The sequence below is a fragment of the Tachysurus fulvidraco genome, chromosome 18, assembly GCF_022655615.1.
Source record: "Tachysurus fulvidraco isolate hzauxx_2018 chromosome 18, HZAU_PFXX_2.0, whole genome shotgun sequence".
NCBI lineage: Eukaryota > Metazoa > Chordata > Actinopteri > Siluriformes > Bagridae > Tachysurus > Tachysurus fulvidraco.
In genome coordinates this window covers 15,403,780-15,475,328 of record NC_062535.1, presented here as the reverse complement: position 1 = coordinate 15,475,328, position 71,549 = coordinate 15,403,780, and the positions used below count along the sequence as shown (strand labels likewise).

Genomic DNA, 71,549 nt, shown 5'->3' with positions numbered 1-71,549 from the left:
AACTGGAAATGGGTGTGGTTTAACCAGGAAGTCGGGTTGTACGTATTTACATTAAAGGTGGGGTCTGCGATATTTGAGAGATGCTTCTGAAAACTGCGTTGGGCCACCAAACAAAACACAAATCAAAACAAACGTGTAGCCAATGAGCAGAAAGGGGCGGGTCTTGTCAAGAGCGGAGAGAGTGTTCAGTGTGCATGTACGGAAGCGTATTGCATTCACTTGAGGAAATAAAATCTACTGTTTTCTGAATTAACAACTTAATCAACTAAAGTTGATTAAACAACTTTTATTAAAAAAAATTTAATTGTTCTGTTTTTCTGAATTAATGAGATCCCTCAAAATCCTGCTAGGAGCTCTGTTTTAGGTGGATTGCATGGAAGTAAACATGTCCCGCTTTCAAGTTTAAGAGATCTCGTTAATTCAGAAAAACAGTGCAAAATATTTTTTTTCATGAAGATTATTCTCATAATTCTGAGATAATTAACTCATTAATTCATAAAAACAGAGTGAAAAAAATGTATCTCCTAATTTTGAGATAATTAAGTCATTAATTCAGAAAAACAGCAAAAAAAAATTTATTAATGAAAAATTATCTCCTAATTCTGAGATAATTAAGTCGTTAATTCAGAAAAACAGGGTAGATTTTTTTCCTCAAGTGAATGCAATACGCTTCTGTATGCATGTGTGCATGTACGCATATTCACAGGTCGGAGTTTCCCAGAGTCAATAACTCCTGAGCTAAACGCTGTTACTACACAAAACGCGGTTGTAGCTGCCTCTCTACATTACTACGATAGAAAAGAGGTGTTATTTGTGTAGTAACAGCGTTTAGCTCAGGAGTTATTGACTCGGGAAACTCCAACCTGTGAATATGTGGCCAACTTCCTGCTCCTTCAGTTCTCTCCAGCGCTGGAAAGCTGATCCTATATTAACACGTCCTACTTCTTGTCCTTATCGTAAGTCTTTCTTCTCTTTCTTTCTTTGTTTTTATCCCCCATGTCAATGTTAAAACCGCTTTCTGCTAATGTCACACATGCGCACTGAACACTCTGTCTGCCGCATATTGACAAGCCCCGCCCCTTTCTACTCATTGGCTACACGTTTGTTTTGTTTTTTGTTTAGCTTGTCGTCCCGACTCAGTTTTCTGAAGCATTTCTCAAAAATCGGAGACTCTGCCTTTAACCGTGCCGACGTGTGTGTGACGTCATTTCAACATGGCGGCGATTAAATGTAATGAAATCTAAAGTAAAGACTTCGGGCTGTTCGTCTTTTCCGTCAGATTTCAAAACACCGACTCGTGTAACGAAGCTGGGGTTCAGGAGCATCAGGGCAGATGAGTCCCCGAACAACGACTCTGAGCTTCAACATGAAATCATCTGGGACCCGACGTCACCCGCGACTCCCGTCAGGAACGGCAAGTGGGCTCTGATCCTGTGTGCTGTATTGTTCCTGGAGCAGCGGCATCCTATTCACAAAGGGCCGGTGTGGGTGCAGGTTTCCATCCCTACCGAGCAGAAGCTACACCTGATTCCACCTGTTTAATCAGTTGTTCTTGGCTTTTAGAAGACACTGGTGTGGCTTCTGCTTGGTTGGAATGAAAACCTGCACCCACACACACCGGCCCTTTGCGGATAAGATCGGACACCGCTGCTCTCACCGCGGAATGCGTTTGTGATCATGCGATCGTTTCTGTTTTAGGGCGGGGCCGAAGGAGAACCGCCGCTTTCAAATCCGTGGACGTATCCGACATTGTCAACAGGATTGCTCCAAAGGTGACTAGAAAGTACACAGCAACTCTGTTCCGTGCTTTTTTTATCGAGGTGTACGTCAGTGTCCGTGTCCTGGTTTTGTATTTTATTTTAGAGCAAGCGGTCGGAAGACGCGGACTCGACTTTGCTGCAGTGGATCGGAGACACGGCTGTTCCGTGCACTCCGGAAATCCGAGAGCCCAGGACCAAGCCCAAACAAGCAAGGTCTGATCCTAAAACACTTTAATGTCTGTAGTATGTGGAATAAATTGGTTTGGTAACGGAAAATAACTACACAGGTGTACGTTTGAGACAGATTTTGTTCACATTAAAAATGAAAGGCTGCAGTTAAATAAAAGTCTCGTTCCTGCGCAGACCAAATCTCGTGGACGACCTGCTGAAGTTAGCGAAGCAGTTTGATTTCAACATGATCCAACAGGAGGAAGCGCATCTCAAACCAGACGCTCAGAGCTCTGCCGGAGACACGTGCGAAGATCAGGATCTGTTTTTTGAAGAGGACGTCCCACTAGCTTTACCTCACACTCGCTCCGAAGCTTCGAAGCCATCCCTGCGTTTAGAGGACACCAAAATGAACAGCAGCGATCTTGTAGCTGATCCAGATCTTGTACAGGAACTGGAGGACGATCTGGATTTGCTCTTCGAGTGTTCGACGCAGCAGCTCAGTGGTGGTTTGAGCCAGGGTTCCAGCACTCGGTCTCAGGACGTGGTCACATTCACTCCACAGCTTGGCCTGAAATCTGACTCGGTAAAGAACGCGTGTAGTGTCACTCGAGTGGGCGGAGCTTCGGAATCGAGCGCCGCTAGCGTGCGTGTGGCCTCACCAACAGTCAGCACGATCAAGCAGATGGGAGTGGCTGATGACTTTGATGATGACTGGAACAATGACAGTTTTCTGGATGACTCACTGGTGATGGAGATGACCCAAAACCCAGAGCTGTTCTCCGCACCTCAGTGCAGCTCCACACAGAAACGGACAAACAGAAACAACGTTTACCACCAGAACGGTGACACAGAAGCAAAGTACGGAGAATCGCAAAGGTTCAACCAGAGACTCGACAGTGCAACAGGAAGTGAGAGAGTTGGCCAAAGTAGATTTAATTTCAAAAGCAATCTAAAAACACAGGTCAAAGATCCTGGATCCCACAGTGTATCTAAAACTGTCTCTCAACCCGAGAACCCAGTGAAAAACCGACAACAAGCAGCAACCACTAGCGCTAATGCCACACGGAGCTCTTTGTCAGTTTCCAGATCGGATTCACCTAGATCTGTCCCCTCAGTCACTATAGAGACCGCTCGCACTTTCAGGGTCAGTAAGGTCAATAAGGAGACGGAAAACACCCCGAATGTAGAGAATAACGTCCTCTGTGATTTCGCCGCTGAGGATTTGGACTCCATTTTTGCGTCAGATGACATCTGGGACGACGGTGCAGACGATCTGTTCTGCGAAGCCTGCGATAAGATGGAAGAATCCATGGCTGAACCAGAGCCGAAAGCACAGAGCAGTCGCACACAGAGTACTCTAAACACCACGAGTAAACGAGAGAGCGGGTTTATAACGCTTCATAGCACTTCAGCACCAGATAAGGACGTCAGCATGATGATGTCGTCTGAGAGAATATCCAGACGTAGCCACGTCAAAAGCACTACAGGATCAGGAAGCGCCACCTATAACGCGGCTAGACAAGTCAGCGAGAGCGCCACGGTAACCGCCAGCCAATCTTATCAAAGAATACAAGATGTCCACAGGTTCAGAAATCCTCATAGCACCTTTAAAGCTGCACCGGCTGTATCAAAAGGTAAGAGAAGTCCGACTTTTCTAACGCGCCGCCATAATTATCGCCGAATAATCATGTGGAATTTTAATTGTTATATACATCAACATATAATAATTAATTCATTCGTTTAATCGATAAATGCGCTGATTATTTCTATGATTTCGAAGTGCACGCTGTTTAATGGTAGATTTTGTTTTTCACATATTTTAATGAAAAGTTAAAACAATATACCTTTATAAATACAGCAAAAATTCTTCACGCATTATGATAAAGATGGCAGATTTGCTAAAACGAATCTCAGGGAGTCTTAAAAAATATTCGAAAATATTACTCAGAAAAAATCAGCACAATCGATCAAATAACGCAATTATCTTCGGCTCGTCCTTCACTAAACTCGGTGTCCATTCCCAGTGGGTTCTGCCGCTTGTGTTCACTCTTAACATCCCAATGCATTTATTTACTAAACATTTTCAGGAATTAAGGATAAATTGTAACGAGATCACATAAAGGCTTCTGTCTCTACAGATGTGAATAAAGCGGTGGTGACGAGATGCAGCGACGCTGAGATCGAGAGGAAGAAGCAGCAGGCCATGGAGAGGCGGAGACTCAGAATGCTGGCCAATCAGAATCTTCGAGCTCCAGTATGACATCATGTAGCCACTGTCAATGGTGGCAGGCACTAATTTGCCCTGTGATGGGATGAAAGTGTGAAGTGAATCTTCTCACGGTCAGTCGGTCTGAAGAGAATCTCTAACAGCTGAGTCTCAGCAGGGGCTTGTCAGCTGAACGCGCTCTGCTCCGGCCCTTACACATTCACACTGTAGCTACAGGAAATCAGGAGACACTTTAGTCATTACGCAGCACATCTGGCACTTTTGAACGCTAGTTCGTCTCTGCTCAGTGTTTGTATGTAGTGGACGTTTTGTTCCTGATGAAACTGGTGCTTAAGACTTTCTGTTTGTTTGTCTTGTAGAAATGTTATTTTTGTTGTACACATGAAAAAGAGATCCCAGCCTCCAAAGTCACTCATAGTGAAGTGGGTAATATCTTAATACTGCTTTATTTACATTCTTTTAAATTTATCAATAAAACCAATTTCTTTTAAATTTATCAATAAAACCAATTTGCCACGCCTCTTTCACTGAGAAATACACAGACCATGCCTCATTCACCAAGACTGACACACAGAGGCCACGCCTCTTTCACTTAGACTGACACACAAAGGCCACACCTCCTTCACTGAGACTGACACAAAAAGACCACGCCTCCTTGGCTGAGACTGACACACACTGAGGCCACACCTCCTTCACTGAGACTGACACACTGAGGCCACACCTCCTTCACTGAGACTGACACACAGAGGCCACACCTCCTTCATTGAGACTGACACACACAAAGGCCACACCTCCTTCACTAAGACTGACACACACAAAGGCCACACCTCCTTCACTAGGACTGACACACACAGAGGCCACACCTCCTTCACTAGGACTGACACACACAAAGGCCACGCCTCCTTCACTGAGACTGACACACAGGCCACGCCTCCTTCACTGAGACTGACACACAGGCCACGCCTCCTTTACTTTTTTATTTCACTTAATCAAAAACAAGTTTGTCTTAGAGATGAAAAAAACTAAGATGTTTAGTGTTGGATAATCTAACATGCACATTTGTTTTCGGGTGACGTGACCAGAGCAGAAGGTAGATTCAGGTGAGATAAAGCGTCTCTGTCTCTCTCTGTCTCTGTCTCTCTGTCTCTGTCTCTCTCTCTACTGAGCTCACTGACACCTGTGTGACTGCAGCACACCTGAAAGATGACTCCTGTTGTTATCAGGCTGCAGGGAGGTAACTGTAGACCGCACTGATTAAACACACACACACACACATCCCTGTGGCCATGTAGTCATTTCATCTGTCTGAATGGCCGTGATAGTTACACTGCACCTCTACAGCTGTGTGTGTGTGTGTGTGTGTGTGTGTGTGTGTGTGTGTGTGGTTACACTACACAGCGTTTACTTTAATGTTCCGAATGTAGGGATAATAAATGGGCGTGGCTTTTGTGGCCCTGATGCTTTTTTATTTCAGGTTAGTAAAAATGTTTAAGTAATTATACACTTAACACAGCAGCACTAAGCTCTTAAGGACCACACGTCGTCGTCGGTTATCCGCCGCATCGCCTGAGAAAGTGAAAGATAAGAGTGTATCTGTGTTGTGTTCACACAGTGCCGTGTTCCCTCAATATGATACCTTAGGTTCTTTAGGTCATGGTAGGGGTCGTGGGGTCACCAAAGGTCAGACCTCTGTTGGTAGTAACCAAAGACAGTATATATAATTATGCATACAACAGTGGTGTCAGACGTGCAACACGAGCAGTCAGACACCGGATGCGCTAAATGCTAAAAAACTATTTTAAAGCTTTAAGAAGACGTTACAGGTTCTGCTACAGTCACGTGACAAAGTTGTGCGAAGTTGTCGAATTTTACGCAAACACGCAGTGACCGTCGACGGGAGCGAAGACGGTACTCGTGCACGTGAGATACTCGTGCACGTGAGATACTCGTGCACTCGGATCTCGTATGATACGGAGCATGAATACGGACCAGAAGTGGACCTTCTCTGTCGTCTCTCCGCTTAACCCAGGAAGACCGGCAGAGAGAAAGTGGAAGAAATCACCACTCTGCGCAGATCTCGCAGCTTACCGTACGCTTCAGACGTGACTTCTGCACAAGTTCCTCATAAGCGCCACATCATCATCATCATCATCTCTTCGCTCCTCATAAGTAAATGATATGATGCAGACAAACAGTGCTGGATTCTATACACAAACGCCAGATCTCTCTCCAGAACCTTTCAGTTTTGCTGTGTACAATCGTAGTACAGTATAACCATGGCAACCGTTAGATTTATATCGTTATATCTTTAATCATGTAGGGTTTAGCGATGTAGTCCAGATGCCCAGGTGAAGAATCGTTCTGTACATCAGTGCTGCTAAATTCTCGACACTGATTGGTCGGGAAGTGATGGTTCCTTTTCCGTGATAGCCGTGTACACGATGCGTTATCGTTTCTATAGTAACCGCTCAGTTATTTGTCACTTGAGGGGATGTTATCGATCATTTATCACTTTTAGGAGGAGTCTTCAGATTAAGCACTTTGTAATCAAGTTCCCACTTTTTTCCCCTTTTCTCACCAACACAACAAGTTTAATAACTTAATGTTTAACTTTTGTCTTAATGAGGTCTGAAATGTAGAAAGAGAGGCTGGTGAGCAACGACCTGTTTACAGCTCGTGTCTCACGGACGTTTGACCTTTACTCGTGTCATATGTAGTAGTTGTAGTATATTGGAGATGCTGAAAGGCTCTGTGAAAGCCTACACACACGAAGAATCCTGTAACAGTGTGTTTCCCAGTTAGAAAGTGTGTTTAAGTGTCTTTATTTATCCAGTTAACGAGTTTTTAAGAGTCTGCGTTAGCTCTGAAGCCGTGTCGCGATCACGTGAAAGACAGACGGTTTCTTTGCGACCGTCTCCGAGCACAACAGAGCTCGCTTCTCTTTAAACGAGCCGAAAGAGAATCTTAAAGAGGCTTAAAAATAGCCGTGCCTCGTCGTGTCCTTTTTTCCTCCCTTACTGATAAACACGGTGTTATCAGCGACCCACATGGAGCTGAAGTCACCCGAGAGCGCCGCTGAACTCTCCGTGACCTCGCTCTCCTGTCCTCTCCGCTTTACACCGAGCTTCTGCCTTTCATTAATTATTCCCCTGTAACCCGGCGGGAGGGACACCGATACGGAAATCTACGCTGGCTCTGTATCTACGGCGACACCGAGCCGCCAGGGAAGCAGAGCGGCACCAAATAATACCTGGACAATGAGCTGAGCCACAGACTCTGGCTCTCCTTACCTTCTGTAAACCTTTTCATCCAGGCCTTTTCAGTGTTCCCCTGAACCCGGTGGTCACCCAGGTGGGGGTAAAACTAGTGAATAATTTCACTCTTACCCCCTTACAGTGATGCCTTGCTGGAGAGAATTCTACTACACAAAGGTCACATCCTGGATTTTCCTTCTAGTCCAGCAGGAGGTCTGCATTTGGCTTCATCCCAAACTGGATGCTGATGTAAACTGGTGTAGGTTACCTACAGGCGCAGGGGCTACTGTACATCCATCTATTTATTTTAGATGTTTGATTTGTGACCCAGACATGAGAAACTACCCTTTACTACCCTAGAAGATGCTGCTGACTTCTCAAACCTCATTGGTCAGATGTTGTTGATAAGTTTTCTGTAACAGCAGCCCAGAGAGTCTGTTTATGTAATTATTTATGTAAATTACGATGCTCGATGTTTAACACCGATGGAAGGAGTCTCCAGTGTCAGCACTTTGTAACGGTCGGTAGGTTTCTTTTCCGCTCAGTAACACGACGCGACGCGACTTTATGTTTGTCCTGTTAACTGTGAGAGATAATAAGAGCGGCAGGTGAGTCAGAGGAGATTATTGCTGCTCTAGCAAAAGTGATAACAGGAAGTAACTCGCCTGACAGACACTCCACAGGACATTCAACTGTAACTGTAAACAGATTAAATATATATATACACAGTATAATGTTGTTGGTAATTGTTGCTGTGGTATAAAAGGAAAAAAACACTTTGGGATGCGATGATGTCGAAAGTCCCCACGTCGATTATTTTCCGATAGCGGCTTTTCTCACTCCAAGCCGATTTATCTCTTTATTTATTTATAATTCTGTAAAGCAAATTAAATCAGTATAAGAATGTATTGGTTTGTTTGCCCTTTCAGGGAAAACCATCTATAGTTCCACGAAGAACACACAGAGAATCTCTTTAGGAAATTTTCGACAGATCTGTTGACGTAAACGTACCTGGATTCACTTAGATTTCCTCCCATTTCTGACTCTATAACTGTGAACTTTAGACCTTTACACACAACTCAAGCACAATGCTATGAATGTATAAGTGTGACACTGACCAGACCTCCATCAGTATGTTAACTCATTCGTTTATAACCACGTCGATTAGCGGTTACGGCTTCGTTCTGTGGTGCGTGACGAGACGAGGTCGTGTCTCGACGTTTCTATTTATTTCTATAAAACAGAGTGCTACATAAGTATGCAATATGAGACACAGCTAAGACGTGTGTGGACATGATTCTGTGTGTGTGTGTGTGTGTGTGTGTGTGTGTGTGTGTGTGTGTGTGTGTGTGTGTGTGTGTGTGTAGAGGATAGCTGTAACTGATAGAGCTTCTAATTTGTCTGTTGTCCCTCACCTGACGATGACTGATAGCTGCAGGTATCGTGTCTCACAGTGCTGGTCTGGGATCAGTGCTTACCTGCAAACTCATCAGGATATGAAAGATGACAAACTGACCTCGGATCAGCGCTCTGACCGACGGACTTGTTCTTGAGTCCGGTCCAGTTTCCGCTGAGGTCTCTGAAAAACAAACACCGTGTTGGAAACTGTGTGTTCCCCTGTGTGTGATATTGTAGCCCCTGGATTACATTTACCTCTCTACCAACTACAGATGCCTCGCACCGATAACCCGCGCCGAGTTCACCAGTGTGGGTTGGAGTTAAGGTAAAGCAGCGAGAGAAACATCCTCAGAAAAAAAACACGGGCGTTGCGCAAAAATCGTTCTGGGATGAAACTCCTATGCAAATCTGCACAGTTGTCTGAAACTCACATTTAAGCATCAAAAGGTTTTGGTGTGTGAGAGAAAGCTCATAAACCCTAAAGTCATTAAGACACTCGATATGTACAAACGAGTGACAGATTTAATCCTGTTGCTTTGAGCTTTTATAGGACCTTAAATGGGTCCTTGAAATGAAAGAGCTATATTATATAAAGTTTTATATATATAAAGAATATTTCTGCTGTAACACTGTAGAGCTCGACCTGTAAGGAGTAAAACGTTTGGAGTCAATGTTTGGAGCCTGTGCCTATCTCAGGCGTCATCGGGCATCGAGGCAGGATACACCCTGGACAGAGTGCCAACCCATCGCAGGGCACACACACACTCTCATTCACTCACACACTCACACACTACGGACAATTTTCCAGAGATGCCAATCAACCTACCATGCATGTCTTTGGACCGGGGGAGGAAACCGGAGTACCCGGAGGAAACCCCCGAGGCACGGGGAGAACATGCAAACTCCACACACACAAGGCGGAGGCGGGAATCGAACCCCCAACCCTGGAGGTGTGAGGCAAACGTGCTAACCACTAAGACACCGTGCCCCCCCCCTTTTATGAGATTCAAGAATGATTTAGGTCCTGTTTTCTGTAACGTTACAGCACCTATAAACTACCAGCCTCTCTTTCTCTCGCTCTTGTTTTTGCTCGTTAGGTTAATATATATTTTTTAATTGTATTGTACCAGAGAAACCTCTGTGTGTAAACTCCGTCCTGAACACATGGAAAAAAAATACAGCTTTACTGTTAGATTGTAAATGCTGACACTGGAGACTTCTTTCAAAATTTCACCAAATCCACCATTTTTAAAGAAGCGACTTTGTACGCTGTTACTATAGAAACGATAACATGGTTTGCAGCTGTGCTCCAATCAGTGGTGTTTTTTTTTTAGAAATATTAAGGCCAATGAGAAGCCTCCATTTTCCGGACGGGATTTCTAGACGTTTCTAGTTATTCCTTACCTTCTGAGAAATCCAGTGCTCGTTTCGTCTGTGTTTTGAATCGTGTTTGTGTCACGTTTGTTTTCAAACTATAATAAGTAATATTCTGAGCTCTGATGATGGACAATGTGAGCGTCTCGCTGTGCGTCGCACAGTTGGCTTACATTTATAACACTTGTTTGTTTGCTTTTTCTTTGTTTCGAGCATTAGGACATCTGCTTCTATTTTATTTTGAAAAAGAGGAGCTTATTTCTGCTAAGCATCGACTTTGAAGATCTTGGCATCTGGAAACCCTGGAAAACAAATAAATACAAAAAAAAATAAATTTTTTTGTTAAAAGTTGTTCTGGTCTAAGCTGCACTGACGTCTGGATGCTTCAACAGAATCACGACACTTTTGTGCAACACTGGAACAATATATATACCTTATCGTCACTTAAGTGGTAGCACCAAGGCTTCATCTTATAAATATTTATTATATTTTGATGCATAAACAATCGGTTTCTCTTCCCCAAGGATTAACATCCGGATAAGCAAAAAGTGCAGATCCGTACAATCCAGCAATCCCAATACAATTCCAGTGCTACTGTTTATACATTTCAAAATCATTATTCATAGAGTTTTCATTTAAAGATGGCACTCTAAAGCTACACGTTAAACAGGTGGAAGATAACGTACTGAAGTTGCGGCCTAAATACAGCCACACAGAGAAGCGTTATCTGGTACCGTTATTTCTGAGAGCGTAGTGAAGGCACAGGCTGCTAACTCCTCTGTTTCCTGTGTGAACAGATGAGAGCTCTGGTAAAGGAGTTATGGTAAAGAAAGCACACAAGAAAAACTTTCTTGAGATTGAGTTTCAGCTGCGTGCAGCGTGTTGCAGAGCGGCGAAAAGTCAGGCGCATGGATGCAAAGCCGCTGTAGCAGAAATGGATGAGTTGTTTAATGACGGGTGGCGTTTCCAGAAGAGCGCGCGCTCTCCACGAGCACAATTAGGGGAATTCAGGAAACATTGACTAATGATGTGGGTAATGGAAGAGGCTTTAGTATTGTGTGTGTGTGTGTGTGTGTGTGTGTGTGTGTGTGTGTGTGTGTGTGTGTGTGTGTGTGTGTGTGTGTGTGTGTGTGTGTGTGTGTGTGTGTGTGTGCATGGGGGATCTCTGTGTATATTTGCAGTGTGGTATCAAGTATCACTTTAATGTTTCAGATGACATCTGCAACACATCTGCTGCAGAAACGGCCATTTTAGTTGGTGTGTGTGTGTGTGTGTGTGTGTGTGTGTGTGTGTGTGTGTGTGTGTGTGTGTGTGTGTGTGTGTAAAACGGTTTGCCAGTTTCTCCACAGTTTGCCCTTGCATCCTCAAATTGCTAAATTAACAGTCGTGTAGCTTTGTAGGACGTGATGAAAGACAACAGTGTGGTAGAAACCAGTCGTGGTCAGAACAGGAACAGTTGACATGCAGTGAGTTCTAACTTTAAGTTTTGTTGCCGTCTGATGGTGGATCATTGGTAGTACATCAGTACCCGCTGGCCAAAACCTATGTTGATGGTTTTTAAGTGTCAGTCTAAAACATTTCTATTGTTTAAAGCGCTACACAAATAAATATACATTTAATTTAATTGTTTACATTTAGAACCAATTGAGCTAAACGAACTTCACGAAGATAATGTGTTTATTTTATCTTGTTATACAAAATATCCATAAACACTGAACATGTTTGAAGTGACTTTGCTGCCACCTTGTGGTCAACTATCAGCACTGCATCATGGATCTGTACACTAGCTTATTACATCTTATTTAACCCGTTTTATACTTGTACCTGTTACACGTATTAAAGTCGTACTATGATGCCTTTCTTGTCACAATATGGGTTTAATGTGAATTATATTTTTCGTGGTATATCTCCATAATCAGGAAAGATTAACTCCTTTAGTGAAATGTCCATGTTCCAACCATTTTCATATTTAGTTAGTAGTTATTTAGTTATATTTATTCTCTGGGGCACGGTGGCTTAGTGGTTAGTACGTTTGCCTCACACCTCTAGGGTTGGGGGTTCGATTCCCGCCTCCGCCTTGTGTGTGTGGAGTTTGCATGTTCTCCCTGTGCCTCGGGGGGTTTCCTCCCCGGGTCCAAAGACATGCATGGTAGGTTGATTGGCATCTCTGGAAAATTGTCCGTAGTGTGTGAGAGTGTGTGTGTGCCCTGCGATGGGTTGGCACTCCGTCCAGGGTGTATCCTGTCTTGATGCCCAATGAGATAGGCACAGGCTCCCCGTGACTCGAGGTAGTTCGGATAAGCAATAGAAAATGAATGAATGAATGAAAGTTTATTCTCGATATAATCTGTTAGAAGAACTTTGACAACAGAATAATGTATTGAAATCATTCTCATGGCATGATCCAGGAAGCTAAATGTTAAATGTCTCCTTGGTCATTTTGTAGACTGTATAGAGGCCAACAAAGATCCTGTGGGTGAAGCTTCATGAATCATTTAAGCATTGAACTCAACTTCTGCTCATCTTGTGGGGAAATAAACAAACAAAACAAACCTTAAGTAATGCATCTTTAAGGACCAGTGGATTATCTTTAATTTGGAGACTTTTCCGGTGAAGCTTTAAGAGTAAACTTTAAGATAAAAAAAAATTCACCCAAGTGACGGAGCTACGGTCGAGTAATGTTTAGTTTTTCTCGGTAATTTTTTCTTCCAGTTTAAATCCAGCAACACTCGAACCACCAACAGTCATCACAAAAGGAAGCAATTTTCCAATAAAGTAAAGAAAAGCAGGCAGTTTTACGAGGTTCAAATGTTTTATTTCTCATTGTTATGAGTGGTATTTCAATGGTTCCCACAGCATATGACGCAGCATGCAGAGATGAAGAGGCCCAAACAAACAAAAACAAACAAACAAACAAAAAAAAAAAACTATTTTCCGAACAAAAATCCTAAGACTGAAAAGCCCCCCCCACCACCACCATGATATCATACGAGGTAACAAACTGACCAATCCCCAACAGAAAGCGATAGAAAGCACTGAATCGAAAGCAAAGAAGCGCTAACTGTAACACATGTAAATAACAAAAGTCTGTACAAAACAATTCAAATCAGGAACTGAAAAAAAACAAAAACAAAATAAACAACCCGAATCGCAGGATCCGGGTTCTGCAGCTTCCGCAGGCCCCAGTGAAGCTTCGTTTGATGTGACACTAATTTTTCTGATTTTTATATTCTGGTTACTATAAGTATGGATACATGATGTAGTGGAGTAAGTTTGCCATTTCCATATTTAAAACATTTACCAAAAAAAGTTTGGCAACATCCATATATTTATATTCAACTGTCATTCATATAATATCAATTCTTACAATTCATTATGTAAACAAGAGGATTGGTTTTTCCCCAAAAGTCGGACCTACATGCACAAAGATAAAGACACCCGCCCGTTTCATGCAAAGCACATCACCAGACCGCTAGAGGTCGATTTTTTATTTATTTATTTATTTTTTGGGAAAACGCAAGTCGCAAGGTTTAGAAAAAAAACAGCAGACGTGCGCGTGACAAAGAGAGAAACAGACAGACAGACAGACAGAGTAAGAGAGAGAGTAAGAGAGAGAGAGAGAGAGAGAGAGAGAGAGAGCGTCCTTGTGGTCATCTAGAAGGTGACAGGTTATAATCACAAAAAAAGCGATAAGTAGCGCTAATGCTAACTGATTTGCTGCCAGTGCTCTGCAGAAACCTTGTAACTCAAACAGTCACATTTAGTTTGATTTCCCAGCATCTGTGTTGCGGTGTTGTTGATGGTTTTGATGCCAAAGTGAGGAAAACAATTGAAAGTCTCAAATCACGTACTTGTATACTTAATAGATTTTGACCGAATAGACGGTCCCCTTGTCACCATGGAAACCTCAAAGCTAGCACTGTGGAGTTGGCGCTATCTCCCGAGGTGCGATTAGCGACACGGATGACTCGGTGTAACCCGACGAGTAACGCTAGCTATAGCTATATTCAACACTTTGGGTTTTATTGTTTACGTTTTCTCACCGATTTGATTTTGGCCACCAAGCAGCTCTCCGCATTCGGAACGGAGAGCTAGTTGGCGTTTGAACGTTACGAGTGAACGCACCTCCATCACTGAGCGTCACATACAAACTCACTCAGCTGTACATTGAGACGTGTGTATGAAGCCTGCGTCTTAACGTCCGTCCTTCAGCACTGAGCTCTGCTGTGTATTAGTTTAACAGATGCAGGTTTGTGGTTCAGAACGGAGGCAGGATTCCGCCTTCTTTTAAAGTCAGTCCTGAGGGTGGCATGTAGCTGGAAATGAAAAGCGGCGAATGAAACGTGAACGCGCGCTCGGCTTAGCCGCGTCCTCCGAGGTGCCGGCGGACATGAAAACGACTTCGCGACTCTACGTCCGCTCTAATAACAAACAAAGACGAACTTCACGGCTTTACAGCGCTGCCGACGGTCACGTGGGGAAACTAAACCCATTCTGATTCTTACATGCTGATTATAATCTCATCAGCGCTCAAAGTAACTCTGTGTTTGTGGTGAACGTTATGCGTTTATTTGAATCTACGCTGGAGACTGGAAAAGCAAGTACTATATATGTATATGAACACCTGAACAATATAAACATCTCGCTCACACTCTCTCTCACACCCGAGCGCACGCGCGTCTTGTTACAAACCGTTACAGCTTCCCGTCGGTGCGCGTTATCTGAAGCAGGAGAACCTGTGAAACGGATCGTCTGTAAGCGCTTGGTGAAAGTGTGCTGATGGGATTCTGTGCAGAGCCAATCGGCGGACAGAGATTCATCTCTAATTAATTTATCAGCTCTTAATAAGAAAATCGCACGGATTCGGTTTTGATTGGCACTTCATGCTCTTATCTGCACGCTGTGATGAAAAGTATGTCGTGTTGCGTAACGAACGACGAGACGCTCCTTGTACGTCTGCATCCTTATTTAAAAAATTAAAACAAACACACAGGCGACCAAAATAAATATAAAAAAAAAATGTCCCCCTTCAAAAATGAAAAAGAAACACACACACACACACACACACACACACGTTCCCCCCTTTCTCCACCAAACTGAAATGCTTGCCCAGTGTCTGAAAGCCGTGTCTTCTACTGAATCCTACACTAAAAAAAAAAAAAAAAAAAAAAAACAGATCGTCGGCGTTGTTCTTGATACCACTTTCGAAGATTGGCTTCTTGAGAAGTGGGCAGGGTTCAGGGTCTTCGGTCGGTGTGGTCACGAAACAAAATACTTCGGTGTAAGCGATGAAAAAACGGTGAAAGAGGAGCGAGAGTGAAGGGGAGCACTTTAGAGCTGGACACTGCGAGCGGATTCTCAGTTGTGGAGGAGAGCACAGAGAATCAGAGAGAGGAACAGTAAGAGAGGGGCAGAGAGGAGAGAGAGAGAGAGAGAGAGAGAGAGAGGTTTGGTGAAAGGGGGCGTCCATCCATTCACACATCCACCACCATCTTTTTGTGAATGTCTAAACCGCCGACAACCTGGAAGATACAGGAGAACGTTGGGGTTAAATTTAAAGTTGAACGTGCACGCGCGCACACACACAGACACGCACAAACACACGAACACACACAAACACACATGCACACACACACACGCGCACACGATCAGCGGATAACAATTGAGGTAAAGAGCTGAGACACTGTGCAGGGCAACAGATAGCCAATCAACACTCCGATCTCCGAATGACCAGATGTTCTGTAATCATTTCTGCTAGATACAAATGTTCAGTGCCCAAACACAGGATGCAGAAGATCCTGATATGTAGAGAAACCCTGGAGCAGGGAGGAGGTTCTCCATTCCTGTTCCTGCACAGTGTCAAGGCTCTTGTTCTCAGCCCTTGTCGCTGTTTCTGAGTAAAAGCTGGGCAGAACCTTGTCACTCACCGCACAGAACTCCTCGAAGGATATCCTGCCGTCTCCGTCCTTGTCGGCATTGATGATGGTCTTGTCCACAATCTGCTGCAGCTGTGTGTCCTTTAGGTTGTTGCCCACCATCATCTTGAGCACCTGGAAGAGCTCGCCGTTGGATATGTAGCCGTCCTTGTCCATGTCGTAGATCCGGAACGCGACTGCACGTTAACAAAGAGGAGAAGATGATAGATGACAACAAACACGTGACATAACAGACTGTATGTATGCCAAAAGTATGTGGACACCTGATCATCACACTCGTATGCAGTTTTCCCTCAGATTACTGCCACAACTGTGGAAGCACACGATTATATATGTGTCTTTGTACGCTGAAGCTAGAGACTTAAGCACTGTACACAAAGCCCCTGAGCTCCATGAAAACATGGTGTGGAGGTGAAGGTTGGGCTGGAAGAAGAACCTGAGTGTCCTGCACTGAGCCCTGACTCTGACTCTCAACACTTCTGAACACCTTTAAGATGAACTGGAACATCATCAGGGTCTGATCTATAACACTAATGCTCTTGTAGCTGAATGACCCCAAATTCTAACATCTATGTGCCAGAGGACAGGAGAGGGGAGAGGAGGAGAAGAGAGGAGAGGAGAGGAGAGGGGAAGAGAAGAGAAGAGAGGAGAGAAAAGAGGAGAGAGGAGAAGAGAGGAAAAGAGAGGAGAGAAGAGATGAGAACAGAGAGGAGGAGAGGTGAGGAGAGGAGAAGAGAGAGGAAGAGAGAGGAGAGGAGGGGGAGAAGAGAGGAGAGAGGAAGAGAGGTGAAGAGAAGACACCTGTCAGAGAACATGATAGTCAGAAGGGGAAGAGAAGAAGAGAGGAGAGGAGAGGAGAGGAGAGGAGAAAGAAGAAGAGAAGAGAGGATAAAGAAGAAGAGAAGAGAGGAGAGGAGAAAGAAGAAGAGAAGAGAGGAGAAAGAAGAAGAGAAGAGAGGAGAGGAGAAAGAAGAAGAGAAGAGAGGAGAGGAGAAGAGGAACATGGAGCTGATTGTAAGAAACAAATCTGTAAGATGTTTAACAAGGTTGTGATGGTCAGTGGTGCACAGACTTTTAGCCATTACACTGTTTATCTCTGACTGCTTTAGAACTAATGGATGTTTAACCACATTTAGACTTGAAGGTGAAATTATCATCCGACGTGCTACTGTTTCTCCCAAAAGCTCAGACATGACACGTAAACTGTCGAGAAGGATCTTTGCTATTCCCTGTTTTTCTGCTGATCAGAAATTTCAGTCAGTTTTAGCGACGTCCGGGAAAATATCACAGGAAAGACTTTTCTGTTGTTACGCTAATTACAATCCACTCGGTTTTGTTGGTAATATTAAAGCGTACTTTAACACAAAATCTCTTTAGAATCTGTATTTTAAAGTAAAAGGGAAAGAACAGAAAGAAGCAGGTTTGTTTGAGTGACATTTCTCACCAGAATGAGGAATAATTTGGGACTGTAAACATGGGGGTTTCACTCACAGCGCAGTTTCTGCTCCTTGTCACCTTTGACGCTGAACTGAGAAACGCCCTCGATAAACTCTGTGAAGAAAAACAGAGAGCAATGCAGATTATGTTGACGGGTCGTATTTCCATCTGTACAAAAAAAAGCTGGAGGCCTGTAGTATCGATAGTATTCAAATTTTCGGACATAAATAAAGAGTTTCCTCGGCTACGTGACTTCTCATGATCGTTTTAAACCAATCTGACCTTCGGTCCTAAAAACAGCAGCTGATGTAATAACGATGATCTTCTGTTGCAGTGTAATGAAACCATACAGCTCTGTTCTTAGCTCACCTTTAAAATCCACCTCGCCGTTCCCGTCCGTGTCGAATATGTCGATGACTCGTTGGACCAGCGGGTTCTGCTGGAGCTCGGGCAAGGACATGAACTCTTCCACGCTCAGAGAGCCCGAGTTATCCAGGTCGAGTTTCTTAAACCTCTTGCCTAGTCTCTTAATCTCATCAGCGTCGACTGGAACAGAGATTGAAAGAGATGAGTGCAGGCGCTGAGTGTACAACTCAACAGAAACTGCTACACTTCAGAATAACTGTAAAAACGTGAACCGTGTTGTACTGAAAGTCTTAAACACTTTTACAGAGGAATGTGGACACCTGATGTACGCAGGATTAAACGCATCCACACAGAAACACCTACTCGTATATATACACACCTACACACCTATTATTACAGTCAGATATCCTCAATGCAGCTTCACAGATTACACACACACAGACACACACACACACGGGGACACACTCTCACACACACACGACACACACAAATTATAACAAAACTGAACTGAAGTGAATTTAAGAGACACAAAGGGACACAAAGTTTTCACAAAAATAGAAGAGGCTTCTTCACAACAGAGCCTAACCATAAGACCCAAAAAGAACCACAAACACACACAAACACACACCCGGAGCATCTCTAAGGCCTACTGTGAAGTGATATTACCCGCTTTCTGCCTGGTAGTAGCAGCCATCTCTGCAGAAACTAAGCACATTACTAGCCTAAAGCTGAAACAGAGTCCCCGCCCCCACAACAGGCTTGTTAAGCTCCTACACATGTGAGACGGACACACACACACACACACACACACGAAACTCTCTCGATGACACGTGGCATGACCGATAACCAATGAGAGCAGAGATGAACTGACATCTACTGGGTTTGGTTTCATGATGATTTCCTAGGGGTCAAAGGTCAGGCGCATGTCTGAACATACATGAAACGGATGACCCTTTGGATACGACTTTGTGGTACCGATCAGAGGGTTGTGTGTTCAAACCCCACCAGTGAGGAGCTGCTGCTTTTGGGCTCCTCGAACTTCAAACAAAGACTAAACTTTCGTCTGCTCGACGTAACAATAAGTCATTATGTATAAACACAAGCTAAGAGAGAATGTAAATGCTGTTTTAGCGTCAAAAGGTTTGTTGACTGAAGATTTGATAGCAAAACAAACGAAGGAATTGAAGTGAAAAAGTTTGTCACCGTCGACTAGTTAGACTCTATTAACCTGAGTGTTTATTTAGAGCTCTGGCTCTAAATAAACACTAGGCTAGGCTTGCGTGATGGTGTGAAACATAGCATCGCACCATCGACAGAATCGCCATGTAGGCTGCACAAGGGAAAACGGAGGGGGCGTGGCCAAAAAGCGACGGGCGTCTACCGGTCGGGTCCGAACTTAGCGTCAATCCTCTCCGGTCTGCGTACGCTGAGACCGTCTCTGACCTATCTGGATGTGTTGTCTGCTCCAGTTCTCACTGCACTAACATATATTACACAAGGAATCCTGCTGACCTTCTCCCAGGTCAAACCACTCATCAATCCTGCATCAAATCCTTTCTGTTTGCTGAAGAAACAATCTGGCTTTTAACTTCAGAGGTTCAGAGGATAAGAGATCAAGTCTATTTGGTAGAATGTCTCGTGTAGTATGTGGTGGGTCAGTGATGGTGATGTTGAATTGAAAGTGACACTCTGCAGGCAGGCAGGCACACAAACACAAACACACACACACACACACACACACACACACACACACACACACACAGACACAGACACACAGACACACAGACACACACACACACACACAGACACAGACACACACAGACACACACACACAGACACACACACACAGACACACACACACAGACACACACACACAGACACACACGCACACAGACACACCTCTGTTTCCAGTACTCTGTCACTGGTGAACTAGCATTTAGTTTGGTTAAAGCCTAACACAAAACTGGTGAGATTTCCAAGAATTCCTTATGACATCTGTGTGTAGTTTGAAAATGTCCTTCTTGTGCCTGTGTCCGTTTCATAAAGGTTCTTTTCCAGCTTCCTCCCACCTCCCAAAAACATCCTGGCAGGCAGATTATTTATGATAAACTGCCGGTAAGTGTGAAGGTGTGTGTTAACGGTGCATCGAAGCGAACACCTAATGCCATACGATCCCTAAGGGACGCGACCCTTTTCCTACATCGACCACCAAATGCAGTGAATGAAACTGAATCATGGGATTTTAAACATGAGAATGTGAACCATTGGTTGTCTCACCATTGGTTGTCTAAATAAATAGACAAATAGACATTAATTTCGAATAATTAATTTCATTTGCAGCTCGATTTCAATTCATGCAGCTTCTTGTGGCCAAACGGTGCAACTGCTTGAACGTCGTACTAAAGCCATTTGTATAAAAAATCCCAACCGTCATCATCATCATCATCATGTGTGTGTGTGTGTGTGTGTGTGTGTGTGTGTGTGTGTGTGAGAGAGAGAGAGTGTGTGTGTGTGTTAATGACAGTAAAGCTGTGTGTATGCATTGCACGAGTATCCAAACAAAGGTCAGTGTGTGTATGTGTGTCTTCATTTGAAAAGGCTATATGCAAAAATAAAGGTCTGTGTGTGTGTGCATGCATGAGAAGGTGTGTGTGAACTGTTTGTCTGTTTGAGTGGATGTATGGGGGTGTGTGTCTACTAAATAGTGGCGTGTGTGTGTGTGTATACAATAGATAAATACCCAGACAGTTCCCCCTCAGATGTGTGTGTTTGCGTGTTCTCAGCTCTGGGGTGCTTATGGAGCGAATATGTAACACAAGCATTAGAACTTTGTGTGTAATGTCATTTCTACAGTCTCACAAAGTCACTGTACAACTTCCCGCTCCATCTTTGTCGTAAAAGAGGTCATGAGGAGAGATGAACGTACTGAATGTACAAAGCTGTACGTTTCTGCCTCCTTAACGCCTCCCGTCCTGTTATGACTGCTCTATGACAAGCTCACAGGACCATTAAGGTAACTGACCAACTTCTCATTAAGTATTAATAAACTGGGGACCGAGTAGGACACCAAGAGATATCAGGAAATCCACACACGCACGCACCACACACACGCACGCACGCACCACACACACGCACGCACGCACCACACACGCGCACGCACGCACCACACACACGCACGCACGCACCACACACACGCACGCACGCACCACACACACGCACGCACCACACACACGCACGCACACCACACACACGCACACACACCACACACACACACACACACACACACACCACATACAAGCACACCACACACATGCACCACACACACGCACGCACCACACACACGCACGCACGCACCACACACACGCACGCACCACACACACGCACGCACCACACACACGCACGCACCACACACACGCACCCACCACACACACGCACGCAAGCACAACACACACCCACGCACGCACACCACACACATACACATACACACACACACCACACACATGCACCACACACACGCACGCACCACACACACGCACGCACCACACACACGCACGCACCACACACACGCACGCACCACACACACGCACGCACCACACACACGCACGCACCACACACACGCACGCACCACACACACCACATACAAGCACAATACACACACACACACACGCACCACACACACAAACCACAAACATGCAGCACACACATACACACACCACACATACGCGCACCACACACATACATACACACTCACCACACACACACATACCCCCCCTACACAAACACGGACACACTTGCGCACACACCACACATACACACACACAACACACCACACCCACACACCACACACATACCCCCCCCCCCCATACACAAACACGGACACACTTGCGCACACACCACACATACACACACAACACACACACACACAGCCATCCTACTTTTATCTTAGGTACATTTATTAAATGTAGTTATAAGTTTCAAAACACTTATTATTCCAGACTTATTAAACTTATTAAATTCCAGAAAGGCCAGTAAACACATTTGTACTATTTTTATTTATATGTTTGTGCTAAAAATCAAAAATATTGTTCAATATAAAAGGTTTACGTTGCAAGATTTAAAAAAAAATCCACTGTTAAATATAAACATTATTGTAGAATTAAAACAAAATTTTCCATTTTGAAAATGAAAATATTTACGCAGAATTTTTCTTTTTTTCCCTTTAAATTTATTGTTTCAGCAGAACACATTAAAATTCATCGCTTTTTATCTTTAATAACAAAATCTCCTCACAGAAAGAGCTAAAATTTTGTATTTAATTTTTAAACCTGTAGAATGTTTACAAAATTTACAAAATATTTACAAGTTAAATATAAAAATTTTGTATTTAACCTTCGTCTATTTACTAACAAAATTTCCCCTGAATATATTTCCTCTAAATATAATCTCAGTTTCTTGGTAAATGACCCTTTGTTGCTCCGAAACTCATTTCAAAGGAGGACTGAGACCACATGTGTGTGTGTGTGGATATGAATGTGCGATGTGTGTAGGTGTGTGTGTGTGGGTGTGTGTGTGTGTGGGTGGGTGTGTGCGAGCACACGTGAAGGTGTTTTCAGAACTGTAATCATCTAACAGAGACATGATACTTCACACAGCTTTCATAACAGCTCTCCAATTGCTCTTCCTCCACACACACACACACACACACACACACACACACACACACACACACACACACAATCTCTCATACACACACACACACACAATCTCTCATATACACACACACGCACACAATCTCTCTCACACACACACAATCTCTCATAGACACACACACACACACACACACACACACACACACACACACACACACACACACACACAATCTCATACACACACACAATCTCTCATATACACACACACACACACAATCTCTCTCACACACACACAATCTCTCATAGACACACACACACACACACAATCTCTCACACACACACACAATCTCTCACACACACACACAATCTCTCACACACACACACACTCTCTCACACACACACACACTCTCTCACACACACACACACTCTCTCACACACACACACACTCTCACACACACACACACACACACTCTCTCTCACACACACACTCACACAATCTCTCATACACACACACACACAATCTCTCTCTCTCTCTCTCACACACACACACACACACACTCTCAGACACACAATCTCACACACAATCTCTCATACACACACACAATCTCACACACACAGTCACACAATCTCTCACACACAGACACACACAATCTCTCACACACAGACACACACAATCTCACACACACACAGACACACACAATCTCACACACACACAGACACACACAATCTCACACACACACAGACACACACAATCTCACACACACACAATCTCACACACACACAGATACACACAATCTCACACACACACAATCTCACACACAATCTCACACACACAGACACACAATCTCACACACACAGACACACACAATCTCACACAGACAGACACACAATCTCACACACAGACAGACACACAATCTCACACACACAGACACACACAATCTCACACACACAGACACACACAATCTCACACACACAGACACACACAATCTCACACACACAGACACACACAATCTCACACACACAGACACACACAATCTCACACACACAGACACACACAATCTCACACACACAGACACACACAATCTCACACACACAGACACACACAATCTCACACACACACACACACAATCTCACACACAGACACACAATCTCACACACACAGACACACAATCTCTCACACACAGACACACAATCTCACACACACAGACACACACAATCTCACACAGACACACAATCTCACACACACAGACACACACAATCTCACACACACAGACACACACAATCTCACACAGACACACACAATCTCACACAGACACACACAATCTCACACAGACACACACAATCTCACACAGACACACACAATCTCACACAGACACACACAATCTCACACAGACACACACAATCTCACACAGACACACACAATCTCACACAGACACACACAATCTCACACACACAGACAGACACACAATCTCACACACACAGACAGACACACAATCTCACACACACAGACAGACACACAATCTCACACACACAGACAGACACACAATCTCACACACACAGACACACACAATCTCACACACACAGACACATACAATCTCTCTCACACACACAGACACACACAATCTCTCTCACACACACAATCTCACACACACACACAATCTCACACACACACACACACACACACACACACACACACACAATGTCACACACACAATGTCACACACACACACACAATGTCACACACACACACACAATGTCACACACACACACACAATCTCTCACACACACACACAATCTCTCACACACACACACAATCTCTCACACACACACACAATCTCTCACACACACACACAATCTCTCACACACACACACAATCTCTCACACACACACACAATCTCTCACACACACACACAATCTCTCACACACACACACAATCTCTCACACACACACACAATCTCTCACACACAATGTCACACACACACACACAATCTCTCACACACACACACAATCTCTCACACACACACACAATCTCTCACACACACACACAATCTCTCACACACACACACAATCTCTCACACACACACACAATCTCTCACACACACACACAATCTCTCACACACACACACAATCTCTCACACACACACACAATCTCTCACACACACACACACAATCTCACACAGACACACACAATCTCCCACACACAGACACACACACAGACAGACACACACACACACGTCATCTCTCACAGGTATTCAGCAGTCATCACTGAAACACTGGAGACTCCAGACAGACAGCTGATGCTCCATCCCAGGAACACTAACAGCTCTGCAGACATAGCTGCTAATTGCAGGGGGAATTATGGGATGTCATTACGGTTGCTAGACACCCAGCTGACCAACAGGTGGCTCAATTTCACACCAGCCAGCTTGTAATCACTCTGTTAAAGTGATGTGTTGTTAATTACTCTGGCCTGCTGGAGAGAACACAGACTGGATGGAGATGATGTGAAGGATGTGATGGAGAGAGACTGTGAGAAAGCGAGAGAGAGAGAAAAAGACAGAGAGAGAGATGGAGAGACGGCAGAACAGAGATGGGGGGCACTGTTTGAAGATTATGCTTTGAACCAGTGCTGAAGTTGCCATGGAGACTTAGACAGATCCTAGAAAAGAGCAGGGACTCATGGGTAGTGTAGTTCCTGACCACTAACAAGAAATTATATCACACACACACACACACACACACACACACACACACACACACACACACACACACACACACACACACACACACACACACACACACACTATGGGGAACCTCCAGCTTGATGGCTAGCCAATAAAACACACATGTCCCCCCAACATGCTCTCACACATTCAGACACACTAAAAATAAGCAAGGCTGCCCCTCGTGTCTGACCTTTAGCAGTCAGAAGACATTTACAGCAGCAAGCCTCCGTCACTCAACTAAGCACACTGACCCAGGACCAGCTCTGTCTGTCTCCCTCTGTCTGTCTCTCTGTCTGTCTCTCTCTTCTCTGTCTGTCTGTCTCTCTCTCTTCTCTCTCTCTTTCTGGCTCCCTGTCTCCATCTCTGTCTCTCTCTGTCTGTCTGTCTCTCTCTTCTCTGTCTGTCTGTCTGTCTCTCTCTTCTCTGTCTGTCTGTCTGTCTCTCTCTTCTCTGTCTGTCTGTTTCTCTCTCTCTTCTCTGTCTGTCTGTCTGTCTCTCTCTTCTCTGTCTGTCTGTCTGTCTCTCTCTTCTCTGTCTGTCTGTCTCTCTCTCTCTTCTCTGTCTGTCTGTCTGTCTCTCTCTCTCTTCTCTGTCTGTCTGTCTGTCTCTCTCTCTCTTCTCTGTCTGTCTGTCTCTCTCTCTCTTCTCTGTCTGTCTGTCTGTCTCTCTCTTCTCTGTCTGTCTGTCTGTCTGTCTCTCTCTTCTCTGTCTGTCTGTCTGTCTCTTCTCTGTCTGTCTGTCTGTCTGTCTCTTCTCTGTCTGTCTGTCTGTCTGTCTCTTCTCTGTCTGTCTGTCTCTTCTCTGTCTGTCTGTCTGTCTCTTCTCTGTCTGTCTGTCTGTCTCTTCTCTGTCTGTCTGTCTGTCTCTTCTCTGTCTGTCTGTCTGTCTCTTCTCTGTCTGTCTGTCTGTCTCTTCTCTGTCTGTCTGTCTGTCTGTCTTTCTCTCTCTGTCTGTCTGTCTTTCTCTCTCTGTCTGTCTGTCTTTCTCTCTCTGTCTGTCTGTCTTTCTCTCTCTGTCTGTCTGTCTTTCTCTCTCTGTCTGTCTGTCTTTCTCTCTCTGTCTGTCTGTCTTTCTCTCTCTGTCTGTCTGTCTTTCTCTCTCTGTCTGTCTGTCTGTCTCACTCTTCTCTCTGTCTGTCTGTCTCACTCTTCTCCCTGTCTGTCCCTCTCTCTCTCATTCACACACACACACACACACAGTGTTCTGTGTTACAGCTGACTTGAGACCCGTTAGCCCTGAGATCATCTCCTTGCTCCTCTCACACAGATTTAAGGCCCTAACACCGACTGACCATAAAGTCCACTTTCACCAAGACAGTAAAATTTACACGCATCTAAGAGGTTGTGTGCTAGTCTGTTTCTATGGTAACGCCTTTAATCGTTAGCTAATTCCTCACTGTCATGCCTTTTCTCTGCCCATAGGAAGCAGTGAGTATTAGCACGCAGTAAAGCTTTAGATTCTTGTCTAGCGCTACACTGGTATCACACCACATGGAGGCATCACGCTGATGTGTCAGGATGTGGACAAGCGATGCTCGTAACGCTTGCAGTCTTTATTGAGCCTTTAGAAGACGTGACATTTTGAGACGTTATTTAACCCCCCAGAAACTTGCGAGGTCCTGAATACTCACAGTGCGAGCACATCTCCAAAGGGTAACTTGCTTCATTTCCCTGAAAAAGACACAAAAAAAAGGAACATCATTTTTTTTTTTTATCAAAAAGTTAGGAAAAAACCCAATGATTTATGTATGACACTTTTTACACTTCTCCAAGACTTCGTGGTGAATGCCCTCATTCTAGACCACTAAAATGCAAAATGGGACACTCCCCAGAGGAACGAGGACGAGGCAGGAAACTCCTCCTCAATGGCTACTGAATCAGCTGAACCCATAAACACTACGGCCCCCTTTATTTCCTTTAATTTTTAATTATAAAAGAATTTAAATGATCTGATGTCACCAGTGAGGTTCGCAAAATTACACTGTGAGGTCATCGAGCATGAGATGAGTCTCACAGGTCCATCGATTATGCGCTAAAAAAAAATCTAATAATAATAATAATAAAAAGGCAGAGCAAATTAAAAACCTTCTAACTTGCTGATTGCACATCGAAAATCCTGTGTGTGTGTGTTCACAGATCACGGTCTCATTTCATTATGCATGAGAAAAACACAGCATTTCACTAGAGAGAGAAAATTAGGCTGAAGAAATTAGAAGGGAGAGGGGGAAAGAGAGCGCGAGAGAGAAAGAGAGCGAGAGAGAGAGAGAGTGAGTCTAATGTGAGTGTGACAGGATGAAGGGATGCAGAGGTGTAACATGATAAGAGTAATAGAGGGAAAAAATTTTAATTTCAGAGACATGCAGAGGTAGAGAGATGGGGAGAGAGAGAGAGAAGGAGAAAGTGAGAGAAAGAGATTTGAGGGATACAGAAAGATACAGAGAAAGGGAGGTGTGGAGTGATGAGAGACAGGAGAAATAGTACGAGAGAGAGAGATGAGAGTCTAAAGTGAGTACGACAGGATGAAGCAATGCAGAGGTGGGGAGAGAGAGAGAGAGAGAGAAAGAGAGAGAGAGAGAGAGGTGGTGGAGGTGTTTGTGGATTTTGGGAAGACTGATGATTCTTTCCCTCTGTATGTTGGAGTTGTTTATAATAAAGACATCACAGCCTCCGCTCTCCTCTCTCTCTCTCTCTCCTCTTTCTCCTCTCCATCTCTCTCCTCTCCTCTCTATCTTTCTCAAACATGAGAAGGATCCACTCAAGCATTCTGTTTCTATGGAATACAGGAGCACAGACATGAACAAAACTACGAAGATCACAAAGAAACCTGAACCTGAACATCAACAAGAAACATTACACTACGATCCTTCATGCTCCTTCTCTATCCCCTCAATCAATCAGAAAACCAAGCTGACCAGAGGAAGGTAAAGTGTACAGTTAGAGTTAGTGCTCTCCTCTGACTGTGTTCAGCTTTAGTCTATAATACAGAGTCACCTGCTGGAGTTACTTAACAGAGCAAAGCGTGTTACGGTTACATCAGGATATGTGAAGACGTTTCAAAGATAAATAATATAGCAGAAGAAAAGAAAAAAAATATTGTATTAATAATTTGCATTTTTAAAAGTGAATATATATATTAGGAAGTAAAGAGAAAAAGAAATAAGAAAAGGAAAAGTTGGATCGTGATCGATGGTTTTTGTTAGTAAAACTATACGACGTTTTCGAGGGTTTCAGCTCTAGCCTCGGGACACCACACACCACCCCCACGTCGTTAATTACTTTCCTCTAACAGCATGGACCCCGTTGTTCGTTCTTTCTTTACATAATAAATAGGAAACCGTATCAACACGTCTTCCGTATCAACACGTCTAAGCCTTGGCGTCTCTGATTAGACAAGCTCAAGGATTAGTTCGATCAGAATTATATTATATATATCTAATAATAATCTTGAATTTTTTATTCTGTTAATTATTTTTCTTTTATTATTCGTTATTTCTTTTATTATTCCTATGTTTACCTTCTGTTCTATGCTTATGTTCTGTAAAGCTGCTTTGAGACAATGTACAAATAAACTTGAATTGAATTGAATTGAGAAACCTTTTGTCGATGTATCAGGGAAAAGGAAAGCGCCGTGAACATGAATGTGTTAAACACCTGCAGGACGGTGGGACGTACGCAGGAGTAACAGGAGCGTACGGCACCGGCGTGTGTCGCTCTGTAAACAAACTCTAGCTTTGCTAAAACTCAATGTACGCTTACAATGAAACAGAAAAGAAACACCTTGCTAACGTTAGCGCACTCGGAGCACCCGGTGCTATTCTGACACCAAATGAACTGGACTGAAGGTTTAGGATTACATTGCCGGGTGACGAGGGGTAACAGGTTTGGACGGGGAACAGACAGGGCAAAGGAACGAAACGACTTCTTTACACACCACTTACACACCTGACACACACACGACTGGATCCAACACGACTGGACATTAATGTCGGAGTCTAACATTTCCTCTGTCCTCTCTGGTATTTATTCTCTCATCCAATAAAGAGACCCCCCACGTACACACACACACACACACACACACACACACACACACACACACAATCGGGACATGAGCCGAGTGATGGATTTCAAACGTGGCTGCAGCTTTAAAGACTAGACGCTTTAAAGACGCCGCTCTGTGCTCGCTGTGTGAAAAGGTCAGAATTACCTCCATCCCCCCATGCCTCCCACCCCCTCAGCGCTGAGCACACTGTTACCATAGCAACAGCAACGCCACACACAGCTAGAGTGACCATATTTAATACACTAGGAATCTAACACGCGCTCACCAACATCTCAGTTTGATAAAACCTTCAGTAGAAGTGCTGGCTGTCGTGGGCGTGGCCACAAACCATTAGTACGTCACATGACGGGAACGTGGACATGGAACCCAGTCCAAACCAAACAGAAGTAGCGAATTAGTAGCGATGAGTCTATATTTTCTTGCTGTGTGTCTGGAGCAAGTGCTTCAGGTGACTTTACAACTGAAAGATAAGCACAAAAACGTCCAACGCAACAAGACGATATACAGCCTACACGTTTCTACTGACCACGTCGATCACATCGATGCCTAAGGGACGACTTTCAGACATTCTGTGAAATCTCACATGCTGTCAGTCTTTATCACATTGTTGTAGTGAGGTTGGGGAGGGGGATTTCTGAGTTTCTGGAGCGAGGCGAATATCTGAGAGACAGTATACTGCCGAAGCTCGGGCGAGATTTTGTTTGTAGATAAGCTTCACGGCTAGCGTCGCTCTGAGTGAAGTGGCTGCCGACCTTACGTTATACTTATGATCGCCGACACCTTTTTAAGCTCCAGTTTATGAGGAGAACTGAAACTCTGGACTGGGTGCCACACCTGAATTTACATCCTCATGATCTGATAACCTCACAGCCTCGCGAGCGAGTTCGAAGTAAAAGGCTCGTCTGAACTTTTCATCGCATGCCAAGAACCAGCCAGCCACAGAAAACATCAAGAAGATAATACGGAGCGTTTTCTATAGCGCTTGTTTTCTCGAGGTCTGCGCAGGTGCTCTGATTAACCTGGATCTATGGCCTCCGTTGAGAATACTCCTCTATTTGTAGAATAATGGGATGTTAAATAGGCTACAGAGCCTGGAGGAGATAAAGAATCCCGGCTGGCCTATTTTACGCGTGCACACACAGACACAGACACATGCACACACACTCTTCCAGAACATTCTGATCTGTAAAGTTTGGACAGTGATTGTGGGCTGTGCACTGAAGACCTACAGAATGAAAGGCACCATAAATAGACAGAGACTCAATTATGGCAAGAGAAGTGGAAGTACACAAAGCAGCAGCAGCAGCGGTGGCCTACATTAACACACAAACCTACAGCCCTGACTCTGCTCAGCGTTTACGGACAAGCATGCTGAGTGCTCAGTGCTGGTTCTGCATCCAAATCTCAATGCTGCTACTGAGGAAACAATCCCCATCATAACAATAACAACAACACCACGCATTGACCGTAACGCCTTTTACGTTCTCTCGACACTCTGTGAAAAAGTTTAGTGTTTTAGTTTAATATATATATATATATATATATATATATATATATATATATATATATATATATATAGTTTAATATATATATGAAAAAGGCAAAGGAAAGAACATTAAAAAGCTTTACAGCTTTATAAATAAATGGAAAGATGTTTCGACAGAGAGATAGACAGATTAATTAGAAGGATAAATGTAGCCTCTCTTTTACCATGATAGATAGATAGGCTCGATAGATAGATCACTCGTCTGGCAGTTCTATGGACAGACAGACAGAGGGACCGACAGAGCACATATTTATGTAAGACCCTTATGGATAGTAACACACACATGTATGTGTACAAATTATTTCTAATCAGATAATTTCAATACTGATTCCTGGAGTTATAACATTGCTAACTGTATAGCGGAGGATCAAAACACCAGTTTACACGTCCTAATGCCTTTCAAACGCCAGATTCGACTTTACTCAGCCCTCCAGCTGAACTGTGTCTACGAGAGGATTGAAAATAAATCACAACTATCGACTGTCGGTGAGCGACAGGATGCTTTCCTACATTCATTACCCACAACGCAGTTCAACTAGTTGCAGGCTGGAGCATCATGAGAGTGATGCGGCGGCGCTTTAGCCCCATCCTTCTCTCTCATCCTCGCCTGCATCCGACGCATCCGATACCCATCGTGACTCTAACTAGCCTCTTGTAGTAACTCGCTGCCATGCAGCTTCACCACATTCTAGGAGTCCGTCGTCGGCACCAACTCCTGCACTCCTCCTTTCTCACAAACACGACCCTGAGGTTCGAAAGTCATCTCTCGTTAAGTACACCCGAGACAGCCGGGGTTGTTGTTTTTTTTGTCCTGTTCTAGCTACACAAGACATCAGAGCTCACATCTCAAAGGGAATCATAAAAACACAACAGCAACCAAGATGAAACTTCAGCTCCAGAATCACTTAAAAAAAACACGTCAGAAATATTTCACCATGTTTCAGGGTGGAGTTTGTACACAAACAAAGAAACAAACACGTGCATAAACATATTCCCTGCGGATGTCAACAGCAGGGTTGTTTTAGTACCCTGTCATGAACGTTGGGGATGTTTTTGAAGCCCTAACCGCTTCTACACACCGAGTATATTCACTTTCACTGCTAATTCGTGCTCACTTCATTAAAGTAGGGCTCGGTACAAGCCGCTAGTTCAGCTGTAACGTCTCTCTGCGCGTTATTAAATACCCCTGAGACCTTAGTGTTGTGGTTTTAGAGGAAATATTCTGACAGTTTGCTGTCAGTGCCTTAATGTGTCCGCCTTAAACACGCTAGTGGGCCAGAAACACGAAGCCCGGCTCACGACACAGCTTATAAACACACACACGCATCTCCTGCCTGAAAACCTGCGCGATTTTAACCGAATGTTTCATGTTTTAAATAAAACACCGAGCTGTTTCCGCTTCACTCCAGTTAGCATGTATGCTAACGTCATGCTAGCTAACGGCTGCACTGTTAGCAAGAGACATCGCAGAGCTCGCGCACACTTACCATTTTGTCTTCGTTATTTTATTGTAGTTGTTATTATTATTTTGTGGTATTTTTGTTCTTGTGGCACCGAATCCGACTTCTTCGGTTTGTTTTGCCTTTCCGGGGTCAACAACAAACGCTTGTGGGTGTGAGACTCGAGGCGTCCGTGTTACGGCCCGGTGACGGATCTCACTGCAGTGAAGAGCCGCAGCGCGGAACAGGAGGAGCGGCTTCAGCTCAGCTCACTGCCGGGGAGGGGGCCGTAACATCCGGGCACTTACTCTCTCACTGCTGGGGAGGGGGCCGTAACATCCGGGCACTTACTCTATGTACTCATAGTACTGAGTGCGCATGTCACTATGCAGAGAACAGTTCGGGTTACCATAGTTACCGTATCAGTCGCGGGGTATAGATAGATAGATAGATAGATAGATAGATAGATAGATAGATAGATAGATAGATAGATAGATAGATAGATAGATATTTGTGTTTTTCAATTTAATGTATATATAGGATTTTTTATTGTAATGCTCATTACATTATATTGAAGAAAAAAAGCAGAGACTTTTTTAAGCACTGTGATGTTTTATCTTACAAAAGAAGTCCACTTTTGCCCCCTTTAAAAATGAAACACAAACATATGGAGATAGATACAAAGCATGACAGAAACACAAGCATAATTTAAACAAATTAATTGAAATAAATTTAGCAACAACAGGAATCAGCCGAATTGAACAGTTCTGGCAATATTGTTTATTTCAAAGTGTCAAATCGTATGATATGTCAAATCAGTTATTGTAAGTGAATGAGGTGCACTGAGAAAAAACGTTTATTCATAGCAAACAAATTCACACCTGAATTCCTCAACACCCCGGGGATAACCGTACAGCCGTGTGTAGTGCTAGATTGTATGACACGGAATAAATCAGTTCTTGAAATTTCTATCACTGTTGCTGCATAAAGGTATCAGAACAAACGTAAAAATCAATACAGAGCAACTCTAGGAAAATTCATTCAGATAAATAAACACACACCACCGAGCATGAACAGTCCTACATCATCAACAGTGCCAGCGCCAGATCATCATCACAATGTAGATTCATTCATTATATTACACATCATCAATAAATAGTTTAAAATCAATATATAACAACGCAGCACCTTTTTGAGCAAATATTCCTGACCCTTTGCTCTGTTTTATTTCAGCGAGAATACTTGAGTAACTTCATGGTGCGATCATTGAAATTGTGTGTAACCATAACGGGGCAGAAAAATGTACCGTGCATCACTGGTCAAAAACCTGCTTTCTTAACTATACTCATATTCAGCTGCGTTTTGCACCAGCACATTTCACACAGCTTGGATTTGTAATTCTTGTTGTTTCTAATGCTTGTACCGATGCCGGTAGCCAAACGTTAATATACAAATCAGCTCGTTTGATTAAGAGGACGGTTGTTGTCCGAGCAAGTGCGTCACATATTTGGACAGGGTTTAATCAGAAAAACACGTTCGTTTACATTTTTGTTACACCAGACGAAAATGCATCTCGGACCTCCTGCTTTGGTAGTTTAAACATGAGTGGCCGATTTATTAGATACACCTGTACCCTGGTTGGTTCATGAAATTACCCAAATCAGCCAATCGCATGGCAGTAGGACACTGCATCACGTAGGGCATGGAGTGTCAGTAAGATAAAAAATAATCTGAAGCGATCTCAGAGACTTTAAACATGGCAGGGTTGCTTGTGCCAGTTTGATTATCTCTGTTGATGATCTGCACCGGAATTGGTGCAAAAAAGTACCAGGACAGGAACTCCCATAAATGCGCTTTACAACTGTGGTGAGCAGAAAAGCATCTCAATGTGTTGGAACTGTAATGCTGATGAACTACAAAAGCAGTCGATGACAATAAACGGGATATGATTCTACAGTGGAGGCAAAAGACTTTAAAAACACCAGTCACCAAGATGCATTTGCAATACGATATACATGAGGAGAAAACAAAACCCTTCTAATAGGTGCTGCACATGCTCACTGCTGATGTCGGTGACTCCATAATAATCTCAATCCAGATAAAGTCAAGATGTGTGAAATGACCTAGCGTAACACAGTACACATCTGACCTGGACGAAGTTCTCGATTACTGTAGCTCCTGAGACGCGCTCGTCATTTTGGGTTTCGCAAATAAACCTGGCTTGACTACCTATCTAGCGATTTCGGCTGTGAAGCCTGTGGTTCTACGTTGTGACAGTAGGAACGCTAATAGGAACGATCTTAGTGTCACTAACGACTAGCTGATATGTGTAAACATAGAACATGCACAAAAACACAAACTCTAAGAGCGGTATTCATCCAGGTGACAGGTTCCTGACTCAAAGAAAGATATGTATAAAAGTTTACATGCACAAAAACACAAAAATAACATAACATAACATGGATCTCCACAGGTTCTGTGCTCTAGCATGGCTCACACGGTAGAAGTAGAAGTGAGTTAGCCATGCTACAGATGCCCACCATCTTGAATTGATTAATACACAGTACACAATCTGCCCAGTGATGGTTACTGTTCATACAGATGTGTAGTGCTGCCGTGCTGTGCTCGAATCGGACTACGGCGCGATGGCCGTGTTTTACTGGAAGAGCTCTTTGTTGATCCACATGAGGCTGCGCGTCTCATTGGGCTTCACCTCATACTCAATGCAGGTGAACTTGTTGCCGAACTGACAGTGCTCACGCTTGTAGTAGTTGTAGTACTTCACCTGCCACACCGTCTCGAAGACGCCCGCCTCCTTGAACTGACGACAAAACAGAACAAAACGTTAGACGTACGGCTTTACAGCTTTTTTTACAGCTTTTTTTTTTTTTTACAGCTGATTCCTTTTAGTTCAGTTTAGCAACATAAATATCCACAAAGCCTTCAACACAAACAACTCACCACGCCATGTGTTCATGACTTCATACAGAACCGGGAGTTGGAGTTATGCGATTTTAGTGCTCGAGTGCAAAACAAAAAACATGGAAACGTGCCTCCATGTTTGTCTTTTGTTAGTAACAATCAAAAACATCTATTACTAGCTAATGGTAATATAAATGACGTATACAACTATACTGACTGACTAATATATACATTATAACAGGTGAGACTTTTTACTGTTGATGCCGTGAGCTGCATCGTGTTGATTTGATGCGCTGAAGTCTCTTTCTATCTTTCTGTCTTCCTTCTTTCTTTCTTTCTTTCTTTCTTTCTGATTTGTAGAATACAGCATACGTAAGCAACGTGAGTTCCTTTTGAAAGAAAAGGAGCAGAGCTTATTTCCAGACCAGAAATACACAAAACAAAAGCAAGGAATTTTTTATGTTTAATCGTCACAAACTGATGACCTACTTTTAGATCACTGCATGACGGTGAGAGACACTCAGCGTAGTTATTACAGATATTATTATTCATCGGATTTGGAGAGTGTCTGTAAAGAGGAGTGGAACTAAAACCCTCCTGAGATGTATGCAGGAGCAAATAGAGCTCTTTCTGATTCGGATTCCGATCAGCATTAAATCACAGTGCTGTCGAATCTGATCGGGTTAGGTTCCTTTTCTAAAACATACGTTACCGTTGCTATAGCAACAACTTACACTTATGTTTGATGGACACCATATACGACAGACATTTATGAAATGGAAGGAGTTTGCAGTGTCTCCAGTGTGGCGCTCGGTGACCTCTAACTCAGAAACCTATACACGTTTCTATGGTGACCAACATCCCTGAGGAGTTCAGCATTATTGGCATTGAATCTCTAGTGTGTCTATATTCGGGTTGTCCTGGTGACCAAAAACAATTACAACAATTGGCATTAAGGTGGTAGAAAGTGCTAGAACATATTATCCTAATCTTATTATTAATAAGATCAAAATGATTAGCAATCTTATTAATAATACGATTTGTAATTTTTAGGGAGTCGTTTCAAGTTATGCAGAAATCTAAATGATACAGTCTAAGATATGTTGTGTCCCATTTAAGATGAAGGCTTTATTCCTGGTGAAAGACACAAGCGGTTTAGTGTGTACCGTAAACCCTGAATATACAGCGCACTGCGTTTTCAACCGCAAAGATAAACTATCAAGCCTCATGACTGCGCACATAGCATCATTCCTTACACATGACTATAAAAGCTGTAAGCTGATTATAAATGGACGTTTACCTGTATGGAAACCTGTACAGGTTGTCTGTCTCCGCTTTTGGTGTGAGGAACACCCTCGGTGTCGTAAAGCCCGTGATATAGGGCAGACTCTTCATCTTTAGACTGCTGCTCCAGATCAAAGCTTTTCCCACCGATTCCCATAGAACTGAAAACAACAGCAACACCTGAGTTTAGGACTGGAAGGGGTTTGGTTATGTTTCATCAACATTTTTATTTCTTTTTTAAAGACACGCATCATGTCTCCATGCCCAGGACAACCTTTCTTTCCACCAGGCCTTAATCATACATGAGGAACACTAAGGTGCTGAAGTAAGGCTGTATAATGCACGTCTCTTCAAAGCATCATAGCCAAATTGATCACGTACAATAGTGCACATGCGTGTGACAGGTGGAACCGAGCACCACACCCAGAACCTAAAGGATTACGCACGGACGCGCGCGCGCGCGTTATTTCAATCATCCCACTAATAATTCCACGTAAATAGCCTCGTCATTCACGCGCTTCACTCGGGACACCTACACCGGCTCGACGTTCCCCGGTTTCAACACCACCTCGATTTTATATTTGGATCCCGTCAGCAGTTTTATTGTCCGCGTCTGTCCGAACCGCGACCCGTCCGCTTTAAAAAACACCGGCCCGTCATTCGGCTCTATCTTTAAGGACACGCAGATATTTATTATCGCTGGAACGTCGGCCATGATGAAGGAACTAGTAATAACGGGCCTTCGGTCGTCTCGTGCGATCCCTGCATGTAAATGGATGATGGAAGATCCCAGGAAGGGGTGCCAGATCCGCGTAATTAAAGCGACCTGTCTCTATTCAAAACCAAACCCCCAAACAAGACCCATGTCAAATCAGCACCCACCCTCAAACAAGAACAATGTCCAATCAAAACCAACCCCCCAAACAAGAACAATGTCCAATTTTGACCAAACTCCCCCAAACAAGAACAATGTCCAATTTTGACCAAACCCCCAGACAAGAACAATGTCCAATCAAAACCAACCCCCAAACAAGAACAATGTCCAATCAAAACCAACCCCCCTAACAAGAACAATGTCCAATTTTGACCAAACTCCCCCAAACAAGAACAATGTCCAATCAAATCCAGCCCCAAAATAAGGACCCCTAACTGAGCATAAAGTCAAAACTTACCCGGATCCAACCAATTTCAATATCAAATGAAATCCCGACATCAACCCAACATACTGATATAAAAATATCTAATTATTAGTGTGTATATTATACACTTATGCTACATTTAATAATATATAATATAGACTAGGTTAAAAGTAATTTAATAATTCAACTTTCAGTATCACATAATTTCTGTACATAGTTCTTTCAACAAATATTGTTCCACTCATTATAGAGTCAAAAACCAGATCAACAGCAGCAAAAGAGTGTAATTTAGGGAGGTAAAAATGAGGATATGGCAACCTGCTGGCGGATGGCAGGAAGCTGCCCTGGTGGATGCTGTGATGCAGGAACCGGTTTCTAATGTAAACACAAAGCGGATCATCTCAGAATAAAGTCAATTCACAAGTGTGACAGATGAACAAACAAACACACAATACAGTGCAGATGTTTTGTAGCACGTGATATTAATGCTTAAATGTACACATTATACAGTTTTATATCATTTTGAATATTTTATTTTTATGAATTGTTATACTATATGAAATAAAAAAATGTTATGGTTCAGTTATCATTCAGACATGTTGTCGCTTTTTTTGTATTGTACCTGTTTATATTTGTGGAAAAATGGTCATTATTTTTTAAAGTATAAAAAAAATTATGATGATGGGGATGATGATGTTGCATGTAAAATTTCATTATCTGTTTTTAATGAATGAATGAATTTTTGATTATATTTTTTGCTACAAAAACAGAATGAAAAAAAAAATAGGAACGAAAATCCAAAAGCTCAGCAGGAGACAGTAAATACAAACAATCTCTTAATAGCGCTGCCAGTAATTGGTAGTGTTGATGTACATTCATGTTTCCACCAGATAAAAAAATAGCTCATAATTTACATTTTACATTTACAGCAGTTGGCAGACTCTCTTATCCAGAGTGATGTTCACATTCACATACATACATATACATACAACAAACAGGGAAGGAAGTGCTAGTTAAAGTGTTTCAAGAATAACAGTGTTCAGCCGTCATTTGAAGATAGACAGTGACTCAGCTGCCCAAACCTCTAGGGGAAGTTTATTCTGACACCTTTGTGCCAGAACAGAAATGAGACTTGTTGTATATCTACCTCTTACCCTGAGAGATGGTGGGACAGCGGAGCAGTGCTGGTAGCTCTGAGGGTGTGAGGTGTCGTGCGAGGACTTATGAGGGCTTTGAGGTAAGAGGGAGCTGGTCCATTTTTGGCAGTCGTGCAGCTGCATTTTGGATCTTTGCAGAGGACAAATTGCGTTCATAGGTAGACCTGCCAGCAGCGAGTTGTAGTAGTCTAGTCTTGAAATTACAAGAGATCTAAGAAGTTAGATCGTAGTTAATAGGGTAATAGGCATTTCCTCTGGTCACCTGGTGGTCCTGGTGGTCAGCAGGGTGAAGTGAATTTATTTTTCAATCCCAGTTTATTCTTCATCAGCTGGATGATCAATAACATTCTCAATTCTCAAAAGATGTTTTCTTTCTGGTTGCTATAAAAGCCTGACTTAACTTTTAATTCTGTCCAAAACAATAAAATAAATGATAATAAACGATGAGTAAAAGACGTCAAAGATAAAGTCAATTATCTTCATATTATAGGTTTTTTATAAATATTGAGTTTTGAATTTTATGAAAAGAAATGAAAAAGCGTGCAGCATAATGTGTTGTATTTGTTTTTATTTTGCATTTAGCTGACACAACAATATGAGTGACATTAGATATGGGGGGTCACGGTGGCTTTGTGGTTAGCATGTTCGCCTCACACCTCCAGTGTTGGGGGTTGCATCGTGTATGTGGAGTTTGCATGTTCTCCCCGTACTTCGAGGGTTTCCTCCGGGTACTCCGGTTTCCTCCCCCGGTCCAAAGACATGCATGGTAGGTTGATTGGCATCTCTGGAAAATTGTCCATAGTGTGTGAGTGTGTGAGTGAATGAGAGTGTGTGTGTGTGCCCTCTGATGGGTTGGCACTTCGTCCAGGGTGTATCCTGCCTTGATGCCCGATGACGCCTGAGATAGGCACAGGCTCCCCGTGACCCGAGAAGTTCAGATAAGCGGTATAGTGAACGAAAGAATGAATGAATGAATAAATGAATGAACATTAGATATGATTAGCTAAAGAATTGAACATACAGGCAATGTATTGCATTTTTAAAAAATAATGAAATATAACCACAACAATAAATAATTAATTATTATTATTATTATTATTGTTGTTGTTGTTATTGTTATTATTAATAATAACAATAACAATAATTATAATAATTAATTAATTATTGTTGTGGTTATATTTCATTATTTTTTATAATAATAATAATAATAATAATAATAATAATAATAATAATAGTGATCAACAGGATATAAAAGAAATTGATTGTTGAACAGTACAATACATATTCACAGTTTGTTTAAAAATGTTTAAATCTCTGCTACAATTGAATCTACAATTCAATTATTTTCTAACAAACTCTGTCCTGATTAACTGCATAAATAAGATCATTTCTCTTGCCAACATTTTCCATAATAAATTATACATTTTAAAATAATTTAAAAAATGAATTACAATCAATTACATTTTTACACAAGTGCTTCAGAAGACATATTAATGCTCAGTAGTCCTTATAGCAGTTCATCATCACTGTAAAAGTTTGTATTCGGGGGTTTATCTCTCCAGCTCCGCCTCCAGGATTTCCCCCCATGTCTCTACGTCCAGAGAGCACATGCTGTTTGGTGGCAGATCTTCAAAACAGCAGATGTTGCTGTACTTACCTTTCAACCATCTTCTCTTCACGCAGCTCTTCTGGTAATTACGAACCAGAGTCACCTGGATATAAAAAAGAACAAACTGAATAATCGGATAATATCTTATACTCCATATAGTTGAGTGACCAACCTTCCAGGAATGTCCGTCGCTCCGGTCCCCATTCACATCCCTTGGGCAGACAGCCAGCATGCCCAGACAGTGGCTCCTCCACAGGCTATCGCTGCCCTCGATGATCGCTTTCCAACGCTTGCAGGTAACCGAGGCACGACACAGGCTCCTTATGTCCAGATCACTGAAGATCTTCACGCTCATCTCTGTAGGTAGCATCTCTGTGAAGTTTAGCTCTGGTCCTCCGGTCCTGATGGACATCAAGGAGATGACTCCTTCTTCATTAGCATGGGGCTTATTGTTCCTTTTAGAGACATGCTGCATCTTTCAGCAACGCCGTACATTCCTCTCAACTGAAGCTGCAACAGATAATGACACGGGTTTGACTCAAGCAGGCTTCGGAAAAGATTCACGGCATCCAAAGCAATTCAGAGTCCGCATGATGATGACAGACCTGTTATAGTCCTGAGTGGGTGAATGCGGGATATGTGGTAGCCTAGTGGTTACGGTGTTGGGCTACCAATCGGAAGGTTTTGAGTTTGAATCCCAGGTCCACTAAGCTGCAACCGTTGGGCCCCTGAGCAAGGCCCTTAACCCTGAATTGCTCAGTTGTATAAAAATAAAAGAATGTAGCCTTACGTGGCGGAATTTACGTCGAGTAATATTGTGATTTATCTGTATACCAAAATGCCTTCAGTCTCTTATCACATAATCATAATCATAATGTATGTCATGTTTACAGAGCCCTGAGCACCAGAACGACAAGACATAGGAACAGTTTCTTCCCTCAAGCAATCCATCTGTTGAACAATTAACACCATGGAAGACACAACACCTAATTGCACATTTCACACTTGCACATTTGTACTATGTATACTTCGATTGCACATTTCATACTTGCACATATGTACATACATACATACAAATTGTCTATACTGTTTACTTCAATTGCACATTTCATACTTGCACATATGTACATACATACATACATCCATATTGTCTATACTGTTTACTTCAATTGCACATTTCACAATTGCACATTTGTACATACAAACTGCCTATATTTGTATATGTATATTTCAACTGCACATTTCCCACCTGTAAATGTGTACATCCAATTTCGTCTATACTGTATATGTCGTTCTGTTACACTGTGGAGCTTCTGTCACTAAAACAAATTCCTCGCATGTGAAAACATTCCTGGCAATAAAGCTGATTCTGATTCTAATTCTGATGTTTATCTCATTAAAATTAATTTGAAAAACATATATAAGACATATATAAGAATAGCGTAAGAATCTTACTCTATTACTATTGTCAACTCTAAATTCTACCTATAACAATTTCTCTATAACTTTAAGGTTATACAGTATAGATGTAAACAAGCCAAGAACATGCAGGTAAATATTTATTGTATAGTTATTATATTTACTCAAAACACAACCGACAATTCAAATAATGAGCGGTAACTGACTTAAGATTCATAATCACACCGATTTCGCCACAATAAATACAATTTACCTTCGATTTTCCAGCTAGTTTCGCTTTCGTGACATCTCACCGTTTAAATGCCTTGTTTATTGTGTCGTCACGACTACGCCTATCCTCTTACTGCGCATGCGCAGGATTTTCAAAACATTACAGAAACGACGCTTTTTCGATATGTATAAAATATTAAATAAATAATTTACCACTACGTGTAAATCAAACTAAATAAAAGTGTCCGACTGGTTTACTTAGATTAAGTAGTAAGGGGTATTAAAAAAAATAAAAGGTTTTCATATCGAAAGGCGGATAAACATCGCTTTTGTTTAAACATTCTCGAACGTTTCCAAGACAACAGAGTCAAAATTTTTATACCTGACTTAAAACACGCACACAAAATAAAATAAATAATTAAATGTAAAAGAATGAAATAATTATTAATAATAATAATAATAATAATAATAATTTTAGCGATCAACAGTATATAAATAATTTACAAAAAAAATGAAAAACACGCACACAAAATAAAATAATTAAAAATTGAATTAAAACTTTCTTATATTAAATATTCCCGCATTAATTCTTTAGCGCCTTTAAAAAAAATGCGCATGCGCACTACTTCATGCACTGCCCGGAAGTGTGCAAAAAAACGTGGAAGAATGAAGGGTTTGTTTTGCTACTGAACATTTATATGTATATTTTTGTGTTGTTGTTTTTTTTACACCTACAAAGCTTATAATCAATAAGGTACGTCACTGCGTTTGTTTATGCACAATTGGTGCAGTTACCCACGTATAAGAATAAGTATATGTTGTAGTAACTAAATGTTTGATAGGACTTAGAATGCCAGGCTTTGAGTTGGAGCAGATTGATGGAGAAAGAACCTTCATTGACGTGCCACATGGAGACACTGTGATCGGGAGAGGACCGTTTCTGGGGGTGAGAAATGATTTAGTGCTGTTTGTTACTGCAAAGGTGGAGATTTAACAGACACAGGAACAGTTTCTTACCCCAGACAATCACCCTGATTAACAACTCACCATAATTATATTCACTGCTTCATATCTATAAGTACTGCATTATCACGACTGTCAGTCATCACATCATCTGTATATATTACACACTACTGCTGCTGTATATTGTACAAAAAGCATAATATTGCACAATATTGTTATTTGCACTCCCACACTTTATGTACATTACTGATCGTTCATATTCTATATTCATATTTAATACTCATTCTGTCTATATTGTATCACATTGTCTGTATTGTCTTGTATAGTCTGTATTGTCTTGTCTTGTGTATATAGTATATATAGTGTAATTTATGTCTGTACTTTTGAGAGTCACAAACAGCTGGAACCAAATACCTTGTGTGTGTCAACACACTTGTCCAATAAACCTGATTCTGATCTTCTGTCTTCTAACTGGGAAGTTAATCAGCTCTTTAACATGGTTTCCTGAGCTGATCAGGGAACAAACAAGACTGTGCAGGGTTTGTTTCTTCATGAAAATGATCATAAAATCCCAAGTTCAATGCCTTCAATGCCCAGGATTTGACATCAAACTTTCACTTTCGGTTGCAGGAGAAAACATTTTACTCTTGTTGTATTTACAACCTTAGTCCTCTAGATGGCGCAGCACGGCGTGTCTTAGGACATAGAGACCACTTACATTTACATTTCTGCCATTTATCAGACACCTTTATTTAGTGTGGCTTACATTTTATTTCAATTTATACAACTGAGCTATTGAGGGTTAAGGGCCTTGCTCAAGGGCAGCCTGGTAGACGTGGGATTCGAACTCGTGACCTTCTGATCGGTCGTCCAACATTTAAACCAGTAGTGCCCCTTTTCCACCAAGGCAGTTTGAGTGCTTGTTCGGAAATTCTTAAGTAGCACCAAAACGTTGCTGGTCTAGACTTAAGAACTGCTTGCGTCAGGTGCTGGGGTGGGGCTACTGTGACCAACAAGACAAAAGAGAACGTCGTTTGTGGCATTTTAAAATAATTTTAAATCAGGAATCGCCCCGTTTGCATGCCGATGTAGACTCGCAAATCCATCAGCATTAACAGTAAAGCAACATCCGCCATTGTTGATGTTGTGTTTGTGTTTGTCGCTGCTGCGCTAACGTCGCAGTATAAGTGACGTCAGACTCGGCTCTGTGATGCCTTTCTAGCCCATGGAAAGGCAAACTGGTTCTTAGAAGGATCATGAGTGGAACCAACTTCGAACCAGCACTCTGAACCAGCCCCCGGTTCTTTCTGGTGGAAAAGGCAGCACAGGCTACCGCCATCTAGTGGTTCTACTCAGCAAACAAGCTTTAATATTTGTAATATTAAGAAGCAATAATAGAAACGATGAAAGGTTAACAGCATGAACTCTTCTGACTCATAGGCTTCTAATAAGATGCAGAAAGAGTCTAGTGGTCTCTAAACATCTTTTCCAACTTTACTGATTCAAACATGCAGCCTTCATGCTGATCTAGATCACACACATGTACCCCATATGGTCAAAAGTATGTGCACCTCTGACCATCACATTCATATGCGGGTCCTCCTCAGTCTATTTCCACAAAGCACACAATTGTATAAGGATGTAACTACATCCACACTGAGAAGAGAAGAGTGGAGCTGATTATAACAGCAAAGAGAGAAGGAATGAGATGTTCAACAAGCACACACGGGTGTGATGGTCAGATGTAAACAAACCTTTGGCCGTGAGCTCCACGTGTTCGAGACACTTGTTCGATTCACATCTGGATTTATAAAACATACAGAAGAAAGAGATGTTTGTAAATCGTTCGCCGTGAGAAGAACCGTCATATTTTCTGTTTGTCCCCAAACAGGTGAGCGATAAACGAGTGTCCAGGAACCATGGGATTCTGGAGAATGTGAACGGACAGCTGCGTCTCAAACCCGTATGTCCTGCAGCAGGTTTTCTTTGACCTCATATGTGCTGATGGTGACATTACATTACTGTGGAGGGTTTATTATGCTGTGCTGGAGTGTTCGCATGAGAGAAACTACAACAAACGAACAACAGGATCAAAAAGCCTTTGATGTCATTCTCTCTCTCTCTCTCTCTCTCTCTCTCTCTCTCTCTCTCAGACTGCCTTTGTGTCTCTCTCATTCTTTCTGTCTATTTTTCTTTCCTCTTTCTCTTTTTGTTCCTTTGGTCTTTCATTGTTCTATACGTCTGTTCTCTCTCTCTCTCGTTCTCTCTCTCTCTCTCTCTCTCACATTCTTTCTCTCTCTCCTTTTGTTCTTTCTCTCTTGCACTACACTGCACCTCTTTGAAATCCTGAGTCATCTGTCTCTCATCTTGCTCTCTAATTTCTGTCTATTTTTCTTTCTCTTTGTTCCTGTCTATTTCTCCCCAATTCTGCACCCCTTCATCCTGACCAACTTCTACACCCGATACAACTTTAGTCTCTCTCTCTCTCTCTCTCTCTCTCTCTCTCTCTCTCTCTCTCTCTCTCTCTCTCTCATGTTATGAAGCGTGTTCTCTTGTATTTGCTCAGAGATTATATTACAGTGTTGCCAGTGTCGCTCTAAGGAACTGTTTGTCCTGCTGATGTGATGAGCTGTGTGTGTGTGTGTGTGTGTGTGTGTGAGAGCTGTGTGTGTGTGATGTAGCATAATGTGTAAGTGTAAAGTGAAGGACTACTGTAGCTGTATAATACTACTATAATACCAGTGTATAATATAAACTCCACACTCACTAGATGGAGCTGTGTTACATGTCAGAGGAGTGAAGGAGTGAATATATATATATATATATATCACTCTTTCTCTGTCTGTCACTTTTTAAACCCTGATGAACTTTATTCTTATTTGCATATTTTCATATCTCAGCATTTAAACCCCCTCCCCCGCTCCCCGTGTCTGCTGCAGACGCACGTGAACCCCTGTTTCGTCCAGACGTCTGTGAAAGCGTCGCCGCAGCCGCTAGAGAAAGACGAGTGGCACCTGCTGAAGGACGGCGCAGTCTTCTCTCTGCTCCCAGGGAAACACATCTACAGAGTGCGCGCTGTAGCGGAGGGACAGACACCCAGGTAACACCTACAGTACAATCTGCACGCTGCAGACAAGAGCAGTTCATTGGCCACTTAATTAGGAACACGTACACGACCCCGATGCTGACCGAGACGTGGAGCGGATTCGAGTGAATCCTGCATAAAACCTTCGACTGTCTGCATAAAAAAAAAAAAAAACAACAGAATGGTTTTCAGCGAGCAGGAATCATCATCCTCACCCTCTTGAAATAGTTAATAATTCTGTTATTAAAACCAGAACACATCAGCGATGTAACTTTCAGACCGGTGTCATTTAGCCGTTCATCACGCAGCCTTTTCCAATCAAAGTCACGCCCACGTGGCACGCAGCCGAGGGGGAGAAATAAATGATGCTAATTTCTTCAGCAGCAACCGTCCGTGAGGAATCGATTCACGACGCTGTCATTTGCTTGCATTACACAGTCAAAACATTTGTGTGAGACAGGCAAGAATTAAACTCTCTGTTCTTACACAGATGTCTGGGGAAATCTTTACTTATTTGTTTACGGATGAAACCGGTAATATTCCATATCGTGCTGTTTTATATCGGGTTTGGTGTTTTGGACGATTTTTGGACCGGTTGTTCCCCCGTAATACTCGGCGTGAAGTTTACGATGTGTGTGACTTTGTTTTCTCTTACCAGAAGAAGCACTCGACGTCCTCGCTGTGTCGCACGCGAGGGATGCTTCATAGCCGATTTTAAAATAAATAAACGCGACTTGGTTTGCTTGTGTTCGAAGGCAGGGGAGAAATAAAATCAGCTTTGGTTTGTCGCCTGTCTGAACGGCACCAGCGCAGGAGAACTGGCTCAGATCCGTTTTGCCTGGCATATTCCTGCCATATTTTCCTGGCAAATCTTTACTTGATTGAATTTTCATACCGTAAAACCACCCACCCCCCACCCCTGAGTCCAAAAGCTCATCACATGATTTGTAAATGTTGCAGGAGAAGAAACTCATTACATTTTTTTTTTCTTATCGTAACAGGAACAGCCAGGGTTTCGAGGAAGAGGAGACGGAGATGGAGCCCGAGACGGAGCAGAACTCTAAATCCTCACGATCGTGTGAGGAGACGCTAGCGTACACCCCTCAGGCCAAGCACTGTCCGTCTTTCACCTACGAGGCGAGCGCGAGAGACACGCACACGGCGGACTCTGCTGCATGCGATCAGGTGGGGTTTAAACGCTGTAGTCGTGCGACACGGCGTGACACTATAAAACCCGAAACTCCACGCTTCTCTTCTCTAAAGGCTTTCCGCTAGATGTTGGAGCGTGGAGGAGGGGAGGAGAGGAGGGGATCCATGTTCATTAAGCATCTAGAGCATTAGTGAGATCAGACACCGATGGTGTGAAGACTCCAGGTCCAGTTCATCTCACAGGTGTTCAGTGCGATTGTTTGCTTCCAGCACTGAAGACAAAGATGTGATGGTCACTCGTACGCATCCGTTTTAACATATATTGTATCTAAAGTCTGTTTGATTCCTTTAAAGGTGCAGTAAGCAACATTTATCATGGTAATATCTAAAGAGCTGCAGTGAGATCCATACTACACCCGAACTTTTTAATGGCCATACTTGTTATCAGACGTCTTTGGCTCCAGATGTAGAGTCTGATTACTCGAATTAAAGGTGCAATAAGTAACACATATATTAGCATTGGCACCAAATTGATCGATCAAGCAAATCCAGAAATATCTAAATCCAGGCTGTCGGTCTCTGCGTTACCATGGCAGCAAACAATACTATGTCTTGCTGTGTCTTCATTGGAAACTCTTCCATTAACAGAGGAAAAAAAATAGATATGTATAAGGGCTGGAAGAGAGATGCAGAGGAGGTCCATTTCCTTTTAAAGGAGCAGCAAGCAACATTCTGATGTGTAGAAACACTTTACATACAACACATCATCTACCTGTTACGGTTATAACTGCTGCTAACTGTGGAATATTGTTTCTTTGAAAGAGTGTGAATTATATCTAGTTCTTGCAGGCTTGTTTTAAAGGGGCGGTAAGCAACATTATCATGTTTTGTTCTCACTGGAGAACTGTATACATTACTACTGCGGATCTGTCTTACTGTTTTGATTGCTAGATTTTTTATCTGACTAGCTGTAGTTTAAGCATGTGTGTGTGTGTGTGTGTGTGTAAGCAGTATAACAGACGTGTATGGTGGGTTTATTTCTTTTCAAAGGAGCAATAAGCAACATTCTGATGTGTAGAAACACTTTGAAACACTCAATGCCGCTTTTGAAGAAAAAACAGAATCTCATGCTGTGTATCTTGTTTGGTCAGTCAGCCATCCAATGTCCTGGTTTTATTTATTTATTTATTTATTTATTTATTTATTTTGCCATATCGCCCCCACAGCTAGTCAAAATCGCTCAGCGCTTATCAGAACATCATGTTCATCGATATCTCAGCTAGACATCCTGGGGTTTTTATAGGTCTACTGTGTGTACATAATAGTTTTACCAAACCCGGATGGAAAAGAAGGAAAAGAAAAAGAGACAGATTGTTTATCTATTATTCCCCTTTTCTATAGCGTGAACCATCATTGCAATTACGTCAGCAAACGTGGGAAGCCGCTGTAGCTCCTGCTCACCCACACAGATATAGACCTTCCATTTCTGTAAATAATTAGAGTTAAATGGGGGGGGGGGCAGACAGACAGACAGACAGACAGAGAGAGAGAGAGAGACAGAGAGAGAGAGAGAGCGAGAGAGAGAGAGACAGACAGAGAGAGAGAGAGAGAGACAGACAGAGAGAGAGAGACAGAGAGAGAGAGACAGACAGAGAGAGAGACAGACAGAGAGAGAGACAGACAGAGAGAGGGAGAGAGAGACAGACAGAGAGAGAGACACAGACAGAGAGAGAGAGATACAGACAGAGAGAGAGAGACAGACAGACAGACAGAGAGAGAGATACAGACAGAGAGAGAGATACAGACAGAGACAGACAGACAGACAGACAGAGAGAGAGAGGAAAGACAGATACAAACAGACAGACAGACAGAGAGAAAGAGAGAGAGACTGTTAGAATAGCAGAGTTTGTACATAGAAAAGATGACCACTGATAGTATTTCCCTACACTCTTCATCATAAAGCCAGTTTAATGTCAAGTTGATATTAAGGCTTATAACAAGTCATAAGAGGCTGCTTTGGTTCACATAATAATGTAAATTTTATTATGAAGGCTTATGACATCTGTCATCTGTCGTAAGAAACATTTTTATTTAGTGACATTTTACCTGTCAACGTTGGCTTATGTCACATTCACAACACCACAACTGGCACGCTGTTGAACGAATTGTGACTCAGCTCATAATGTGTCATAACAACCTTATGTCAACAGAAATCTATGCCAGTTGGTATTATTTCAACTTGGCATCAAATTTGGCAAACTGGTCTTATGACTGTTGATGCCTGTTAAAGTAAACCTTTGTAAAAGTATAAATTGGTTGCCATAATGGGGTTTATGTAGCCCTATGAGCACCATCGGTATATAAAGTAATAGTGAAGTGTTCAGGTGAAGAATGTCCTGGCGACATAAGTACGTCATTTGACTCGGTTTTTAACTGTGGACAAAATGACCATTGTATAATGTTGTCCTTGTGGTGTTGTAGGGTGTCATTAAGGTGTTATAAACAGAAAATCTAAACTTGTTTTATTGACCGGCCCAGAAACCGTAGATAACTCTTTGATCAGTGTCTCGTTAGAATGTCATTGATGGTGTCCTTCATTTTAAAATAAAACTCTTTATTTACAGTCACTTGTTACATGCTTATGAAGGTGTCATGTAGCTTTATAATCACTTGCCATTATATAAAAGTGCTACCAAACTATTAAGGCAAGCGAGTTGCTGGCAGCACAAAGACATCACATGACACCGATTATAATTTAGGCACCATCTATAATCTTGTCAATGTGGTGGTCATAAGAGCTTCATGAAATTGTTATGAACAGTTATGAACTAGAAAATGTCCTTAAGCCATTAGGGTGTGATTGATTCGCCTTGGATACTGTAGTCAAACACAATATGGTATCTTACGGATCAGAAAAAAGTCTATGGTTTTGTTACAGCCGTACGAATGTGTAACGTAGCTCTATAACCATCAGCATTCATTAAAGTGCTACCAAAATGTATAGCTAGAGAAGTGATTTCCAGAAGTTTCTTTATCTGTTTGTGTGTGTATGTGTGTGTGTGTGTGTGTGTGTGTGTGTGTGTGTGTGTGTGTGTGTGTGTGTGTGTGCAGGTTGGTGCTGATTCTCGTTCTTCTTGTATATCGGACGGTCCTGACCCTCCGACGCCTCGTAAAACCAGAGTTCTTCCTGCTTGGATGACGGCCGCTGCTCCTGCAGCCCTGAACACATCACCTGTGAAAGGTATCAGAAGGAGAACGTCGTGTTTAACTCAGCGACAGCTCGGATCCCTCAGTGGCCTTTTTTTTTGCCTCAAACGTCTGAGTAGCAAACCGACTACGCTTGAGAGAAAAATGTTGCTTGTTTGGGGGAGGGGCATGCAGGCAGGTGCGGGGGAGGGGAATCATGTAACCAGAGGCACTGACCGATTAGTTGCTTTGCCATTTCTCTTTCCCCTCACCGCTACGTAAAGCGATAGAAGATGAGCGGATGTGCAGATTATTATTCGCCGAGTCGGAGCGAATAAAGATAAGATGATGTTAACATCTTTACTCTGTCCTTTAAAACCGATCGTTAATGTCACTGTGGCCTTTTAAAAAACATTCCTTCCCTTATAAACTCAAGTTCAGTGGAAACTGTGGAGATTCTTCACTGAAACAAACCCTGATAAAAGTTCAGTCTGTCAGCTCCGGCTGTCGTAACCGTTGACGTCTCTCTATATCTTTTGGCACTTTCTTCTTCTTCGCTCTTTCTAGTGCACTCACTCATGCACTCGCTCATTCTCTCGCTCGCACACACTCTCTCTTGTGAAGACGTTGTACACCAAAATGTGTCATTTGTCTCCTCGGACCTGAAAAGACGGTGATCCCGCTTTTCCATTCAGAGGCTGACAAAAGGGTCGGACTTTTGTGTCTTTCGAAACCTGCAATTCGGTTGTGAAAGAATAGAGAGAATCTGTTTCTTATGAGGGGGTCACGGTGGCTTAGTGGTTAGCACGTTCGCCTCACACCTCCAGGGTTGGGGGTTCGATTCCCACCTCCGCCTTGTGTGTGTGTGGAGTTTGGATGTTCTCCACGTGCCTCGGGGGTTTCCTCCTGGTACTCCGGTTTCCTCCCCCGGTCCAAAGACATGCATGGTAGGTTGATTGGCATCTCTGGAAAATTGTCCGTAGTGTGTGAGTGTGTGAGTGAATGAGAGTGTGTGTGTGCCCTGTGATGGGTTGGCACTCCGTCCAGGGTGTATCCTGCCTCGATGCCCGATGACGCCTGATATAGGTACAGGCTCCCCGTGACCCGAGAAGTTCGGATAAGCGGTAGAAAATGAATGAATGAATGAATGTTAGGAGGTTTTATTGACTTTCCAACGCTGGAGAGAGAAGTAGCTCTTGTACGTAAGGTTCAGTGGTATTCCTGCACCACCAGGAACCTGGACTGTCCAAATTCACCTCAATTCATCTAAGATACATTGTGTACCTGAGATGCTTTTCTGCTCATCACGGTTCCTCGAAGTAGTCTAGCCAAGTTTCCGCATCTCCCTGAATCGCAGTCTCTGAAATACCCTGAAATACAGATGTCATGCACCTCTTACTGAATATTGTGTTCTTTTTTTTGTCTGATTACATAAACATAGTGTGTGTGTGTGTGTGTGTGTGTTTGTGTGTGTGTGTGTGTGTGTGTGAATTGCTGTAACGTGACCGTCCTTGCGTCGTCATACTTCAGCAGTGAAACGAGCTCCAGCACGCACAGCCAGAAACACTCACACGGGACCCAAACGACCCCGGGCAAGGCTACCTTCATCATCAGGAGACGAGGAAGAGGAGAAAGGGGTTGATGAGGACAAGGAGGAAAGATGTAGCAAAGCCCCCAGGAAGAGAGTGAGGAAGCTGCAAAGTGACACGGAGGAGAGCCAGGTAGGCTCCGTACCTAAAACAGTGCATTTAAATGAATAAGATTTAGTTTCTACATGGCAGAATGAAATAAATAATTTTCTTTACATATACCAGTTTGTTAGGTAAGTTGAGTTCAGAACACAGGGTCAGCCATGATGCAGCGCTGCCTGGAGCTGACAGGGTTAACGGCCTTGCTCAAGGGCACAACAGTGGCAGTTCGTGGTGCTGAGGCTTGAACCACCAACTTTCTGAACCTTCCATGCCGGATAGGACCAACATGTGTTTCTAATCACCTGCAGATCACCGGCTAGCAGTAGGGGATAAAGATAAAGCAAAAAAAAAATCTCAATCCTTTTTCTTAGAACTTAGAAATAAATGATAAGATTTTTGGTTTTAGATAAAAATATAAATTATAATGATGCATCAGTGAACCGGTGGGTTTTAGACCATCAGATGATCGGTGGGTTTTAGATCATTTTCATTCGATCTTTTGGGATGTTGATCGGAGAATCGGGGTTCAAGCCCCAGCACAGCCAAGCTGCCACTATTGGGCCCTTGAGCAAGGCCCTTAACCCTGCCTGCTCCAGGGCTGCTGTATCATAGCTGCCCCTGCACACCGACCCCAACCTCCTCAGAAAAGAATTCCACTGTGCTGTAATGTATATGTGGTGATAATAAAGGCTTCTACGCCCCGTTCTGTTCTATTTTAAGAGTAAAATATCAAATCACTTCATCAACAGGACCAGGCTGAGGCGACGCTGTCAAAGTCCAGCCCAGAGATCTCACAAGAGGACGAAGACACGAACGCAGACAAAGCAGCGCAGAAAACAGACGAACAGGAAAAGGATGAAGAAAGCAAGAAAACTGACGGCGGTCAGACGTCTAAAGCCGGAGGCTCAACCTCGAGGCCAGAAAGCTCCAGGAACTCGCAGACAAACGTGCAGCAGAAGGTTAAAGTTCAGCACAGGACGCCATGTCCCTACGGCACCTCCTGTTACAGGTACGGATCCAAACCTAATGATTACTTTTTCAAAAAATGACAAATACAGAAATATTCTGCATCCAGTCCTCAAGCTGAGAGATGATCATTCAGGTTAAACTCCACGCTTTGTTTGATTTCCTCCTGCTTTCAGACCGTTTGGTGCTTTTATTTTCTGTCTTTTACTTAAAATCGGAGAAATCACATCATAGACTTTTACCGTGGATAAAGTTTACCGTTGCTTTTGTTTATATCAAAAGGACATTGTGCATGTTGCCCTCGTTTATGTCTTTGATTTTCTTTTTTTTTTTTTGTTTCTTTTTACGGCTGACTGCTAACAGGCCGAGAGCACTCCTTAGTCAGGTCTGTGGTGAATCCCACATGGCTTGGGACATCTTTTATCCATTAAGTTCCTCTTCAGATCTTCAGGCTGGAAAGAACACATGACGTATCACTTTACCATTATGAATCTTCCCTAAGTTCTTCACTCAAATTCTTTCACTCCTTCACTGTACAGTGCCGGGCCCAATGTCCCTGAGCATCTCAACTGGGTGTTGTGTGTGTGTGTGTGTGTGTGTGAGAGAGAGAGAGAGAGAGAGAGAGAGAGAGAGAGAAGGAGGAGGGCTGGTGAGAGATGGGGAGAGAGAGGGGGGGAGAAGGAGGAGGGCTGGTGAGAGATGGAGGGAGAGAGAGAGAGAAGGAGGAGGGCTGGTGAGAGATGGAGAGAGAAAGAGAGAGAAGAAATGATGAGGGGTGGTGAGAGATGGAGAGAGAGAGAAGAGAGAGAGAGGAGGTGGGAGGAGAAGAGATGGAGGGAGAGAGAGAGAGAGAGAGAGAGAGAGGAAGTAGGAGGAGGGGAGAGAGGAGACGGCTGAGGAGAGAGAGAAGAGAGATGGAGAAGAGGAGGAGAGGGGTGGTGAGAGATGGAGAGAGAGAGAGAAGGAACGAGGCAGGGTGGTGAGAGATGGAGAGAGAGAGAGAGAGAGAGAGAGAGAGAGAAGGAATGAGGAGGGGTGGTGAGAGATGGAGAGAGAGAGAGAGCGAGAAGGAAGGAGGAGGGGTGGTGAGAGATGGAGAGAGAGAGAGAAGGAACGAGGCGGGGTGGTGAGAGATGGAGAGAGAGAGAGAGAAGGAATGAGGCTGGGTGGTGAGAGATGGAGAGAGAGAGAGAGAGAGAGAAGGAATGAGGCTGGGTGGTGAGAGATGGAGAGAGAGAGAGAGAGAGAGAGAGAGAGGAAAGGAGATGGTTAAAGGGAGAGAGGGTGATGGTGGAGAGAACAATCTGATGCTCTCTCGACCATTTAAAGGCTCCTCTAAAAGCTCTGTTGATGTTTGACACACAATCATTTCCACTGTAATTCTGCTGTGTAGCGCCACAGAAGCCCGAGTCTCCCTTAGTCAGTATGTACCGCTTCAGTATCCCTGTGTTTCCCGGTTGCTTAGCAACAGTATCAGGACTTGAAGCTCGCCATGTCAAAGAATGCACAACCTCACACGAAACGCCGTGTGTTTACGTTCCTTCTCCAGGAAAAACCCCATCCATTTTCAGGAGTGCAGTCACCCCGGAGACGACGACTACGACGAAGAGCAGAGCGCAGACGAGGAAGCCGACGACCGTCCGGAGTGTCCGTACGGCACAGACTGCTACAGGTGTCTGACCAGTTACCAAACCACCACACAAACTGGTTCTTTTACACGTTGTTCCAGATGTAACCTTACATGCTCGTGTTGGGATCTATTTATTTATTTATTTATTTATTCCCTGCCAGGCAGAATCCTCTCCACAAAAAAGAGTACAAACACACGAAACCTCCAGGTTTGTATTTTCCCCTTAAAAGTCTCAAACTAATCCGTGTTGAATTATGTCCTGATTGCTAAATTTTAAACAATCTCATTTAATACGAATTTGATATGCGGCCAGCTCGGACCCGGGCGCGTTCTGGGACGCCTGCCAAGCTGCGCTGCCAAGTACGACAAAACTTAACTGACTCGATCAGAGGAGAGGGGCAGATGAAAGGGGAACTAAAGCCCCACTGATTCAGCCGTTCATATCTTCCACTGACTCTCTCGCTGGCTGTCCACTCGAGACACGCTGATATAAAAGGATAAAAGGATACGTAGCTTTCATTGATTTGGCAGCTCTTATATGCCACTCAGGACGGGGCAGGGAGAGGGGAGGGGAGGCAGGGGGTCGGTAATTACTCGCATCTCTTATTCACACCCACCTAGTTTGCTCTCTTCCCTTTGAAATGCACATGACCCCACCTGGGCCAAACGTACTCAGATGCTCTCCAGAGAACAATTCACTCCAAGCCGAGACCCAGACTGCAGTCACTGCTGTTTTTGTGTTCACTTCAAGACTTTGTGTCAAAACCCCATCAATCACTTGCAAGGTTAATTGATTAAAGGGGCGGTTTGTATTTTGTTTTGTTGTTGAAATGACAACACTGGTCACTGGCGGCCTCGAACCGCCGACCCTGAACAGGGAGAAGCCGAAGGACAACGGCAACGAAAACACTTGTCAAGTCCTCGGGTGCGTCCCAATCCGCTCGCTAGCTGGTGAATCACTACATGTGTGTGTACATTTGTGTGTACACGAGTGTGTACATTTGTATGTACTGTACATGAGCTTATACACGAGTGTGTACATTTGTATGTACTGTGCATGAGCTTATACACGAGTGTGTACATTTGTATGTACTGTGCATGAGCTTATACACGAGTGTGCACATTTGTATGTACTGTGCATGAGCTTATACACGAGTGTGTACATTTGTGTGTACATGAGCGTATATACGTGAGTTAATTAATATTCTATCGCTCTACAGCAAGGAGGACCACACGGATGACCGCTCCGGTAAACGATGAAGACGAAGATGAAGACCAATACGACAACAGCTTCATTAACGACGACAGCGAGGAAGAGGACGTGGTCGAGGATCCGGACTACACTCCCGAGTCGGAGGACAGCGAGAAAGAAGACATTAAACAACTGCAGAAGGAAGCCAAAGCTTTTCTCCAGAAGAGAAAATAACCAGAGATCTTCTGCTCAGTTTGTTTTTCAGGCTGATCGAATCAAAGGAGTCTGAAGATGATGATTGTCCGAGTTAAGGTGGATGTGTGGGGTCTGAGATCTGCAGGAAGGAATGTGAATCGTGTAATTGTGTAACGTCAGGATCACAACACCTGAATGTATTTTCCAAAGCACTTCCAAATTTCTAGCACTACGTTTTCCAGAGGTCTCGCAGGATGGACGTTTGGGTGTCGGGTCAGTCGACGTCTGGACTCTGGAACGACTCGAACTCAGGGATAAATCGCATCTCTGTTGATTTGTAGAATTTTTTTTTACAATTTGTTTACACCAGTTGTCGCTCAAATTCGGAGGGGTTTGTGGCTGTAAAGTTTCTAATATCAGAACAAGAATGTAGTTGTGTAACACTTTCATGTAGAGTTTTTCAGGCAGTACATTGTAGAGAGGTTTATTTTTGTTGTTAAACAAATGTTCTTACTTTGTTCTCTTTTATTAAACTTTTATTCAAGAACGTTGGTGTACGTCTGCTATTTGAGGGAATTTACCATTTAATGTGGTGTAAATGAAAAACTTTATTTTGCTAGATTTAAACAGGGGGGGGGGGGGGCACGGTGGTTTAGTGGTTAGCACGTTTGCCTCACGCCTCCAGGGTCGGGGTTCGATTCCCGCCTCCACCTTGTGTGTGTGGAGTTTACATGTTCTCCCCGTGCCTCGGGGGTTTCCTCCGGGTACTCCGGTTTCCTCCCCCGGTCCAAAGACATGCATGGTAGGTTGATTGGCATCTCTGGAAAATTGTCCGTAGTGTGTGTGTGTGTGTGTGTGTGTGTGTGTGTGTGTGTGTGAGTGAATAAGAGTGTGTGTGTGCCCTGTGATGGGTTGGCACTCCGTCCAGGGTGTATCCTGCCTAGATGCCCGATGACCCCTGAGATAGGCACAGGCTCCCCGTGACTCGAGAAGTTCGGATAAGCGGTAGGAAATGAGTGAGAGAGATTGTTTCTCTAAAATAATTTGAATCCAATGACCACATTGATCCAACTAGCCCAATTTAGCATGAGTAAGAAAGAGCAAATAGTCAGTCTGGAAGATGCAGGAAATATTGGGCTTCTTGTAGATGACTGTAGTGTTGGATGCAGGACAGAGGGACAAGCATGAACGAATGAACGATTGAAACGATGAACGAATAAATTCATACAAAGAAAAATGAACGAATAAACGATGGGTGTTCAGGAGTGAAATAATTCACTCTGAAGAGGCTTCACACACACAGCATCCCTGAGTTAGTCAGAAAATCTCAAACACAGCACACGTGTTCTTAAAAACTGTAGAATCATTAACGATTCAATTAAAAAATATTTTTACTTGGTACAGGTCCTAACAAGTCCTAACAAGACATATTAGCGTACAGTATTGACAGCTTGCTAATGTTTAATGCTACTATTGCAATTTTAATTGTTTCGAATGTAAAAATCGTACAACGAAAGCTGACCACAGAAACCGTTTTGCTTTGCGTTTGGCTAAGAAAGAATAAATCGCATTTGTGCCCACAACTGCACTGGAAACACACATCTAGCATAAGGTTGGGTACGGTAAGTAGTTTCCAGTGATTCCGCCAAAATACTAAATACTGAGCTTAACATTTGACTTGTTAAGCCTATCTTAAACAATCCTCACTTCTGGCCCATGCTGTCTAGCTTACTGACGAATCCTGCTTTAAATAATATTGCTTTGCCTTTAGAAGAGCTGTGTTTCTTCATATTTGGAAAGAAATGCTTCATTTTATGGATCGAAATCTGCTCGTAAAAAGGAAGAAATCGTAAAAACGCACGAGAGTTCATGCCAAATACGTAGACGGTAAAGTAGGTGAAAGTAGGGGGCAAGTCGTGGCCTAATGGTAAGAGAATCTGACTCCTAATCCTAAGGTTGTGGGTTCGAGTCTCGGGCCAGGCACGACTGAGGTGCCCTTGAGCAAGTTCACTGCTGTGTGTGTGCGCACTTTGGATGGGTTAAACGCAGAGAACGAATTCTGAGTATGGGTCACCGTACTTATCCGTCACTTTTACTTTCACTTTATAATAAAGTACTATAAATTCCCAGTCTAAACTGCAGTACAATATTTCTAAAAAAAAAAAAAGTGCTGAAATGAATGTTCTTTATGTTAATTAATTTTTGTGCTTATTTCATTTTCTTTCCACATTTCTCTTTCTCTGTCAAAAGGAATGTTCTCCCCACTCTGGTCATGCTGACCTGTGATAAGTCTCTCACTCACTCACTCACTCATTCCCTACTGCTTATCCGAACGTCTCGGGTCACGGGGAGCCTGTGCCTATCTCAGGCGTCATCGGGCATCGAGGCAGGATACACCCTGGACGGAGTGCCAACCCATCACAGGGCACACACACACACTACGGACAATTTTCCAGAGATGCCAATCAACCTACCATGCATGTCTTTGGACCGGGGGAGGAAACCGGAGTACCCAGAGGAAACCCCCGAGGCACGGGGAGAACATGCAAACTACACACACACACAAGATGGAGGCGGGAATCGAGCCCCCAACCCTGGAGGTGTGAGGCGAACGTGCTAACCACTAAGCCACCATGCATACCCCTATCTATGTTGAAAAAAGCTACCCCCCCCCCCCGCCTTATCTCATACACCACATCTTACTGTATTCCATTGCATATATATTCTGTTCTGTAGCTCAGTTCTTTCAGCAGCTGTTTGGAATAAACCAGATTTGATTTCACTTGTGTGGTTTGTTCTCTCAGTGCTCCGGAGCTCCTATTGTTTTGCAGAGATAAAGGGACGCGGACGAGTGCGAGGAGGAATCTTTCTTACAAAAGGAAAGATATTATTGTGTATTTGTTTATTTCAGGAAACGTACTTTATACATTCGAGTATTATCCGTTTTTTTATACACATGAATGAATTGTTCTCTAACATTGGTCATTGGCGCTTCATTAAATATTTTAATACAAATATTCCTGTATATGAAAAATAAACATTAACCTTCCTGAAGCAATGGATTTTCCCCCCTCAAATATCCACCAAAATACAATCGAATAATCATATAATAGTAATAATAAAAAAGATACGTGAGATCTTCGGTTTTCGTTATTTGTCGAGAGGTACTAGAAGGTACAAGAAGAGCTACAAGACTATGAGAAAAGAAGGAACAGAGAAACCAACTAATAGTTAACAATAATATAAATCCTGCTTCGCTAATGATTAACATTCACAGTCAGTTTTTAAAAAAAAAGGGATTTGGAGGCAGAATTAGTGGAACAGTGAGTAAAACGTGCTCGTCACTTTTTCTCCATTAGCCTCGCTTTAGAAAAATGCACTGTGACGTTTAGTTGGACGTGCAGGCGATAAAGCAAAACCATATGACTGATAGAATTGAATAGAGTTAAAGTGTAGTAGAAAAAAAACATCATTGATTTCTGAGGTATGTCTGAGGTTGCCTTTGTGCAGTAAAGTGAATGTGATCTCCTCCAAGCAGATGATGGCTTCCACACTTCCAAGACTTGTGATGCACAATTTCATCCCAAATATTGTCCTCTACGTATATTAACCTGCATCAGTGTTCTGTATTGGCTGAAGTTTATTTCTTTTTCTTTCTTTTTTTGGTGGTCCTTTTCCACTGGATAGAGATGAGGAGAACTTTGTTGGTATAGACGTATCAGATAAAAGGATTCTTTGGCTTTTCCCTTTGGAAAAAAATAGACATGTAAAGTTGTATTAGTAAAGTTCCAGTCTTTTAAGATACTAAGAAGTCTTGCAATCCACCGTTCCTCTGTCAAACCTACAACAAGGTCTTCCTAACTATTCAAGAAACCTTTGAGGAAGTATTTTTTTTTCTTTCTGAAGTGTAGATCTTATACGGTTACACTAAGAGCTCTGTCTTCATCTTCCTCGTCATCCTACTCCTGCTCCTCTTCCAGATCTTTAATCTCTTCATCTTATCCGTGTACATTCCACCTCCTCCGTCACTTTGAGTGAAGAAGTCCTCATATCGCCCTCGACCGCCATCTTCACACCAGTGATTGTGGCGTTCCTCGACACAACGTGCCACCGGGGACACGTGGCCTTCTTGAGACACTTAGCAGCGTTGTTCCTCACACTCACGAAGCACAGCGTGTTGATAACCCCGTTGCTCATGGCGATGCTTTCGATGATGTAAAACGCGACCAGTGAATTGCGCTCGCGCGTAATCACTGATGGGTAGAAATCCCTCAGAAGTGCAAAGCCGTAATACGGCGCCCAGCAAAGCACGTAAGCCACAAGGACAGCGATCAGAGCGACGACAGTACGTCGCCTCCGATGCAAACGCCGCTCCAGTTGCTCCGTTGGAAACCCTGGAACGTTCTTGAACCAGAGTTCACGTGAGATCCGAGCATAGCACGACGCCATGACTGCCACAGGTCCTACAAACTCCACCACCAGAATGAAGACAAAGTAAGAGCGGTAGAGAAGCTGCTGGTCTGCTGACCAGATCTGAGCACAGAAGATCTTGCTGCCACGTGCGACAGCACCTTGAGGGTACTCGTGCTCTGTGGCGAAGTAAGCCGAGGGCACGGAAATGAGAATAGGCAAGATCCAGACTCCAAATATGAGCCAGTAGGCAGTCTGGTACTTCATTCTGGGCTTGAGAGGATGCACGATGGCCATGTATCTACGAAACACACACACACACACACACACACACACACACACACACACACACACACACACACACACACACACACACACACACAGAGAGAAGCTGAATATTTCTTTTTAAGATGACATGGCATCTCTTTTATTACAGCAGATGGACCGTCCCATCTGAAAAGGCTTTTATCAAAAAAAGGCATTAATATTCAATTGAGACAAGACACAATAAAAATATTAAACACAAAGCTGCACTTCTGCTGTTTATTATAAACAGGGAGCATCAGATAACCATTAGTGAGATTATTTACAATTTACCATTGTTTAAATCCACCTGATTTCTGTTTATAGTAACAGCAATATATTATATTAATAGACATATATTTTGTTTATAGCACATACCATTCTGTGAATTTCAGTTTATACTAATAGCCATCTGTATATAATATTCATAATACATATATTTTTATCTGTATATTATATTAATAGTACATACACATCTGTAAATTACTGTTTATAGTAATAGCCATATACTTTGTTACATCCTTTGGTAAATTTCAGTTATAGTTATAACCATCTGTATATTATGTTCATAGTACACACACATCTGTAAATTACGTCTATATTACCACTTTATTTAACTTATTTAACTCTTATAAACACTCTATATCCTGCACTTGCTGCTATTGCACTCTGGTTAGACCTAAACTGCATGTCGTTGCCTTGTACTTGTACATGTGTAATGACAATAAAGTTGTCTAATCTAATCTAATCTAATCTAATCTAATCTATAGTAAGCACCACTGTGACCATGACATCGTGTGTGCAGTAATGGTACGAGCTTATATGAAGACAATAAGACATCCTGACGTTTAAGATTCTTTAAAAAGACGGCAAAGAACCATTGAAGAACAAAACCATTTATCAGTAACAGTTTGTACAGAGACGTTCCACATAAACAAAGCAACTAGTAGAGAAGCATTTATTTAGCATGAGACAGAGAGAGAGAGAGACAGAGAGAGAGACAGAGAGAGTGAGAGAGACAGAGAGAGTGAAAGAGAGAGTGAGAGAGAGTGAAAGAGAGAGAGAGTTATCAGTTCTAGCTTTATAAAGGAATTCTCTTCTATAACCTTCTATAACCCTCTACACTTGTACTGTAAGTTTCTGTAAGTGGAACATGGTTAAGGGCCTTGCCCAGGGGCCCAACTGCAGACAGTTAAAGCTTTTACACAAAACAGTTTGAGTTTCTTGCATTGGTTTTGTCCATATTGTTCAAGAGAAAGACTTGAACAAAACTTAACTTGTTTTGTCCACAGAAACAAATCCAGTCAGTGCAGTAGATAAAGTGGACTATGAGGTAAAATATCAGCAGTCATTAACCAATAAATTGGATGAGAAGTTCAGCGTGCAGACGAGCACACTTACAAACACTCACAAAGCCATAACAAATTTGATTCTGGGCTTTAGTGATGAATGAAGTTGGAACTTGTTTGACATTTAGGAACATTACTCAGTCCCTCCATTCAGATGCAGTCAATATGTCAGCGGTGATTAATTAACATTTCACCCAAAGTACAATGCGCTGTACTTTGCTCTTTTGGACACGCTGTACCTTGTACTCGATACAGCCAAAAATGTCAGTATTCATCTCCTGCTCAACTGTTTAGCCTTTGAAGAATTCTAAAAGATGAGAATTATAAAAAGAGAAAAAAATTACATAAAATCTCCTTTTCAGAAAATGTGCTTTACTTTTATACAATGCCTTAAATGTGACCCCACTTGGCTGTACCGTCGTTCCTCAGATCCATTCAGCATGGAACAGACAGAGTTCATCTTCTATTTAATTTAGTTTTTAAGATGCATTAGCACGTCATGAGACACATACGTTTTCCCCCAGCGATCTGAAATTACCCACAGAATTTGGAATAACCACGTAGGGAAGAAAATTCCTGCTTTGAGTTGACATCTTGCTATAATGCTACAATATTTGATAATAAGAGTTATCTGGGAGAATGTAAACGCTTTTAACGGAGGCTTCTCCAAACAGGATCTTTATCCGTACCAGGCGTCGAATCTGAGGCAGACGTGGAAACTAATAAAAAAAAAATAAGCAAGGATGTAGAATAAATAAATAAATATAACACAAAATAGACTGAAAAACAAACAAACAAAAAGAAAACAAGGAAGAAAGCCATTTCTACATTCCCTCTTTCTTAACTAGAACGTCATCTTTTTAAGAAACATCTCAAACGCTAAACCTTGGAATTCCATTGTGTCTGTGACGTCATTTATTAGTTTGTCGTACGGTCTTTTTTTTTTTGGTGTCTGGCTTGAATGATTTTTTTTCTGCATTAAAAATCTTTCCTGATTCTTGTCTGGAGTATTAAGGATCAAGGATTAAGGTCAACATCAACAAGTGAGAGCAATGATGAATCAGAAACACGGGACATGTTTGAAAGACTTGCATGAAAAACATCCTGTTCTCAATTCCGTTTCTAAAATCCGAGCGAGTTTCCAAGGGCTTTCCTGAACTACAGAACAGAAAGTTAAACAAATGACCTAAACGAGGGGGTTTTACACCAACACCTCAGTATAGACTCATTTTATTAACAGACTGTTTGAATATTACACTCAATGATTAAACCAAAAAAAATTATAGATAGATAGATAGATAGATAGATAGATAGATAGAGAGAGAGAGAGAGAGAGAGAGAGAGAGAGAGAGAGAGAGAGAGAAAAACACTATATATAAAACCACTATGTGTGTGTGTGTGTGTGTGTGTGTGTGTGTGTGTGTGTGTATAAAGAGAGAGAGAGAGAGAGAGAGAGAGAGAGAGAGAGAGAGAGAGAGAGAGAGAGAGAAGAGAGAGAGACTATATATATACTTTTTTTTTTCCTCCTTCATGGTTTATGAATTTGCTCCTGTTTGGTTGTGATCATGTTCAGCATTGGATGTCTTTATGTCCGACTCCACAGTGGTGCTTAATATGAACAGAAGAAAAAACACACTGAAAGAAGGAAGATCATTTATTTGTTTATACGGATTTAAAACGTCCTGTAAATCCGTTTCCTGACTGTAATCTGTTGATGTAATAAGTTACACTAGCAGGCAAAATCTTTGAACACACAACATTGAATATATTTTATATAATTATATATATATTTTTTTAATATTCATTTTCTTTCTTAGGGCATTTGTTTTCTAAGACACGTGTAAGTACTGAGATCAACGTCCATGTATATACTTGATTTCTGAATTTAACCTAAAAATGAGCTTTTACTTACGATTTAAGTTTTAATTTAGAAACGAAGGGAAGCAGTGTGGATCTCTGTGTGGATCTCTGTGAGGATCTCTGTGGGGATCTGAGTGTGGATCTCTTTGTGGATCTCTGTGGGGATCTCTGTGGGGATCTGTGTGTGGATCTGTGTGTGGATCTCTGTGTGGATCTGTGTGGATCTCTGTGTGGATCTCTGTGGGGATCTCTGTGGGGATCTGTGTGTGGATTACTGTGTGGATCTCTGTGTGGATCTCAGTGTGGATCTCTGTGGGATCTCAGTGTGGATCTCAGTGTGGATCTCTGTGTGGGATCTCAGTGTGGATCTCAGTGTGGATCTCTGTGTGGGATCTCAGTGTGAATCTCAGTGTGGATCTCTGTGGGATCTCAGTGTGGATCTCTGTGTGGGATCTCAGTGTGAATCTCTGTGTGGATCTCTGTGTGCATCTCGGTGTGCATCTCGGTGTGGATCTCTGTATGGATCTCTGTGTGGATCTCTGTGTGGATCTCTGAATATTTAGGTTTTTAAGTTTATTTATTTGAGATGGAGAAAAAAGGCTCCTGGGTGAGTAATATATGAGTAAATGCTTTATTAGAAATACTGTAAATTCTATATTTAATATAATTTGTTTCGTTTGTTTAACACTTTTCCTGGTCACAGATTATGATTGTAACCCGTGGGTATCGAAGTCAGGTCACAATGTTTGCTTTTATTTGCCCAGTTCTAAATATCAATCATTATCAGGGGCCACAGCGTGGGTTAAAACACAGGCAGACGAGGTTAAATTAGGAGAATACATGAAATCAGCTCTGAGGGAAGGGAATATTGTATAAAACAGTAAAACTGAACACTCACCTGTCCACAGCGATGGCCAGCAGGGCGTTGGTGGACACATAGAGAGACACCGTCCTCAGGTAGTTGATTGAAATGCACAGGAAAATCCCATGGTCCCAGGAGAGCTGCTTAACCACATAGTAATCCACCAGGAACGGGCAGCACACGACCGCCACCAGGAAGTCCGACACGGCCAAGTTTGCGATGAGCAGGTTGGTGATGTTGCGCAGCTTTTTGTAACGCACTAACGTGACTATAAAGAGACAGTTCCCGATGCCACAGACGAGCATGATGCAGACCAGAACCATGGCGATGATGATGGTAGAGACGAAAAAGACTCTTCCCTGAGTCGTGTCCGGAATCTGGTCTACGGGAATGTCATAATCCAGCGTAATGTCATAGCTGGCCATGAGAGGGTCGTGAGGATTGTGACCCTGACTCCATGTTACTGCCAGTAAAGTGGAGTTACTTTCGCCCATCGTTCTCCTTTAATCTGCTTAGATGATCGAGGGACATTAGCTGCTTTGCTCCCAACCCTAGAAATTCTTTGTTCTCTACTGCATAACTGCCTGAAAAACACAGAAGAAAGAAAATAATTTCCCAATGAAGTCTGTACGGTTCTCTACACACTACACACTCCTATGTATTACACACGCCTATTAGATTTATAATCTGAGCTTGGAACCAGATTTGTTTGTGCACCATCATAAACGCTTACTTCAGCGTTCTGGGCTTAGTCCCTGACTCAGGTCATGTTTATTAACCATGTTTATTTTGTGCCAGTCTATCAGAAACGGTTAGCATTGAATATGTCATTATTATACAAATTACGGGTGAGTTTTTAATGTTACACTGAATTTATTTGTTCATTCCTAACAGTTGAGCTGGGTCGTGATGTCAGATTTTATATTTTTAATCCTTTTTAATATTTAACTAGGGGTCAAAACACTTCCAAGTTTTTTTTTTTGTATGTTTCTTTTTAAACAATATTTCTGGTATTCATATTAAATCACAGTTTAATAGCGTTCAGTCACTACGGTATTATTATTATTATTATTATTATTATTATTGTTGTTGTTGTTGTTGTTGTTGTTGTTGTTGTTGTTATTAATTGTTATTAATTGAATTTTATGATCTATGGGAAGAAATTGACAAAGATGATAACATTTCTAACAATCTTTAGATGGTGTGAAGTTTTTGTAATTTAAACTCTCAAAGAATGAAACTTTTATTTTCTAATAAAGTTTTTTCAGACATAATTAATGCTTATGTTCTGTAACATACTCTTTACACCCCAAAGAAAATAAAACGAATCCCAGCATCATATTTCATTGTATTGATTGTTTATCAGTTAAGCAGAAGCAGCTGTCTGTATGCAAATATATGCAAATCATTTGCATGATGAATATTCATCGTTGAGACTGAAATGATTAATAATTATTTAATTATTCAGGTTGTAGGAGATAAAATCTTGGCATTAAGTAACCGATTGGAATGTTATATTAATACACTGATATGTCGTTTTTATTTTTATTTTCGTTCTTATTTTAAATCAGATATTAAGAAAAGACCCTTAAACACATCGCGGTATTTACCGTGTTTAAATAAATCCATTCGCACCAAAAAGAAAGAAAACAAAACATTTCAGTTTTGTGATGAAAAACAAAACAAACAAAAAAAAACAACAAAAGAAATTCAAGATATAAACTTCTCCAACATCTGTAATTGCAGCTGTTTAGAATGATTTCGTTTGTTCTTGTTCTCGACCTTGTTACAAAATAACAAGCAAATAAAAAAACGAGTTATTCGATAACATCGCGGATCGGATTAAACATTAAACAAACATTAAACATGTCATTTTTGTTGTTGTTGTTGATTTTTTTTTTTTTTTAGAAATAAAGGTTTAGATCTTACCGCTGCCGGGATCCTGCTCTTGTCTCTCCTGGTAAAGCTGCAGCACTTCATCTAAAGTACAGCTGCGTTTCCGTCTGAGTGATGAGGAAGAGCCCCTACTGACGATCTACACACACACACGCACACGCACACGCACACGCACACTCACACGCACACTCACACGCACACGCACACACACACACACACACACACACACACACACACACACACACACACACACACACACACACACACATCTAATCCGTGATTTATATCTATATACTACAGACGAACACATAGATGCGTGGATGAGACTTATTCATGATGATAGATAGATAGATAGATAGATAGATAGATAGATAGATAGATAGATAGATAGATAGATAGATAGATAGATAGATAGATAGATAGATAGATAGTATATGGATGGACGGATGAACTGATAAGACTAAATCATGAGTGGTGGATGAATGGATCTATGGATGGATGGATGGACAATACTATATGATGTATGTGTGGATAGAGAGAGGAATAGATAAAGCTATGGATGGATGGATGGATGGATGGATGGATGGATGGATGGATGGATGGATGGATGGATGGATGGATAAGACTAAATCATGAATGGATTGATGGAAGGAGGGAGGGATAGAAAAGGCTAAATCAGGATGGATGGATGGAGGGATGGATGGATAGCTCTATGGACGGGTGTATGGATAGACGGATAATACTGAATTATGTATGGGTGGATAGAGGGAGGGATAAAAAAGGCTAAATCAGGATGGATGGCCAGATCAGAGAAAGTAATGGATGTATGGATGGAGAAATAGATAAGGTTAAATCATGATGGATGGATGGATGGATGGATGAATGAATAAGACTAAATCAAGGATAGATGGATGGATGTATAAATGGATAGATAGCACACAGCAGCCGCTTGTGTAACACGTGAAGCTGCAGAAATGATCAGAGACGAGCAGAGCAGAAAGCGTCAGTGTGCACAGCTCCAGTGTCCTGATAAATGTCAGGGCCAATCAGCACAGGCTGGTGTGTGAGGCACGACGTGCTTCTCCTGGCATGCACTCTGTTCTCTCAAGCTGATGTTTATTACAGGATCACTCTGGTGCACATTCACGCCTACACACTAACGTGCACTAATACACACACTGGGGTGAAAGTCAACACGGTCGTGACGACACACACACACACCCCTGAGGAACACTTTATTCTTCTAGAGATCATCATCTCCTTGTCATGATGATCAGCCATTTCCTCTGTCAATAAGAACTCTTCAAGGATGTGTGTGTGTGTGTGTGTGTGTGTGTGTGTGTGTGTGTGTGTGTGTGTGTGTGTGTGTGTGTGTGTGTGTGTGTGTGTGTGTGTGTGTGTGTGTGTGTGAGACAGAGTAACCTTGACATACTGAAGGAGTTGGTATTATTTCAAAGCTTTATAGTTTATTGATTTATTGAAAGGCCATTTTGAAATAAATAAAGGAACAGGATAAAAAGCTTTGCCTATTTCACACACACACACACACACACACACACACACACACACACACACACACACACACACACACACACACACACACACACACACACACACACACACATCCTTGTCATCCTGCTTCCTCTTCATTTATCTCACAATCACCTTCCCGTCTGTTTTTCCCGTCTATCTGCTCGCGCTCATCCTCATCCTCATCCTCATCCTCATCTCACCTGACTCGACGTTCCTCTGTCTAGTTCTTGCAGTCTTTCAATGCGCTCTCATTTCAAACCGCCTGATCTTGACCATCACAGTCCATTTGTTCTGATGAAAAAAACACTTGGTTTGTTCCTTGTCACTAATCCTATAAACCTGGAATAACAAGCCATCTGATACAGGGGCTGATGGCTGTATTTATGTATCCTGAAGTCTCTCGCTGACTGGGAGGGAAATAAAAACAGCAGGGATACCATAACTGGATCAATTTATTGCATATGAATCAGTGATAGGATATAAATCATCAGGTGGATTTCTTTAAAATTGTCCTTTTATAATTGGGGCAGTGGCGGCTCAACTGGTTAAGGCTCTGGGTTGTTGATCAGAGGATCGGGATTCAAGGCCCAGCACAACCGAGCTGCCACTGTTGGGCCCTTGAGCGAGGCCCTCAACCCTCCCTGCTCCACGGTCGCTGTATCCTGCACTCTGACCCCAACCTCCTCAGTTGGGGTATGTGAAGAAACGAATTCCACTGTGCTGTAATGTATATGTGGTGATGATAAAGGCTTCTACGCCCCGTTCTATAATTACAATGATGTTTATGTTACAGCAGCTAGAAGCCGTCACTCTGTCACTGAGCCTCACTTTCTAATTTCAAGAGAGAGACAAAGAGAGAGAGAGAGAGAGAGAGTGAGAGAGAGTGTTATCAGTTCTATTTTTATGAAGGAATTCTCCTCATAAACTCCTCATTCTACACCACTGTAATTTTCTGTAAGTGAAACAGGGTTAAGGGCCTTGCTCAGGGGCCCAATAGCAGACAGTTAAGGCTTTTGTATAGTTGTAGAGTTTTAGACAAAACAGTTTGTATGCACCGATAAATATCAGTGATTAGTAAAGGTTTGGGATTGAATCAAAGAGTGGATGAAGAAAGCATACAGATTACAACGTACACATGACGCAACACGTGTGTAACCTGTAACTGTTTCCCCAAAGAGACAAAACCAGAAATACTTCAGGGTTCTAGATTGAATCTTTTTATGAGAAGAAGGAAATAAAAGTTGTGTATTTTTTTTATTTTTTTTTATTTAGTGCCTCTTCCTGAGAATGATGATAGTGTCACTTTTTGTGCCTCCAGGGATCCTTGACTTTGTGTTAAACTGCTCAGGACGACACGCTGGTTATCTTCTGCGGTCCGTACGAGCGTCTTTGTTTTTCCACTGAAATGGCAAAAGTTAAAGCCAGAGTAATAAACCTCTCCTTTTTTTGTTTGTCTTTCCATGGGCTAGAGAGGCATCACAGAGCCGAGTCTTACGCCACAGTATACAACGTTATACAGCAACGTTAGCGCAGCAGCGACAAACACAAACACAACATCAACAATGGCGGCTGTTGCTTTACTGTTAATGCTCATGGATTTTGTTAACCTACATTGGCATCCAAACGATTGTCACATCCTGATTTAAAATGCTTTAAAAATGGCGCCAACGACGTTCTCTTTTGTCTTGTTGGTCACGGTAGCCCCGCCCCCAGCCCCTGACGCAAGCGGTTCTTAAGTCTAGACCAGCAACATTTTGGTGCTACTTAAGAACCACTTTTCCTGGTTCAGAGCCGGTGCTTTGTGTGTCGAAAAAGAAAGAACTGATTTTTTTAAAGTAAGCTCTGAACCAGCACTCAAACTGCCTCGGTGGAAAAGGGGCATTTGTTTCTTCAGGCGTTAGCATTTTTTACTATTAGCGCTAGCTAGCATCCTGCTTGCCATATGCATAGTTTTAGCCCAAAATTCGATCCATTTCTTCACTCTCTTATCTCTTCTCTTATAAAGGGACCTCGAGGATAATAACGTGAATAAAGCACAAAAAAAAGCAAACACATTTACTTATTTTCACCTTCGCTATAGATACCTGACAACAAACAGCCACATTTTCATGTATGAATAAATCTTTACAAAACAAGTTTTAAGGTCAGGCAGCTGCTTGCGCTCGTAAAAGAAAAAAAGGGGGGGGGGGGGCTCATAAAACCAGCCAGTCTCTAAAAACGATCCTGTCTTCTTCCCGCCATAAATATACATCCAATCACCTCGTTTAGATGTCAGATTGTATTAGGTTCAGTTCGTCACATCATCTGGAGGATTCAGGATTCGCTTGCATAAGAGACGCATCTGCTCATCCGTGAACACGCATCAGAACTGATTTAATATCTAATATTTCAGTGAGGGCTTTTTTCATATCCCGTGATGTGATCCCGCTTTATTTAGCTAACAGGCTATCACTTATATTCTCTTTTTCTCCTTTCATTTCACTAATAGTCCCTGTCATAATCTCCATGCAGCGCTGTAATGTAATTACACTGCCTCCGCTACAATAATCCATTAGACGAGGTTTATAGAGTCGTAGCCCAATTATTATCCCACATGTGAACTCTTGGTTTTAACGGCTACATAACAACAATCGGTGACTAACGGTCCCAGTAAAAGCCAAGAGAAATATGGGTATGAAATATTTTTCAGACACTGAGAGAGCAGTCTGTTCTTTCTCACAGGATTTCTCACTCATCTGCAAATGCGACATGAGGGAAGACATCGACGGGCCGATCGATGTTAAAGGTCAGGCCGCACCGTGGCGTGGCGTCCTCTCAAAGGAAATTTGTCCAAAGTAAATGTAGTTGTGAATTTGTTTTGTTTTTTATGGCGAACCTGTATGCACTCGAGGGACCCTTGTTCCTTACAGATCGACTAAATAAAAAAGGGAGAGTTGCCATCGATCATACGGAGGCCCCAGGGAGGCAGGTGTGAAGTCACCCAAAGCAGACTAAAGTGTCAATCAGATCACAGAAAATCCTGCTAATGCTAGTGACTTGCTAAGGAGACTTCTAGAAGAAGCCTTTTTATATACATTACAGCACAGTGGAATTCTTTTCTTCATAAAAATAGAACTGATAACACTCTCTCTCACTCTCTCTCTCTCCCTCTTTCTCTCTGTCTCTCTCTCTCTCTCTTTGTGTGCAGGAGCAGGGAG

At 42.5% G+C, this 71,549-nt stretch overlaps 6 protein-coding genes across 10 annotated transcripts in view; 2 read left to right on the top strand and 4 right to left on the bottom strand.

The window, feature by feature from the left end:
- Positions 1 to 4,663, top strand: part of etaa1a (ETAA1 activator of ATR kinase a) — a 5,165-nt gene extending 502 nt beyond the window's left edge. Inside the window, exons 2-6 of the mRNA XM_027178920.2 lie at positions 1,280 to 1,414; positions 1,699 to 1,772; positions 1,864 to 1,973; positions 2,124 to 3,565; positions 4,070 to 4,663. Of these exons, the coding sequence (XP_027034721.2) occupies positions 1,280 to 1,414; positions 1,699 to 1,772; positions 1,864 to 1,973; positions 2,124 to 3,565; positions 4,070 to 4,191 (1,883 nt within the window). The 3' untranslated portion in view covers positions 4,192 to 4,663. The remainder of the gene's footprint in view (positions 1 to 1,279; positions 1,415 to 1,698; positions 1,773 to 1,863; positions 1,974 to 2,123; positions 3,566 to 4,069) is intronic.
- A 10,753-nt stretch (positions 4,664 to 15,416) lies between these two features.
- Positions 15,417 to 32,655, bottom strand: ppp3r1b (protein phosphatase 3 (formerly 2B), regulatory s1ubunit B, alpha isoform, b). The gene is made up of 6 exons (XM_027179027.2): positions 32,391 to 32,655; positions 26,929 to 26,968; positions 17,927 to 18,103; positions 17,612 to 17,671; positions 16,112 to 16,296; positions 15,417 to 15,706 (listed from the first exon to the last, which is right to left on the bottom strand). Exons 1-6 carry the CDS (start codon positions 32,391 to 32,393, stop codon positions 15,659 to 15,661), a joined length of 513 nt encoding a protein of 170 aa, XP_027034828.1. The 5' UTR covers positions 32,394 to 32,655; the 3' UTR covers positions 15,417 to 15,658.
- A 1,088-nt stretch (positions 32,656 to 33,743) lies between these two features.
- On the bottom strand, positions 33,744 to 37,349 carry cnrip1a (cannabinoid receptor interacting protein 1a). Its single transcript, XM_027178952.2, has 3 exons — positions 37,085 to 37,349; positions 36,565 to 36,709; positions 33,744 to 35,163 (listed from the first exon to the last, which is right to left on the bottom strand). Exons 1-3 carry the CDS (start codon positions 37,261 to 37,263, stop codon positions 34,999 to 35,001), a joined length of 489 nt encoding a protein of 162 aa, XP_027034753.1. The 5' UTR covers positions 37,264 to 37,349; the 3' UTR covers positions 33,744 to 34,998.
- Positions 37,350 to 39,395: 2,046 nt separating this feature from the next.
- On the bottom strand, positions 39,396 to 42,447 carry LOC113663668 (F-box only protein 48). 5 transcript variants are annotated; one of them, XM_027179055.2, is made up of 3 exons: positions 42,126 to 42,447; positions 40,626 to 40,963; positions 39,396 to 40,577 (listed from the first exon to the last, which is right to left on the bottom strand). In XM_027179055.2, exons 2-3 carry the CDS (start codon positions 40,926 to 40,928, stop codon positions 40,395 to 40,397), a joined length of 486 nt encoding a protein of 161 aa, XP_027034856.1. In that variant the 5' UTR covers positions 40,929 to 40,963; positions 42,126 to 42,447; the 3' UTR covers positions 39,396 to 40,394. The 5 variants fall into 5 exon arrangements, with proteins under 5 accessions (XP_027034856.1, XP_027034860.1, XP_027034858.1 ...); XM_027179059.2 differs by having other exon boundaries at positions 39,396 to 40,556; positions 42,126 to 42,446; XM_027179057.2 differs by having other exon boundaries at positions 42,166 to 42,428.
- Positions 42,448 to 42,675: 228 nt separating this feature from the next.
- On the top strand, positions 42,676 to 56,686 carry aplf (aprataxin and PNKP like factor). The gene is made up of 11 exons (XM_027179050.2): positions 42,676 to 42,836; positions 42,925 to 43,028; positions 44,937 to 45,008; positions 45,985 to 46,145; positions 47,132 to 47,315; positions 50,391 to 50,520; positions 51,996 to 52,186; positions 52,906 to 53,165; positions 54,672 to 54,794; positions 54,914 to 54,960; positions 55,973 to 56,686. The coding sequence occupies exons 2-11, from the start codon at positions 42,933 to 42,935 to the stop codon at positions 56,176 to 56,178; spliced, it is 1,470 nt and encodes a 489-aa protein (XP_027034851.2). The 5' UTR covers positions 42,676 to 42,836; positions 42,925 to 42,932; the 3' UTR covers positions 56,179 to 56,686.
- A 2,398-nt stretch (positions 56,687 to 59,084) lies between these two features.
- prokr1a (prokineticin receptor 1a) lies at positions 59,085 to 66,969 on the bottom strand. The gene is made up of 3 exons (XM_027179075.2): positions 66,853 to 66,969; positions 64,960 to 65,507; positions 59,085 to 60,850 (listed from the first exon to the last, which is right to left on the bottom strand). Exons 2-3 carry the CDS (start codon positions 65,415 to 65,417, stop codon positions 60,133 to 60,135), a joined length of 1,176 nt encoding a protein of 391 aa, XP_027034876.1. The 5' UTR covers positions 65,418 to 65,507; positions 66,853 to 66,969; the 3' UTR covers positions 59,085 to 60,132.
- Between the last annotated feature and the right edge of the window lie 4,580 nt (positions 66,970 to 71,549).

Bases quoted from the DNA above. Each gene is read 5' to 3' on its own strand.
- ppp3r1b (XM_027179027.2), bottom strand. The intron at 17,672-17,926 runs GTGAGCTAAGAA...TTTTCTTCACAG, and splicing joins CGGCGAGGTGGATTTTAAAG to AGTTTATCGAGGGCGTTTCT. The intron at 15,707-16,111 runs GTGAGTGACAAG...TGTATCTTCCAG, and splicing joins CCTTCGAGGAGTTCTGTGCG to GTTGTCGGCGGTTTAGACAT.
- cnrip1a (XM_027178952.2), bottom strand. From the start codon at position 37,263: ATGGCCGACGTTCCAGCGATAATAAATATCTGCGTGTCCTTAAAGATA. The intron at 36,710-37,084 runs GTAGGTGTCCCG...TGTTGTTTTCAG, and splicing joins CCGGGGAACGTCGAGCCGGT to TTCTATGGGAATCGGTGGGA. The intron at 35,164-36,564 runs GTAAACGTCCAT...TTTTGTCGTCAG, and splicing joins CTGTACAGGTTTCCATACAG to TTCAAGGAGGCGGGCGTCTT.
- LOC113663668 (XM_027179055.2), bottom strand. From the start codon at position 40,928: ATGCAGCATGTCTCTAAAAGGAACAATAAGCCCCATGCTAATGAAGAA. The intron at 40,578-40,625 runs GTTGGTCACTCA...CCGATTATTCAG, and splicing joins GCGACGGACATTCCTGGAAG to TTTGTTCTTTTTTATATCCA.
- aplf (XM_027179050.2), top strand. From the start codon at position 42,933: ATGCCAGGCTTTGAGTTGGAGCAGATTGATGGAGAAAGAACCTTCATT. The intron at 52,187-52,905 runs GTAGGCTCCGTA...CTTCATCAACAG, and splicing joins GTGACACGGAGGAGAGCCAG to GACCAGGCTGAGGCGACGCT. The intron at 54,961-55,972 runs GTTTGTATTTTC...ATCGCTCTACAG, and splicing joins CAAACACACGAAACCTCCAG to CAAGGAGGACCACACGGATG.
- prokr1a (XM_027179075.2), bottom strand. From the start codon at position 65,417: ATGGGCGAAAGTAACTCCACTTTACTGGCAGTAACATGGAGTCAGGGT. The intron at 60,851-64,959 runs GTGAGTGTTCAG...TGTGTTTCGTAG, and splicing joins CTGGCCATCGCTGTGGACAG to ATACATGGCCATCGTGCATC.